The following is a 55583-nucleotide window of genomic DNA, read 5'->3' as shown; positions in this document are numbered from 1 at the left end:
CCGTTCAAAAGTTTGGGGTCACTTAAAAATGTTTTTGAAAGAAAAATCCCTTTTTTGTCCATTAAAATAACATCAAATTTATCAGAAATACAGTGTAGACATTGCTAATGTTGTAAAGGACTTGTAGCTGGAAACGGCAGATTTTTAAAAATGGACAATCTACATCTACTATCTAGTGGTTGGTTACCCTTGCTCTGCAAGGGCTGCGGCTTTTGTGGAGCGATGGGTAACGATGCTTCGTGGGTGTCAGTTGTTGATGTGTGCAGAGGGTCCCTGGTTCGAGCCCGGGTATGGGCAAGGGGACGGACATAAAGTTAAAACTGTTACACTGGCAGCTTCATTAAATAATACCTGCAAAACACCAGTCTCAACAGTGAAGAGGCAACTCCGGGATGCTGGCCTTCCAGGCAGAGTTCCCCTGTCCAGTGTATGTTCTTTTGACCATCTTTATTGGCCAGTCTGAGATATGGCTTTTTCTTTGCAACTCTGCCTAGAAGGCCAGCATCCCGGAGTCGCCTCTTCATTGTTGATGTTGAGACTGGTGTAAAAGGCTCTGCATGGTCAATCTGGACTCTGCAGTGGCTTTACTACATTTACTGCGATGGGGCTTCTGCAGAAGGCAGAGCTTTCATGCTTCGGGAGCAGAGCAGAACTTTTGTGACAGAAGTGGTCAAGGAAGTGAGTTTGTGTTTATACAGGACCTCCGGCCCCCAACTACCGTCAACCAATCATGTCAATGAGGTGCAAAAAAACATTTGGGAGGCGCAAGGCGACGCGGTACAGAGCTCGACTTGGCCTCCGCAAGCCTCCAGAGGCTCCGCAATTGTGTCAAAAACCTCTACCGAGCCTCCAGATCGCATTGCCAGAGCAAGCATAAATTGGCTTTAATGCATTAAGAGTTTACGTCATGTCAAAAAGGGGAAAAAATAGTTACTGATGTTATGAAATACACACGTAATTATTGATTTCGTGCCAGAGAATACAACTTTAGCGACATTGTTATAATGACCGTCACATATGTATTATTGGACTCTGGAGGAGCAGCAATAGATAGTATTTTTAAGGGGGGGAAATGTTTGTCTGCAGGGGGGCTCGATCTCACCGCATCTAAAAAAAAATGGTACCACAGAACATTAGCGGCTTCTACCACATGTCGAAGCTGATTGATATTTCAGTGTTAATGAAGATAAATATATTCTAATATATTCGGAATCCAGCAACTTATTTTTTTATATCGACAATTTGTTTTTATATAACAAAATCAGATTTTTGATGGCGATAATTTAATTATTTTTCCATTGAATCCTATGGGGAATTATTGATATCCAGAATGTATCACAACCGGCCGTGATTGGAAGTCCCATAGGGCGGCGCACAATTGGCCCAGCATCGTCCGGGTTTGGCCGGTGCGCCGCCCTAAGAATTTGTTCTTACTGACTTGCCTAGTTAAATAAAGGTTATATAATTCGAATTATTGATATTGATAAAATCATTTATTGATATACATTTTTGAATGATTGATATCAAAACATACAATTATAGATACTTTTTTATATGAATATATGTTCAAACGGCTTTCCAATCATCCAATGTTCTCTGGCAAGTCCTACATATTATTATGATTATGATGAACCAAGCAGATATTCCAGCGAATAACAAAATAGCACACTGGCCCTTTAATGCTGTCTTGCCCCTCAGGGAATGTATTCGATGAATGGAGAAGAAGAGATGTGGAAAATGAGACTATCAAGACATGGATGTCGATACATATATAGCTAGCTGTTGGTTGCAACAGAGTAGCGATCGGGAAGTCGCGGATAGTTCTACCGAGTAGAGTACATTTTAACCGTAATTGGTAGCTGTATTTCCAATAGATAAAGGTACTTTGCGCTGATTGTCTTTCTAGAGAGCATGCCTGCGTTTGTGTAGGGGCGAGAGAAGGGAATGGCCGCGGACGTGGATAAAAGAATCCCGGAGGACAAGAAAGCTAGTTTGGGGGAGGATGAGCGTCTGGACAAATCTCAAGGCGGTGAACGACTGGCGCCTGGCAGGTCCAAGCGATCTTGGATCATTGGAGCAATGTCAACATTGCTTATGTTCATTATTGTTCCCCTTCTTGCCTTTGGTTATACATATTATCAGGACTCACAGCTACTTAAACGTCATGTAAGTTCAACATCTGTATCCATGTTTTACTCATATTTTTCAGCAGACGTCTTTAGTTCTGCATCTGAATTGACTGCAGTGGTGTAAAGTACTTAAGTAAAAATATTATAAAGTACCCCCCCAAAAACGACTTTAGTAGTATTTATACTTTACTATTTATATTTTTGCCTACATTTACTAAACAACATTCTTAAAGAAAATAATGTACTTTTTATTCCATACATTTTCCCTGACACCCCAAAAGTACTCGTTACATTTTGATAGGAAAATGGTCCAATTCACAGTTATCAAGAGAACGTCTCTGATCATCCCTACAGCCTTTGATCTGGCGGACTCACTAAACACAATTTAAAAATTCCATTTACTTTTGATACTTAAGTACATTTAAAACCAAATCTTTTCGACTTTTACTCAATTAGTATTTTACTGGGTGACTTATTTTAGTCATTTTCTATTAAAGTATCATTACTTTTACTCAAGTATGAAAATTCTGTACTTTTTCCACAACTGATTGACTGTGATATAAAACATGAATTACCTTTTGAAATTATCGCAAAGAGTGCATTTTCTCTGCCAAGTCTTGTGCTGATGGCAGTTATTTTTCTTCTTAACTGTTAAAAGTTATTCATAGTATTTGAAATCATGGGGCTTATTTTATTTGACATTAGAAATTGAACACATACCTTGCATGCCACGTATTGTCTTTGTGGGATCAAACACTTTAACTTTTTTTTTTTTTACCCAAAATCGTTTTATTAGGGGGTTGGATGTCTGCCACAGCTGGTCCCACAATCAACACCCCACTTACAGAAGTAGTTGTCTGGCTCACAAGTTGTTCTCCTTCTTCCATCCATTGAGCTAACATAAGAGAGCACGCAGTCAGTGTATTTTTGTGTAGAAGGGCCTCAAGGTTACAACATTCTTTTGGGAAACTAATCCCGTCACTTCCTTGGCATGTTTAATTTCACGTACACTCATTTGATAAACTGATATATTTGAAGCTGCTTTCTTTATCCAAAACAATGTTTTAAAAATTGTAGTGTGCTTAGAGGTTTGTGTTAAAAAGGTTCACTCTGATCTGTCCCAGACATTGTCCAGGAATGTCACTGGAGCGTGAGAACTGACACAGTGAGACACAATAAGGAGCTCTTATTGTGTGTTCCTCCAACAGGAAGTGGCCTTGAAAGCACTGGGTACCGAGGGCCTCTTTCTCTTCTCCTCCTTGGACACAGACCATGACCTGTACCTTAGTCCTGAGGAGTTCAAACTCGTCGCAGAGAAACTCACAGGTTCACCACCAGCCTTCTTATGCACCCTAACACATTCAAATCCAAAATACTCCATCCCCACAAACCCAACATGAATACACAGTCATTGGTTTGTAACCTTTTGCCTGCCTCCCTGCAGGGATCTCACCTCCAGCAGATTTTGAGGAGGAAGTGACCCATGACCCCAATGGAGAGACCCTAACCCTGGAGGCCAAGATGCGGCCTCTGCAGCTTGACACAATGACGAAGAGCAAGGACGGCTTCCTTGGGGTAATAAGAGACCAGCCCAACACTCACGTTATAATGACAGTGATGTCTTACCTTACCTGTGATTTACACTGAATTATAAGCTGGGTGGTTTGAATAGAGCATAGATAACACTCTACCTTGTAAACATTTTACTGCTTTCGAAGCTGTGTCTCTGAGTGGATTTGAAAGATGACCTACCAGTAAGTTGCTTTTATAAAAGGACTTATGGTGATAAATTACAGAAAAGGGAGAAAAAGGTTCAAATAGACAGTCCAAGGCTTAGCAGAGAAAGCCTCAGATATCACAATTAGTCTCCGCCTCTCCAGGTTACTCATAGTTCCCTGAGTGGGCTGCGTTCCTGGCAGAGTCCTGCTGTGCCCTCCATGTCCTTCTCTGCCAGCCAGTTCAGGGCCTTCCTGCCCCCCAAAAACAAAGGGGAAGTGGGGGACACCTGGTGGGTCATTCAGAGTGAGCTCAACATCTTCACTGGGTACCTGCCAAACAATCGCTACCACCCTCCTGCACCACGAGGAAAAGAGGTACGGTTTTAGGAAGTGACTGTATCTGATCTTTTATATTCAGTTTGACTTTAACTGTCTAATACACTTGTTCATCACTCAAACTCTTGGCGACGATTATATATACATCTTTGGCGAAAACCAAGTGTTACTTTGACTATGAGATGATATTACAGCATAGTCTGTCAAGTGTTATCAGTAGAAAACGTAAAATGTCACAACTTGGTTGAAGGAAATACATGAACCTAGCAGTGACTGTATTTGTATCCCCACAGGTTCTCATTCACTCCCTGCTAAGTATGTTCCACCCACGGCCATTCATCAAGTCCCGTTTTGCCCCTCAGGGAACAGTGGCCTGCATCCGAGCCGCCAGTGACTTTTATCTGGACATTGTCTTCAGGTGAGGGAACTCTGAGATACCTCATCAAGCCTAGTCCATTGAGTTTACAACTAGTTACCATGTTATTACCCCTGTACCTCCACAGGATCCATGCAGAGTTCCAGCTCAATGATGTCCCAGACTTCCCCTTCTGGTTCACCCCGGGCCAGTTCACTGGCAACATCATCCTCTCCCGGGACTCATCCCATGTCCGACAGTTCACCCTCTACGTCCCCAACGACAGGTCAGTGAATAGCATGGTTGACTCTGTTATTGATAACCAGAATTACCTCTGTAGTCTACAGACTATGTGTCTTATCCATTCAGAGTAGACCTTTAGGATTATAGTAATGCTACTGATATATCCGTAAGTGAATGTAAGATGGCAGACACTGACTTCTCCCGGTCTCACAGGACTCTGAATGTGGACATGGAGTGGCTCTATGGAGCCACTGAGAACAGTAATATGGAGGTGGACATTGGATACCTGCCACAGGTAGGTTACTGTGCCTTGTCATGCTATGGCATACCAACATTTGATTTGGTGTAATGTGACATAGTAGGATGTGTTGTATTTGTTATGGGGATCTCTGTGGGTGTTTTGTCAATATGCATACTACCGTGCTCCGAGCACGGGACTGTCAGAGCATAAGTCCAAATCAAAGTATGCGACACGGAGCACAGAGGGCACTTCTCGGATGCATACTCCATTTGTACATATTTTGAAGCATGCATCGACGCAAGCTTCAGCGGAAAGTATGCACAGAAATGACACAACCATGTAAAAAACAACTCAAAATATCTTGAAATCGATGGCAGAGAATATTTTAGCTGATGCAAGAGAAAATAAACTCCGACTTCGGAATGAAATGGTGCCCATTCACATCTCATATGTTGCATGACAACAATATTTTATCTTGATACATTAATAAATACACACTGTGTTAATTGTGGCATGTGCATAGATCTCAAGGCCATAGTAAGTAAATATGGCTAACAGGCTAGCTAGCTACCCACAAAAAATTGACAGCTAGTCATCTACCTTGCATAACAATAGTTGTACGTCGTTGCCTGTTAAACTACCTAGCTGATAATTATGAAGTAAAACGTTGGCTTTGTAGGACTCTTGTTTCGTCTCTATTGCCAATGTCCTGGCTGGAGGCAAGTTCAGTGAATGGGGAGGTGCAGCGTGAGGTAATACAGTCAGGGGCGTGCGAGTGCTTCTCAAATGGAATGTTTTATGCGTTCTCCACACTCTCGTACTCAAGAGAACGTCCTCGGAGAATGCACTCGTAGCATGAGTGTGGAGCACGGTAGTATTCATATTAAGAAACGCTGTGTGTGTTGTCAGATGGAGCTGCGGGCCGCTGGTCCATCCACGCCCTCCTTCATCCAGGATGAGGAGGGGAATATTATCGATAGCCGAGGGGGAGGCAGCGACCCTGTCCAGTTTGTCTTCGAGGACATCCACTGGACGTCTGAGCTCAGCCGTGAGGAGGCTGCTCGCCGCCTCGAGGTCACCTTCTACCCCTTCAAGAAGGTACGGCTCAAAACGCATGTTCAGTTTTGTCCCATCTATTTAGGGGATTGTTCTAGTCACCTTTGAACTTCGGTCAGAACTTGGTAGTCCCCAAGCTCTCTCAGAAATAACTTGAGACTCCACACCATTGTGATGATGTACATCTCTTCTTCCATTGTCCACAGGTGTCATACCTGCCCTTCTCGGAGGCCTTTCAGCGAGCGCAGGAAGAGAGCAAGCTGGTGCACTCCATCCTCCTCTGGGGGGCACTAGATGACCAATCCTGCTGAGGTGAGACAGTTCACCTGTGACACTGTGCTCTATGAAGATAATAAGGATTATAATCCACCTTAGTGTTCATTTATGGCCATTTTAATTGATGAACTTATAAAGTATATCCTGGACCTGGGAGTCAAGGGGTGTCATCTTGTGGGGGTTGAAGTGAGTGACTAAGGGAAAGACATCCAGTTAAAGCAGCATAGCCTTACCTTTTCGAGCACTGAATATTACAATGTCTTTAGCTTTGCATCTGACATTTTTGCTTCCTCCAAACACATTGTCACAGGTTCTGGGCGGACTCTCCGGGAGACAGTCCTGGAAAGTTCGCCCGTCCTGGCCCTGCTCAACCAGAGCTTCGTCAGCAGCTGGTCCCTGGTCAAAGAGCTTGAGGACATGCAGGTGAGTGAGAGGCCCATATTGCTCAGCCCAGCCGGTAGGCAGTTTAATCGAATGACAGACTCATTGTAATGGAATGGATAGAAAGGTGTAAAACATGGAAACTATGTATTTGTTCCATTCCAGATATTACAATGAGCCCATCCTTTGATTTAAAGTGACACCAGCCACCACTGGCTCATCAAGGTTCAAGCCTAAAATAATGATACCACTTTAAATGGATAGTGTTCATTACTAAATCAAAGTTTATCTCAAGTGACCTAATGTTGAACATATTCCACACCATCTGTTGTCTGTTTTGATTGATGTGGTGGTAATGTATCCTAATAATCTTAATCTCAGGCTAACGAGCAGAACCCGGTTGAGAGTCAGAGGGCCCGCCTACACCTGGAGAAGTACAACTTTCCAGTAGAAATGATGGTGGCGCTGCCCAACGGCACTATCGTAAGTCCTTACAGTTCCATCATGTTTCCATCTCAACATCCCAGTTGTTTATCAACAACCTTTAAGTGGATACTTCAATTTGTTGATTCTGGGCATTGCTAAATAACCAGCCAACAAATTTAAAAAAAGGTTTGGAGGAAATGACAACAGCTTATGGAGGGTTGAAAATGACTTGAATCTCTAATGACTTAAATTATCTAGGTTCACCACATCAATGCTAACTACTTCCTGGACCAGACGTCCATGAAGCCGGAGGAGGAAGCTGCCACATTTAGCTTCTCTGGGGGGTTCGAGGACCCATCCACTGCCACGTACATCAACTTCCTCAAAGAGGGTCTGGAGAAAGCCAAGGAGCACCTGGCACAGTAAAGACGAACGGTGGTCAAAAGTGTGTGTAAAAACTAGAGTAATTCCTCTGTGAAGGATAATGATCAAAGAAAAAGTTAACTTGTGTGTAGGGATCAGATTCCTACAGTGCTGGCAGCTGTTCAGGTTGTTTTACTAGCATCCAACATGATCAGTATTACAACAACCTCTTCAAACGACAGTGGCCGCGATACCAGTTGAGCCCTTCTGAAGACATATGCTTTAGACAACTTAAAAAAAAAATATATATAACTAAACTCAATACTCAAGTTGGTAGATGTTCTTTCAAGTTAACATGCTTCTAATCCCATTCCATATAATCACTAATGTTGCTGTTACTTACCAACTATTTTAAAGTACAATGTTCAGGGTCGGAACAGTGGCCAGGTTTCGAACATTGCTTTGGCCTCACCCACTAGTGGCTAATTCATTTGACTTATTTATGCCTTCTGTTATCATGTGATAACAGTGAGTGAAATTTGCTTTGCTCAAACTTTTCTTTATATCTACATTTTCATATCAAAACAGACTGCACCATAATGCATTATTCTGTTTTATTGGTTATATCTCGCAATATGCAAAGAACCACACGTTTTATTTCTGTTGGAGGGGCAGGGCAGGTCAAGTCGTTCCCTCTAGAGTTTCAGCAGTTTGTGACGGCCTTGCCTGAAAGTCCAAAGTTGGCTGGGTATGGCCTGATGTCATTGCTAAAGCTTCTGCAGGCAACACCCCTGCTCTGTTCCCCTGAGGTTGCCAACAGCTGTCATGGAAACCTGGAAACAAAGCTGTATGGTGGCAAAATGTGTAATGTAATACTTTTGTTTTTTAAATATTTTTTTAATGAAAGCCAACAGTCTTATGTTGACTGACTAGTTATTTCTTGACCATGAGATCAGAACTTAAGGGGTGAAAGTGACTACACCAAACATTATCTAAAAAATGAACTTAGAGGCAAGAAGAAGTTAATCATTGTGGATTCTACCACGTGTACATGTGATAAACTTTGAAATGGGTCATACATTAGGAAAGTGTTCTGTTTCTCCATCAGCCTCTTAAGTGCTGCAATGTAGGCAGCACATTTAGCCATTGCAAAGGTGAGTCATCCACTTGAAATATGCTTTTTGACTGACAGTGGAAAATTGTCTGCAAAAAATAAAAATTGATCTTTACTAAAAAGTAGTCTTGAGTGAGCTTGCGCTTAACACTGGATGAAACCAACGTGTATCAGATAAAGATGTTAAAACATTAATTACCATTCGTGTTGTACTGTGTGAACATTGATCCAAGTAAATCTTAGGTTGTATGTGGGTAACATGAAACATTTCTAAAGATACTAAGTTAAGACCCCCTACCCCCCCCCAGTTCATATAAGTTTGTCCATATGCAACAAGGGGTAGTAATTTCAGTTCCTCCAATTAATGAATTCATTAATTTTAAACTATGGTGCCAGAATAACAGTGCGAGTGGTGCTGGGGTGGAAATGCAGGCTTTCACATGCAGGCAGGCCTTTAGATGGGGAGATCCATTGTTAGAAGGACATGTGAATTCCACCATAGAACAACAGTATCCACAATGCAGTCACCTGAAAGTGAGGACCATACCAACCTGTGGAAGGAGTGGAGGGGCTGCAACAGGACAAGTCTTCCAATGCAGTGAGGCTACAATCTCTGTCCCAAACCACCAATACCCCTCCACGTAACAGTTTGGTCCACGTTCAGAATATTCACAGTTGAGTTTCCAGCCCAAAACCACACAATTAAGTCAAAATAGTCAGGTACATTCAACAACTTATTGTACTAGAGTATATGGTTTCTAGAGTCCTGTTCTAGAATGGTTTTAGAGTCCTGTTTAATGCAGTGATTGGACAGCCAGAGAGAGTCAGTATGTGTTGCTAGGCGAGGTGAGTTCATGTCTTCACCAGAATGTCCACACCTCCAGCTCCATGACGTGGAAGTCGTCTCTTTCCGAGAGGCAACAGTTGTTGAAGGTGTAACAGGGGCTACTCCTGCCCAGGTACAGCATCTCATCCAGCCACAGGCCAAAGTGACCACTGGGGAAGAGAGAGCGATACAAACTCAGTTCCTTGTTCATTGCTTTAGAATAAAGTGATGTGTTTTCCTAAACATAGACACATACTGTATATACACACACAAAAGTATGTGGACACCCCTTCAAATGACTGGATTTGGCAATTTCAGCCACACCCGTTGCTGACAGGTGTATAAAATCGAGTACACAGCCATGCAATCTCCAATGACAAACATTGGCAATAGAATGGCCTTACTGAAGAGCTCAGTGACTTTCAACTTGGCATCGTCATGGGATGCTACCTTTCCAAAAAGTCAGTTTGTCAAATTTCTGCCCTGCAAGTGCTATTATTGTGAAGTGGAAATGGTAGGCCACACAAGTCACAGAACGGGACCGCCGAGTGCTGAAGCATGTAAAAATCGTCTGTCCTCGGTTGCAACACTCATTACAGAGTTCCATACTGCCTCCGGAAGCAACATCAGCACAAGAACTGTTTGTCGGGAGCTTCAAGAAATGGGTTTCCATGGCCGAGCAGCCGCACACAAGCCTAATGCCTCGGTCACATCGACAGCGTCATTGCATTTTGGTACTCCAGAAGTACATTCATTTCCAATGGAACGCTGCGTTTGCCTTGCAGAATTGCGTTGCAGTGTCAGTGCGTTCTGTGTGGGGCATACGTTGGATTTATTGAACATACAGTTTAAGTCGGAAGTTTACATACACTTAGGTTGAAGTCATTAACTCGTTTTTCAACCACTACACACATTTCTTGTTAACAAACTATAGTTTTGGCAAGTCGGTTAGGACATCTACTTTGTGCAGGACAAGTAATTTTTTCTGTAAAACATTTGCTTACAGACAGATTATTTCACTGTATCACAATTCCAGTGGGTCAGAAGTTTACATACACTAAGTTGACTGTGCCTTTAAACAGCTTGGAAAATTCCAGAAAATGACGTCATGGCTCCAACTCTTCTGATGGGCTAATTGACATCATTTGAGTCAATTGGAGGTGTACCTGTGGATGTATTTCAAGGCCTACCTTCAAACTCAGTACCTCTTTGCTTGACATCATGGGAAAAAGCCAAGACCTCAGAAAAAAAATTGTAAACCTCCACAAGTCTGGTTCATCCTTGGGAGTAATTTCCAAACACCTGAAGGTACCACGTTCATCTGTACAAACAATAGTACGCAAGTATAAACCATGGGAACATGCAGCCGTCATACCGCTCAGAAAGGAGACGCATTCTGTCTCCTAGAGATGAACGTACTTTGGTGCGAAAAGTGCAAATCAATCCCAGAACAACAGCAAAGGACCTTGTGAAGATGCTGTAGGAAACAGGTACAAAAGTATCTATATCCACAGTAAAACAAGTTCTATATCGACATAACCTGAAAGGCCGCTCAGCAAGGAAGAAGCTAATGCTTTGCAACTGCACATGGGGCCAAAGATCGTACTTTTTGGAGAAATGTCCTCTGGTCTGATGAAACTGTTTGGCCATAATGACCATTATGTTTGGAGGAAAAAGGGGGAGGCTTGCAAGCCGAAGAACACCGTCCCAACCGTGAAGAACGGAGGTGGCAGCATCATGTTGTGGGGTGCTTTGCTGCAGGAGGGACTGGTGCACTTCACAAAATAGATGGCATCATGAGGGAGGAAAATGATGTGGATATATTGAAGCAACATCTCAAGACATCAGTCAGGAAGTTAAAGCTTGGACGCAAATGGGTCTTCCAAGTGGACAATGACCCCAAGCATTCTTCCAACGTTGTGGCAAAATGGCTTCAGGACAACAAAGTCAAGGTATTGGAGTGGCCATCACAAAGCCCTGACCTCAATCGTATAGAACATTTGTGAACAGAACTGAAAAAGTGTGTGCGAGCAAGGATGCCTACAAACGTGACTCAGTTACACCAGCTCTGTCAGGAGGAATTGGCCAAAATTCACCCAATTTATTGTGGGAAGCTTGTGGAAGGCTACCCGAAACATTTGACCCAAGTTAAAGGCAATGCTACCAAATACTAATTGAGTGTATGTTAACTTCTGACCCACTGGGAATGTGATGAAAGAAATAAAAGCTGAAGTAAATCATTCTCTCTACTATTATTCTGACATTTCACATTCTTAAAATAAAGTGGTGATCCTAACTGACCTAAGACAGGGAATTTTTACGCAGATTAAATGTCAGGAATTGTGAAAACTGAGTTTAAATGTATTTGGCTTAAGTGTATGTAAAATGTTTTCGTCAAACTGTATGCGTAGATGGCTTGACCGAAATGGTAGCAGAAGGTGAATGTTTAACTTTTGTTGCACACATATCCAGATGATGCTGCATACCATTTTGCACAAAAACACTGTCGGTGTGATCAATGCGTAAGATCACCATGCGCAACGCCAAACGTCGGCTGGAGTGGTGTAAAGCTCGCCACCATTGGACTCTGGAGCAGTGGAGTGATGAATCACGCTTCACCATCTGGCGGTCCGATGGACAAATCTGGGTTTGGCAGATGCCAGTAGAAAGCTAGTTGCCCCAATGCATAGTGCCAACTGTAAAGTTTGGTGTAGGAGGAATAATGTTCTGGGGCTGTTTTTCATGGTTCGGGCTAGGCCCCTTAGTTCCAGTGAGGGGAAATCTTAACACTACAGCATACAATGACATTCAAGATTGTATGAATGTGCTTCAATTTTTGTGGCAACAGTTTGGGGATGCCCTTTCCTGTGTCAGCATGACAATGCCCCTGTGCACAAAGCGAGGTCCATACAGAAATGGTTTGTTGAGATCAGTGTGGAAGAACTTGACTGGCCTGCACAGAGCCCTGACCTCAACCCCATCGAACACCTTTGGGGGGAATTGGAACGCAGACTGTATGCCAGGCCTAATTGCCCAACATCAGTGCCGACCTCACTAATGCTCTTGTGGCTGAATGGAAGCAAGTCCCTGCAGCAATTTTCCAACATCTAGTGGATTGCCTTCCCAGAAGAGTGGAGGCTGTTATAGCAGCGAAGGACCAACTCCATATTAATCCCCCATGATTTTGGAATGAGATGTTTGACGAGCAGGTGTCCACATACTTTTGGTCAGGTAGTTTAGCTGTAGCACCAACATGCAGTAAATGTCAAGCAAACAGAAATAACATCAGCATCAAGAAAACCTAAGACATATTGGTATGACTCGGAGTGACCCCACCTTCCTCCTCCGATAGCAAAAGAGTCCAGGTCTCCCTTTATGAAGAAGGAGTTTTCTCCGGTCCATTTGAAACACTGTGGGACGTGACAAGGACAAAGTCAGTATAGGATAGCAACACAGGAGTACCCCTCTGTGCTTATGAATGACCTTGCCCTTCTGTAATGCTATGCATATACAGTACACTATTGATAGCAATGAGTTCCTACACGTTGTTTGTGCATAAAAAAGCAGAAAGGTACCTTTTTCTTAATCCACATTCATGTACTAATCGTTTACGTGACGTTGATGTGAATAGTAATTTGGTTGCTATGGAAACTCCTGCAATATTATGTCAGCAAGATTTACAACAAACAGTATCGTCTTTTCAGTTAGTTTGGCAAAACAACAATTCTGCACCTATACCTTAAAAAGCCACATTTCAGATTAGAACATGTGGGAAAGAATTGTATGGCATTGGTTGTGAGTGTAGTGTATGCGTCATAGTGCGTGTGTGTCATAAGGTGTGTGTGTGGGTGAGCCATAGTGTGTGTCATAGTGTGTGTGTGTGTATGTGTGTGTCTTGGCTGACCTTGAAGCGAGGAAGCAGCATGAAGAGGAATGTCTCTCCTGTGCCGTAGAAGGTCTCACTCGGCCTCAGAGGGTGAGAGAGGAAGCTCCCAAACACCTGGGGCACAGAGAAACAAACCTACCATTAACCAAAATACAACTCTCTGGTAACCAAACGAGACAGAGTTCATAAAATGGGGGACTTCATAGGTGACCACAACGAACTCTGTGGCTCCTGGAAAATCGTTATGTTATTCAAACTAACCCCACAGTAGTCTTGACCTGTGGGTGTCCAAGTTAATAGTGCAAATGAAATGAAAAGCAGGTAGTCTATGGCACACATTCTGTGTAATCTCTAACACCGAAGTCAGATAGATATTCAAAATATGGTGCGTGGAACATTAGGGGTGTCGTTTGTAACGTGAAAATAACAAATACGAGTATATAAAAAGGACACCTGATTAAGTGAGTCCTTGATGACCATGAGTACAGGCGAGTCGCTGCCTTTCAGCCTCCGGTAGAGGGACTTGAGGCTGGAGCCGTGACGAGACGTGCTGTAAGCCAGCTGCCACGTGTGGCCCACTGTCCTGGGTGGCAGTTCCACTGAGAGCTGGAGAAAGACGGACGGATGGAGAAGGAGAAAGAGTGGCGGGAGAGTGAGAGAGAGACGGAAGGGGCAAAAAGATAGGAGAATATACACTTATTACAAGTATAAAATGAGCAGAAAAGAAAGTGAAAGGGAGATAGTTGGTATCTAAGTGAATGAGACTGGCAACAATAAGCAACTTGCAGAGCCGACCTGCAGGTCTCATTAGCTAATGTATTGGTTCAAAGTGATCACAGCACTGCTCTGCTTAATTATTTTTTTATCTAACCTTTATTTACCTCGGCTAGTCAGTTAAGAACAAATTCTTATTTACAACGAAGGCCTACCCCGGCCAAACCCTAACCTGGTTGACTCTGGGCCAAGTGAAGTAAAAAAAAAAAAGTGATTTTCCTGTGTCCTGAGTGTACAAAACATCAGGAAAACCTTCTATTGAGTAGCACCCCCTCTTCTTAGAACTAGGGGGCGACATTTTCACTTTTGGATGAATTTGTGCCCAAATTAAACGGCCTCGTACTCTGTCCTAGATCATATGATATGCATATTATTATTACTATTGGATAGAAAACACTCTGAAGTTTCTAAAACTGTTTGAATAATATCTGTCAGTAAAACAGAACTCATATGGCAGGCAAACTTCCAAACAGGAAGTGAAAATTCTGAAATGGGTCGCTGTGAAAGGCATCGCCAATTCAATTGTCTTATATTTATGGATCTGTATGCACTTCATACGCCTTCCACTCGATGTCAACAGGCAGTAGAACGTGGAATGAAGCGTTTAGCCTGATGTGGGACCGAATGAGAGCCTTTGGAGTGACAGGTCAGGCAGATTGCCAGTACTTGGCCGTGCACATTGGGAATGTCATGTCTTTGTCTGCACTGCGTTAGATAGACATGAAGAAATTCTCCGTTTGGGACGTTATTGGATATATATGAGAAAAACATGCTGAAGATTGATTCTCAACTGAGTATGACCAGTTTATTCGACTTTTAATATCACTTTTGAAGTTTTCGTTCATTGCGCAAATGTGTATGGACACGTGAGCTACACATGCTAGCCAAAGTTGCTAATTCGACAGAAGTAATGGACATTATAAAACAAAACAACGATTTATTGTGGAACTAGGATTCCTGGCACTGCATTCTGATGAAAGTTCATCAAAGGTAAGGGAATATTTATGATGTTATTTCGTATTTCTGTTGACTCTGTTGACTCCAACATGGCGGAGAATGGCTGAGCGCTGTCTCAGACTATTGCATGCTGTGCTTTTTACTAAAGTTATTTTTTAAATCTAACACAGCGGTTGCATTAAGAACCAGTGTATCTTTAATTATATGTTAAACATGTATCTTTCATCAAAGTTTATGATGAGTATTTCTATTGAGTAGCACCCCCTTTTGCCCTCAGAGCGGCCTCAACTCTACAAGGTGTCGAAAGCATTCCACTGGGATACTGGTCAATATGGACTTCAATGCTTCCCACAGTTGTGTCCAGTTGGCTGGCTGTCCTTTGGGTGGTGGGCCATTCTTGATACAAACGAGAAACTGTTGAGCGTTACAAACTCAGCAGAGTTGCAGTTACTGACACACTCAAACAGGTGCGCCTGGCATCTACTATCATACCCTGTTCAAAGGCACTTAAATCTTTTGTCTTGCCTTTTCACCCTCTGAAAATTATGATTATGCTCTTTTAGTGTAAGAACTGTTTGAAAAGACCGCTTAAAATTGCTAATTGCTGCCTATTGTGGTGGGATGGAGTTTTGGCCTGCCTGGTGACATCACCAGAAGGTAAATTAGATAATAGATAATGTCCCCTCTATGCTGCACTCGTGTGTGACCGGGTATCTATTCCAGGACTGCCACACAGAAGAAATGCCAGGCCGCGCTGAGACGCAAAAGATTAAAATTCACAGAGTTCGCCCCATGAGGTTTGTGCTATATAGATCAATGTTTTTTCTGTGATCGAATCAACGTTATATCAGCCCCTAGTCAATGCAACAAACCAAACCAAATCTAACTTTGCAAGATTGAGTCTATGATTTTGTTGTAGGCAGAGCTAGAGCGCAACGGAGTAGAATTCTATTGGCGGGGGTAGACCACAAGCAGTCTTTCAATCACCTCCTTTCAATCACCTGAGTGAATGAGCTTTTCAGATCAGTTCAGATCAGAGTGCATATCAGTGGATATTCTTTGCTAGTTAGCGAGTTATAACCCCAGTTATAGATAAGTATAGGTCAGCAATGGGGAGTTACTGCATCCTACGAGAGCACAAAATGTGTACTCTATATTTCAAGCTGTCTTTGAAAGACCAGTCCGGTAAAAAGCTCTTGTATTTTGAGACAGGCTTGAATATGCAAATGAGCCAATATGCAGAGGGTTAGTCTACATTGTTTTATTCTCTGTATGGTAATAATAATTATTTTGTAAAGTGGTTTGGCCCATGGTGTTACAGGCCCTTCATAATGTAAAACCCTTTTTAAAATCAAAAGCTATGTTGTGAGATTTGCTCCATTGGTTTTGTTGGTAGGCCAACAATATACTCAAATAGCTACAATACTGTGTAAAACTGTAAGGGTACAGCCTCAGTGTTCACCGTAAATGCACGCCGGAAGTTGCACATAATTCCCACAATGTTCAAGTTTCCACTCACACAAGACCTACAATTTTCTCAGTGCCTCAAAAAAATTATAGGGAACATTGTTAATAGACACAATAATACAATAGAGTTCCAAACCCCTCTGTCAATAACAGTTCATTTTCAGTTTGCCTCTCCCCACTCAGAACACTCCTAGTAAACTTCTTGCTTAAAAATTGCTCTTTGCTAAGAAGCTATATGTTTATTTTTGACAATTTTAATTAACAACAATCACAGTAAGGCACTTAATTGTTACCCAGAAATAATATGATGGAGATAAAAATGGCTATATTGGACCTTTATACCTGATCCCTTCCTACTTGACCCTCCATCGTGAAACGTGGCCACAGTAGAGGTTTTGAATATTTTCAGTACTCAGCACGAAGGTTCAGTAAATGAATGGCACTGTGTTTGACTGAAGGCCAGTGCTGCTCAAGGGAGCCTGAGGCAGAAGTAGGAAAGTTGGGTTAAGTCTCAGACTCTGGATTTAACTTTAAACCCAGACCAGTCAACGCATTTGTGGAACTAGAGGCAAGAAGAGTAACGTGCGCAATTTCTTCTATATGTGTGGCGCTGGCCAGCGACACGTCATGAGAAGCAGTCATTAATTTCCCATTTGGGATTAATTAAGTATTTGTCTCTCCTTCTTATCCAAGAATGGATGAGATCTGTGAATGATCTTCGATTGTGAATTTGTGTGTGATTAGACGAGACAAGAGTGTGTGTTTTGTGAAGTTCTGTCTATGAATATGTGCTCACACTCACCTCTCTGACAAGCGATGCGTCTAAGATGCGACTCTGGGCTACGATCTCACACAGTCCCTCTGGATCTTTGTCCATGTCCAGAGGTAGTCTCCCTCTACCATCCTCCACTGTCACCAGCTGCAACACAAGACATGCAACCTAGTTATAAACCCATTCAAATCCCATTGTCGCCAAAACTTGACACACACACGTCAAACAATAACCCCTGACCCCACCTAAACACTAATCAAACTTTTAAACATTTGCCCAAACTTTCCCAGGCCATGGTGTGCACAAGGGCCTTTACTTAATGCTATAGTCAAAAGCAATTTATTGCTGTTTACCTGTATGTCCACATCAGGCACTCCAGCCTTTCTTTATGACTCTCCTCAAAGACTCTAAAATACAGACTTACTTCCCAGTCAGCCCCAGTAAAATCCAGACTTATCTCCCAGTCCTCCCCAGTAAAATCCAGACTTACTTCCCAATCCTCCCAAGTAAAATACAGATTTACCTCCCAGTCCTCCCCAGTCTAAAAGCCAGACTTACCTCCCAGTCCTCCCCAGTAAAATAGACTTACCTCCCAGTCCTCCCCAGTCCGCCCATGGTTCTTGGACACCTCTTGTTCTTCTTCCTTCTCCTTCTCCTCCTCCTCTTCTCTGTCTTCAACCAGTACAAACTCCTCCTCGTCGCCCTCCTCCGACCCTCCCTCCAGCATGCACAGACCAGGCCTCCAGTGGTTCATGTAGGCGTACAGCTCATCTGAGCTACAGGCAACAAGACACGACAGACTTTTGATTAACTTCTTGAACTTGAAGCCTCTACATTCCTCAGCATTCAACAGCATTTCAAATCGCTACAGGAGACATGTTAAACTTGATGTTAATGTTAGACATTGTCAGTGTGAGGCGTTAATGTTCACAGAATCTAAACAGAATGTTAATGTTAAACTAAAACAGTCTGTTTCTGTGGCTCCAGACTGCAGACGGTTACCTCTCCTGGGAGAAGGCGAACCAGGAGTCCCTCCGGGGTAAGGTTTTGTTTGTCCCCAGCAGCAAGCCTGCAGCCACACCTTTCTTCTTCCCAGTGGATTGCTGGAGTCTCAGCCTGACGAACATCAGACCTCCAGAAGTTCCTGAAGACAGTCTAGAGGGGCCTGGAGAAGAGGGAGGGGGAGAATGAGGGAGAGAGAATGAGAGAAAGGTGGAAAGAGAGAGGGGGAAGGATGGAGAAAAATTAACTAAACAGTACTCCTTGGGATAAAACCATGATATAAACCTATTGACTTGATTCCTTTCCTTACCTGGTGTCTGATTCCTCACAGACTGCTGCTTCTTCGTCCCCTCTCTGTCCACCAGCTCCATCCTCACTTTATTCCCTGTCCCTGCTGCCTCTTGTCCTCCACACCAGGTGGCAGCACTGCTCAACACGGATCCTCCCACAGTCCTGGATGACTGCACAACCAGCTCTTCCAGCGGACTACCCTTCCCCTCCAACTGCCACTCAGCCATGTCACTGCTCCTCTCCTCCTCAGAGAACCCCTGGACCAGGCTCAGAGCCAGGGCAGACCTCAGCTCCGATGTAGCAGCAGACAACAGTGCTGGGACAGTCTCCCCCTTGTGGTGTGGAGGGCTAGTGCTTCTTCGCCTCCCACCCTGCCCGAGCATCTTGACAGTTTTGGAGCCAGTTTTCTGTATGTTTTTAGTTCCTTTCCACCTAGTAACAGGTTAAAGAATAATTTTTAAGCCTCGAGACAATTGAGACATGGTGTGTCATTCAGAGGGTGAATGGGCAAGACAAAATGAATGGGGAGTGTGCAACTCAATATTAGGAAGGTGTTCCTAATGTTTAGTATACTCAGTGTATGTTGCATGTTTTGCAATATCTGACCCAGCAAACATTCCTTGACACCATAGATGTCCAAGGGCCAATTTCATTGGCTATGATAGACAGGAGAGGGACAAGGCCAAGTGCATCATAGAGGACCCTACACACAATCTTGCCAAATGTTTTGAACTACTGCCCTCTGGAAGGAGATACAAGGTCCAGGACAGATGTAGGATGCTGAACAGTGGGCCACATGTAGGCTGCTGAACAGTGGGCCATGGGACAGATGTAGGATGCTGAACAGTGGTCCTATAACATATTTAGGATGCTGAACAGTGGTCCTAGGACAGATGTAGGCTGCTGAACAGTGGGCCATGGGACAGCTGTAGGATGCTGAACAGTGGTCCTATAACATATTTAGGATGCTGAACAGTGGTCCTAGGACAGATGTAGGATGCTGAACAGTGGGCCATATGTAGGCTGCTGAACAGTGGGCCATGGGACAGCTGTAGGATGCTGAACAGTGGTCCTACAACATATTTAGGATGCTGAACAGTGGTCCTAGGACAGATGTAGGATGCTGAACAGTGGTCCTAGGACAGATGTAGGATGCTGAACAGTGGTCCTAGGACAGATGTAGGATGCTGAACAGTGGTCCTAGGACAGATGTAGGCCCAATACACGGTCGGACAGTAGACAGCATAAACTGAATAATGATGTGTGCATTAATAATTATCTTTCCAGTGTTTCCCATTTTCAATGTATTGTAGTATATTGCTTTCTTGTGTATCTGTATGCTGGCTTCACAAAATTTATTTCCATGTAAATGGACAATAAAGTATATTGTATCGTATCATATACCCCATTTCCACTGCTAGATATTAGAGATTATACAGTATTTAAAGCTGCAATATGTTAACTTTTTGGGAGACCTGACCAAATTCACATAGAAATGTGAGTTATAGATTTGTCATTCTCATCGAAAGAAAGTCGAAGAAGTGGTAGATCTGTTCTATCTGAGCTATTTCTATGCGAGCTATTTCTGTGTGTGCTATTTCTATGCTTCCTGTTCTTAAGTTTCGTTTTTGTGTCTTTCACTTTTGTACACCAGCTTCAAACAGCTGAAAATACAATATTTTGGGTTACTGAAAATATATTTCACAGCGGTTTAGATGGTACAATGATTCTCTACATTGCTTGTTTGTAACAAACTAAAAATGTCAGAGACCCACACTACACAAGTCAGAGTGCGTATTCGAGATACACCAATTTAACACAGGTCTGCGCAGAATATAGGATCATAATAGTGACCTCATAAGTTAAACGCCATCCAAGGCATTGTGAAGATATGTTGATCTGTGCAGAGCTACACCAAATCGGTGTGCCTTGAACGTGCACATAGCCATTTAGTGCTGACCTGTGTGTGGAGGAGTTGAAGTGCACGTGGGAGATGTCAGAGTAGAAGGAGACCGAGGCCAGGCTGTCCACTGAGCAGGACAGCAGGTACTCCTCACAGCCGTGCTCTATCACCAACGGGTGAGTCTTACACGGGTCAAAGAACATCTTATTGGACGTCACCAGCAAGATACCAGAAACCACACCCTGGTGAGAGAGAGAGAGAGACGGGTGAGAGAGGTGAGTATGTGAAGAAAGAGAGGTGAGAGATGAGATAGATGAGCGGGAGGTGAGAGATGTGAGCAGGTATTTTATTAGGATCCCCATTAGCTGTTTCTGAAGCAGCAGATACTCTTCCTGGGATCCACACAAAACACAACATAATACAGAACATCAATAGACAAGAACAGCTCAAAGATTGAACTACAAACATTTTAAATAAGAACAATAGAACCAAAAGAGGTTCTACGGACAGTTGCATACATACATAAGTACATATACACAGTGTACAAAACATTAGGAACACTGTCCTAATATTGAGTTACATCCCCCCCATTGTTCCCTCAGAACAGCCTCAGTTCGTCGGGGCATGGACTCTACAAGGTGTCGAAAGCTTTCCATAGGGATACTGGCCAATGTGGACTTCAATGCTTCCTACAGTTGTGTCAAGTTGACATGATGTCCTTTGGGTGATGGGCCATTTTTGATACACACTGGAAACTGTTGAGCGTGAAAAACACAGCAGCGTTGCAGGTCTTGACACACTTAAACCGGTGCGCCTGGCACCTACTACCACACCTCGTTCAAAGGCTCTTACATTTTTTTGGTCTTGCCATTCACCCTCTGAATGACAATTGTCTCAAGGCTTAAAAATCCTTCATTAACCTGTCTCCTACACTTCATCTACACTGATTGAAGTGGATTTATCAAGTGACATCAATAAGGGATCATAGCTTTCACCCGGATTCACCTGGTCAGTTTATGTCATTGGAAAGTGTTCTTAATGTTTTGTACACTCAGTGTACATATGCAAACGAGTTATTTAGGTCAGATAGATAGGGGAGAGGCGCTGTATTAGTTATCGTGCTGTTTGCTGAGTAATTTGAGATGGAAGGGAGTTCCATGTGATCATGGCTGTATATAATACTGTGCTTGCTACGCCACTGCTTATAAACTCAGCAAAAAAAGAAACATCCTCTCACTGTTAACTGCGTTTATTTTCAGCAAACTTAAGGTGTACATATTTGTATGAACATAACAAGATTCAACAACTGAGACATAAACTGAACATGTTCCACATACATGTGACGGACAGAAATCGAATAATGTGTCCCTGAACAAAGGAGGGGGTCAAAATCAAAAGTAACAGTCAGTATCTGGTGTGGCCACCAGCTGCATTAAGTACTGCAGTGCATCTCCTCCTCATGGACTGCACCAGATTTGCCAGTTGCTGTGAGATGTTACCCCACTCTTCCACCAAGGCACCTGCAAGTTCCCGGACATTTCTGGGGGGAATGGCGCTAGCCCTCACCCTCCGATCCAACAGGTCCCAGACATGTGCAATGGGATTGAGATCGGGGCTCTTCGCTGGCCATGGCAGAACACTGACATTCCTGTCTTGCAGGAAATCACGCACAGAACGAGCAGTATGGCTGGTGGCATTGTCATGCTGGAGGGTCATGTCAGGATGAGCCTGCAGGAAGGGTACCACATGAGGGAGGAGGATGTCTTCCCTGTAACGCAAGCTTTGAGATTGCCTGCAATGACATCAACTTGTTTGGTCGACTGTGGTGTTAAAAATGCTGAGTATCTCTACAACAATTGAATGAATATGCCTTGACCTTGACAATTTACAGTCTAAGGTGACATGCTAGTGATAGATGATTAGAGGGCTTTGTGAAATGCCACACTTTAAATGTTTTCCATTAGAGAAGCTTCCATTCAATAAAACCCTCTGGGTTCTATTGGATAGATAGCTCTCAACGCATAATATGGTCGAGGATGTAAAGGCATAGCACATATGTTTTTCTAATAACAGATTATGGTCAATAATATCAAAGACTGCAATGAAGTCTAACAGTACAGCTCCAACAATCTTCTTATTACCAATTTCAAAGTCAGAGAAATACAGTAGCATTGTATCTGGTCCACAAAGAAAATCTCCCAACAGTTTGCTAAGAGCCGGCAGCAAGTGATTGGCCGGCTGACAGAACTAGTAAAGGGCGCTTTACCATTCTTGGGTAGCGGAATGACTTCCGCTTCCTTCCAGGTCTGAGGACAAAGACTTTCCTCTAGGCTCAGATTTAAAGATATGAGTTAGGAGTGGCTATAGAGTCAGCTACCATCCTCAGTAGCTTTCCATCTATGTTGTTAATGCCAGGAGGTGAGAGAGGTGTGTGGGTGGTGAGAGAGGTATGGGTGGTGAGAGGTGAAAGAGGTGAGTGGGTGGTGAGAGAGGTGAGTGGGTGGTGAGAGAGGTGAGTGGGTAGTGAGAGAGGTGAGTGGGTGGTGAGAGAGGTGAGTGGGTGGTGAGAGAGGTGAGTGGGTAGTGAGAGAGGTGAGTGGGTGGTGAGAGAGGTGAGTGGGTAGTGAGAGAGGTGAGTGGGTGGTGAGAGAGGTGAGTGGGTAGTGAGAGAGGTGAGTGGGTGGTGAGAGAGGTGAGTGGGTGGTGAGAGAGGTGAATGGGTGGTGAGAGAGGTGAATGGGTGGTGAGAGAGGTGAATGGGTGGTGAGAGAGGTGAATGGGTGGTGAGAGAGGTGAGTGGGTGGTGAGAGAGGTGAATGGGTGGTGAGAGAGGTGAGTGGGTGGTGAGAGAGGTGAGTGGGTGGTGAGAGAGGTGAATGGGTGGTGAGAGAGGTGAGTGAGTGGTGAGAGAGGTGAGTGGGTGGTGAGAGAGGTGAGTGGGTGGTGAGAGAGGTGAGTGGGTGGTGAGAGAGGTGAGTGGGTAGTGAGAGAGGTGAGTGGGTAGTGAGAGAGGTGAGTGGGTGGTGAGAGAGGTGAGTGGGTAGTGAGAGAGGTGAGTGGGTGGTGAGAGAGGTGAATGGGTAGTGAGAGAGGTGAGTGGGTGGTGAGAGAGGTGAATGGGTGGTGAGAGAAGTGAGTGGGTGGTGAGAGGTGAAAGAGGTGAGTGGGTGGTGAGAGAGGTGAGTGGGTGGTGAGAGAGGTGAGTGGGTAGTGAGAGAGGTGAATGGGTGGTGAGAGAAGTGAGTGGGTGGTGAGAGAAGTGAGTGGGTGGTGAGAGAAGTGAGTGGGTGGTGAGAGAGGTGAATGGGTGGTGAGAGAAGTGAGTGGGTAGTGAGAGAGGTGAGTGGGTGGTGAGAGAGGTGAATGGGTGGTGAGAGAAGTGAGTGGGTGGTGAGAGAAGTGAGTGGGTGGTGAGAGAAGTGAGTGGGTGGTGAGAGAGGTGAGTGGGTGGTGAGAGAGGTGAGTGGGTGGTGAGAGAGGTGAGTGGGTGGTGAGAGAGGTGGGTGGGTGGTGAGAGAGGTGAGTGGGTGGTGAGAGAGGTGAGTGGGTGGTGAGAGAGGTGAGTGGGTGGTGAGAGAGGTGAGTGGGTGGTGAGAGAGGTGAGTGGGTGGTGAGAGAGGTGAGTGGGTGGTGAGAGAGGTGAGTGGGTGGTGAGAGAGGTGAGTGGGTGGTGAGAGAGGTGAGTGGGTGGTGAGAGAGGTGAGTGGGTAGTGAGAGAGGTGAGTGGGTGGTGAGAGAGGTGAGTGGGTGGTGAGAGAGGTGAATGGGTGGTGAGAGAGGTGAGTGGGTAGTGAGAGAGGTGAGTGGGTGGTGAGAGAGGTGAGTGGGTGGTGAGAGAGGTGAGTGGGTGGTGAGAGAGGTGAGTGGGTGGTGAGAGAGGTGAGTGGGTGGTGAGAGAGGTGAGTGGGTAGTGAGAGAGGTGAGTGGGTGGTGAGAGAAGTGAGTGGGTGGTGAGAGAGGTGAATGGGTGGTGAGAGAGGTGAGTGGGTGGTGAGAGAGGTGAGTGGGTAGTGAGAGAGGTGAGTGGGTGGTGAGAGAAGTGAGTGGGTGGTGAGAGAGGTGAGTGGGTGGTGAGAGAGGTGAGTGGGTGGTGAGAGAGGTGAGTGGGTAGTGAGAGAGGTGAGTGGGTGGTGAGAGAGGTGAATGGGTGGTGAGAGAGGTGAGTGGGTGGTGAGAGAGGTGAGTGGGTAGTGAGAGAGGTGAGTGGGTGGTGAGAGAAGTGAGTGGGTGGTGAGAGAAGTGAGTGGGTGGTGAGAGAGGTGAGTGGGTGGTGAGAGAGGTGAGTGGGTGGTGAGAGAGGTGAGTGGGTGGTGAGAGAGGTGAGTGGGTGGTGAGAGAGGTGAGTGGGTGGGTGGTGAGAGAGGTGAGTGAGTGGTGAGAGAAGTGAGTGGGTGGTGAGAGAAGTGAGTGGGTGGTGAGAGAGGTGAGTGGGTGGTGAGAGAAGTGAGTGGGTGGTGAGAGAGGTGAGTGGGTGGTGAGAGAAGTGAGTGGGTGGTGAGAGAGGTGAATGGGTGGTGAGAGAGGTGAATGGGTGGTGAGAGAGGTGAGTGGGTGGTGAGAGAGGTGAGTGGGTGGTGAGAGAGGTGAGTGGGTGGTGAGAGAGGTGAGTGGGTGGTGAGAGAGGTGAGTGGGTGGTGAGAGAGGTGAATGGGTGGTGAGAGAGGTGAGTGGGTGGTGAGACAGAGGTCAGCAAGAGGTTAGAGAGGAGTGGGCGTGAATGACTCGTCTCCACCCACCTTGCGGTCAGTGATGTAGCGGCAGAAGAGCTTGAGGTACGGCATTGCCGCTGTTCCCTCTCTCAGGGAACACTCAGGTGGGAGGGCCAGTAGGCAGAGCTGTCCATCAGGCATTGGCACCGCCTCCACATCCTATGAGAATCAAAGCAAGCACAGTTTTTGTTTTTAAACACAGCAGAGGAAATTCAATTTTTTAAAGTCTAGTGGCGCAGCGGTCTAAGGCATTGCATCTCAGTACGAGAGGCGTCACTACAGAACCTGGCTTGATCCCGGGCTGTATCCCAACCGGCCGTGATCGTGAGTCTCATAGGGCGGTGCACAATTGGCCCAGCGTCGTCCAGGGGAGGGTTTGGCCAGGGAAGGCCATCATTGTAAAATAATAATTTGTTCTTAACTGACTTGCCTAGTTAAATAAAGGTTAAATAAATGTAAATAAAAGTTAACAATGTTTAAAGAAGGCATTATCCACTCGTTAAAACAGTGCTTTACATTGAAAGCTAACTAAGCAGCTTCCAAAAGAACAGCATTTGAAGAAACAATCAATCATTGCCATTAGCTAAAAGTTTTTCCAGTCCTGCATTGACTCTTGTTCTATTGAACAATTTCAGCTCTGCTAAGCTAGTTTAGCCTCTCTTAACAAGAACAGGCAGGTTCACCACACCAAAAGAAATAACATACTCCATTAAAGGCCTGACATGACACAGAAAAACATGGTTAAATCATTTAAAAACATTGTTAAATTTACTTCCTCTTCGGTGTGGATTGTGGAATAAATTCATCCACATTGTCCTTACCAGTAACTTGTCATACTCTGCGTCCGGTGACGGGGAGTGAGGGCTGGGTGATGGGGCCGGAGAAAGCCCTGGGTCAGTGTCCAACTCTGGCTCCAGCCTGAGGTCGGGGTCAGGGTGCGTCGCCACGGGAGATGAGCCTTGGCCAGAGCCTTTACTCTTGGGAACGCGGAGGTGCTTCAAAATGGAAGAGCGGAGAAACATCACAACACAGAACAACAAACTCAAGCACTTCTGTTAATAATACTCTGCCAAGTCTAGGACCTACCACTTCCTCTTTCTAACTGAACTTTACATCTGCGGTCTCATCTGTAGCCTACTGGAGTGGGGGGATGGACGCTTGATTGGTAACCATGCAAATAGGTTTTCCCAGAATGCCATGTGGTGAAGGCTATGCTCTGTTACTCATTTTGCATGTCAAATCCATAGTGGAAGGGACAAACAAAACAGCAACATATAATGTCACTACTGACTTTTGATCATTATACTGGAAGAAAAACACACGTATGGAAATAAAAGATGACAATGTACACATTTTGTCCATTCCTCTCGAAATGGTATGAAGCTGATCATACCCGCAGGCCTGCAATTAGTGTGTCAGGTCTCCTCACCGTGAGATGTGACAGAAATAACCTGTCACATCTCACGGTGAGGAGAACGTTCAGAATGCTGATACAATGACAGAAGATTCCAATGTCATATACTGTATGTATGCATGTATGTAGCATCTGATAAGGTTGGGAACCATGGTGACGTCTTCTTACCTGCCGGGAGATGAGGGAGGAGGAGGTGGAGAGATGCCTGTTCAGCTTGGTCTGATCTCCCAGGCTACTGTACTGGGAGGTGACACTGAACACAGTGTCTTCATGGTGGGCCTGTGAGTACACACATAGTGCAGAAATCCACGTAGGTACTCCAATATGAAAATAAAATCAGACCAAATAATACCAATCTCTTCCATTAATTTGAGATTGAGGCCTACTTATTTTCCGAACGCTTATTAGCTGGATCTACACCTATGATTACAGACACAGGAGATAGGGCTCCTGCCCTATGAGGTGTTCCGGCTCACACAAGTCAAGGCTTGTGTAAGGCTACTTACTACTACACCTATCATTACAGATTACTGAACACCACTGCTGGGTCGGTAGGTAGGTAGGTGTTGTCTTGCTGAAGCACCACAGCCCCCTGACAAGCCCAATAATGTCATGCGAATCCTCCATCCGCTGCCTCCCACACAACACAACCAAAACTCAGCTATTGACAGATGGGGCAGACAGGGGCGCAACTTTCACTGGGGACGGGGGTACATGGGGGTACCCCCACCATATTCTAAAATTGAATTTTTTATTATTGCAGTTATATCATTGCACTGGGATACAAAAACGCGGCTTCAGTGTGCTTTAGGACCATGCGGATGCCTCAGAGTGGTCGGGTAGGCTGTTTGGCGGTTACAGCCAGCTAGATTTAGGACCGCGCAGACACCACAGAGCGTGCAGACAGGCTGTGTGAAGGCATAGCTTCTGACCAGCACAGTGCTACTTTCTGTAGATGCTGTCTGTGTGTTGTAAAAGTTGTAAAAGCAAGCAGAGAAAAAACTGGCTACTCTATTTGACTGATGTAGCTGGCTAGGTAACTTCTGTTTGACTTAACAAAAAAAAAGTGTTTATTCCCAGTGCTGAGCTAGTAGTGTAACTGACATGTAACGTTAGCTAATTAATTCATCCCCTCTCGACTAAACTTCTGTCTGAAGAGAATGAACTAGCTAGGTGGTAGCTACCATGGACAGTTCAGCTCTCGCCTCTAGCTAGGTTCAATAGAAGAAAATTAACTTGGCTAGTTTTTGCCAGTTGATGTACCATTAGAGCCAGCCAAAACTTGGCTAAGGTTAGCTAGCTCACTAACTTTAGGTATTCGTTTTGCTTCAATCACATCAGATCTGAATCAAACAATGAAACCTGCGGCAAAACAATGAAAGACTGATATTCTGACGATTTTTGACAGCGCACTGAGTTTTTTTTTGTCAGTATAGCAACGTAACGTTATTGATCTGTCAGTTTCCCTAGCTAATTCCCTACTTTTCACACTGACACGGTATAAACATATCTATAGACTACACTGTCATGGTGCACAGTAAGTACACAACACAATATTGATGATGAATGGATACAGATATGCCTGAATGCCCAGTCACGTTCATATCATCTCAGACATAAATTACTGCAGTTTCAGACCGTCCATAGAACATACTATATGCCATTGAAACTGAATTACATGCACTCCGAAATGTAATTCCACTCAGAAATAAAATTCCTGTGCCGGAGGTGTAAAACACAAAAGGGGACACATTGACATTATTTGATGGTCTTGTGAAGGCTCACAAGATCAGCATGTCTACAGATTCTCCCTTCTCCCTGTTTTTGTTTGCTTGGAAATGTTGATACTGAAGACTGTTATCAGAAGAACCTAGCATTTATAGCAGGTAAGAAATGCATTGCCATTAATTGGAAGGTTGGTTATACTCCCACAATATCACAATGGATGGCAGAAATATCAAGTAATGTATCACTAGATTTGATTTATTACTAGACTAATAAGGGTACATTGTGCAACTCATAAAGTCTGGGTGCCTTAAATGGAATAGCCTACTGTATGACAAAAGGGGTCTGTATTGAAAACATGACATTTTCTAAGTCGAGCAGTCGCAAATAGAAACAAAAATGTCATGGCACACGAGACGCCTGTGTGATTTGCGCCTGTCTTAGTGGAGGCCACGTTCCAAGAATATGGGGATTGTGGCTCAGCTGCACAATGCACGTCTCTATCCAGAATGCGCTCTCTCCTGCCATTTTGTGAGTATTCATTGTTTCATAACTTCATTGCTTGCTACGTCTATCACTTCCCCATTACATACATCACCAGTAGTAGCCGACATTAACCTTTAATTCACATAATTTCTAATCTGCAATGTTTGTTTGGTAATGGTAATTTCTGTTAATGCATTCAATAGATTATTAATCCAGTCATTTACCGTTCTCATTGTCGGAGTGCACATGTGTTTTGCAGAAATCACAACCTATGCTAAACTTGTGAGAAACAAGTTGTTGTTTATTTCATCACATTTATGAGTTGTCAATTTATTCATCGTCATTTGTTTGAAATGCTTTTGTCAAAGTTGAATAAGTCTACCGGGCCTACGCGCAAATGTAGGACGATAAATGTGCCCATTTTGAGGATGTCTAACAATATTTCCGATTGTCTTAACTCACCACCATTAATGAGCTGTGGAGCTTTTCAAAGTAATTTCTATTCACCTCAAACAGCAAGTAAACAAAGTCTGTTTTTAGAATCAATTGAGAGTTCTCAAACTATTTGAACAATATTTCCAGCTCTCTCCTTTTTGATAACCACTCGGCATGAAAGGGAAAAATGTAATTCTCTGATCCAGTGGAAATGTCATAAAATACCTGATTACTTCTCATCCTTTGCAACTACAGCTGTCTCTCTCCCGAGCTCACTGGAGTGGGAAACTGAGGGCCCAGAATATTTTATACAATGTTTAAAGTTTGCTGGTATAAGTTTTTGGGTGACTGAGTTGATACAATGTTTCAAGATAGTTGGAGACAGGACATGCGTAGCCAATGTGATTTATAGGATATCTATTTTTATCAGGATATTTTCTACCTGCATGCTGCAATGTTTTTGTGTTGGCTTTATGTAGGTTATTATGTATTAGATAATTGGCAATGGCAATAAAAGTTACTTTTAATTTTCATTTAGATAGAATGTAGATTAACCACAGACAATGATTGTGAAATACAAAGACTATTAGAAATTAAATGAAACTGTTCCATGAAAATGTGCATATGAAAATCATAACTGGTATGCAGATTGGTAGAAATGGTACAATAATGGTGTAGCCTATTACCGGCAACTTCAGGAGAGTAACTCTGCCAAGGACAGCAGCAGCAGCGGGAGAAGGCGGGTTGGGAACAGGTTTTGTTTCTTCTGGTTATGCTGTCCCTCAAGTAATTTATGTGCGTGCATAAAGCATCAGACAAGTTCAGTACATATAGCCTAGTTGATTTTATTAAACATACATGCAGGCCTCAACCACTACCCTGAGAGAACTTGATTCAGTGTATCATGCAGCCCTCAGGTTCATTACAAATCAAAGACGTCTAACACATCATTGTGATCTCTACAGTGCTGTTGGATGGTCGTCATTGACCTTGCGTAGGCTTAAACACTGGTATACACTGATTTATAAGGCCATATTGGGTAAAACGCCATTTTATCTCTGCTCTTTTTTAGTCAGGTCGGTAAATAAATAAAAATGACGGTCCCATTCTCATTTGCTTCTAACAGTACCAAAAATGAGAACAGGTCATGGTAGAAATAGTTTTAGTTACTTAGCTCCGTGGTCCTGAAATTCTCTCCAGAACATTATAAAATTTGATGATCTAGTTTCGTTGGAGTATAAATAAACGGTAAAAAATACATACAAATGAAAAAAACATAGGGTGTGTCTATATAGGCCTACGGAAAAATTCAGGTTTTAAAGTTCCGACCAATTGTTGGACAGTCGGGGACAGTCCTAGTAGGAATGCAGAAATTTTGCTTTAGATGCCCCAAAACATTCTGAGGGAGGACCCTCTACCAGATTATGTCCCCTCCACTTCTAAAACTAAAGTTGTGCCCCTGCATGCAGTCATTATTCACACACAGCCTTCCGTGTGTGTATGTTGAGTGTTAAAACATTTTTAAACTGATAGTGAGCCATAGTGATACAGGCTACAAGTTCGGCATTATTTTAACACTGGTTTAGTGAATCCACTTCACATCCTACATGACAGATAGACACGGAACTCATTCATATTTCCATAACTGTAAAACAAAAGTCTATAGTCCAAGTACCTAACTGCAAAGAATACAAAGGGTCTAAATGGATCATAGACATTCTGTCTACTTTACATATTCCGTCCGAATTCAGTTATCAAAACTCTCTGACATCATTGTCATACTATGTTTCCAGATTCAGAGCAACACTGGTCCTTAAAAGTCTCTTAATATGCTGTATATCTTTTCAATGTATATTTTCTAGACAGATATGCATTAGAAAGGGATTTTCTAGACACCCCCAAAAAGTTATTGAATACATGGTTTTGCCTTGATATTTTAAGTATTTTTAAGTTACTACAGTAGTTCCACATATCCATATCTGCTTTACGAAAGACATGATCTGATAACAAAGTTTAAAAGCTGTAGTAATAGAAGCTTCTAAATCTGTATATAATAGAATTACCAGCATTTATTTTCATCACATACCTTGGAACACACCGTCCTCCCATTATAATTGTTGTAGAGCTTCTGAATATACCGGTGGATACCCATTGAAATAGGGGAAGATCTGGGACTGATCTCTGAACCCTGTTTCACTGAAATACAGCTTGTCTGACCTTTGAACATTTATTATCAGCATCTTGCAATACCATATATACAGTATTATGCAATGTATCGGTTATCAATTGTGTAGGTAAAGCAGGTCTTAAATATGTTATCATCATTGATCTACGAGTAGGTCTACATGAGATTGTGACTCACCATACAGTCTGCTTTGTCATCAGACGGTTGACCCTCTTCCCTGGATTTAGCTGTGGCGCGCTCTGGTACCCATGTAGCTTCTATGAAGGCAAGATGTAAATACATTGTCTCTCTGCTCCTGAAATCCAACAGCTATTTCTCCAAATCTACTTGTTTGCGGTCCTGTAAATCATTTAAATTAATGCCAAACAACTCCCTCTTAAATCTAGCCCTGTGTGTGCGTGCATCTTTACAAAATGTGGCACTGGTCTCTGCTCTCTAATACCTACATGAGGCATTATGGATGTTTTGGAGATTTATTAAGGTACTGAGGATTCTCCTTGAATGTCAGGCCTGCCTCCAACAAGGCAGCTGTGTTGGCGCTGACACACTGCGTGTGTACACTTGTGCTACAACCTAGGCCAGACCAGAAGAAAAATCCCCAAATAGAAAATCAAAGTTCTGTGTGGGTGCCCCCAGTACTGAATATAATCCGAAAGAAATACTACAATCTAGAATACGTGAGGCAGAAGGCATCTTGCACCTCTACAGTTCTTGGATAATTGTTTCCTCGCGTGAAAGAGAGCGACCTATTACAAAAATGCATAATGAGATTTAGGGAAAACAAGTAGGTCATAAGTATTTGAGCTAAATAAACATTGTCTATGGTGAAAATGCTACCAATTACATGTCACAAACATAATTTGTTACAAGTTAACAGATTTTACACAAGTGATTTTTCAGGTATTCTAATAATCGTGTCTAAATGGATAACACTAAAAGCATACTGCTGTGCTCTGTAAAAGGGACTCGAAAATAAGCCATTTAACAACTGACAATCACATTCAGAATCACTGTTGTATTACTGTGAGTGTTGGCGAAACCTGTCCCCTCAGTTATGGATGGCATGAGGAAATGACAATAGGATCATGAGTGAATGTTTCTGAGTGACCAGAGTCCACGGGTATTTTGTATCTATGTCATCCTGAGAGAAGTTCCCAAGCATTCCTAGCTGCAGTTTTGCAATTCCTCATAAGTCATTTAAATGTTTTATTTAACCTTTATTTAACTAAGCAAGTCAGTTAAGAACAAATTCTTATTTACAATGACGGCCTACACCGGCCAAACCCAGACGACGCTGGGCCAATTGTGCGCCGCCCTATGGGACTCCCGATCACGGCTGGTTGTGAGACAGCCTGGATTCGAACCAGGGTGTCTGTAGTGACGCCTCTAGCACTGCGATGCCATGCCTTAGATCACTGCGCCATTCGGGAGCCCAATAAATAAATGCTAGAGAGAGGAATTCTCCTTACCAACCTTACTTTGAGTGTGTTATCTGTCATTCTGTAGGTTGTTTGCTATGAAAATACACAACACATTTATGAACACCATATAAATAATTGGATAGGGAACTAACGCAACTACCAAGCCCCTACTGGGGCAAACAAAGCACAGGCTGACCTAGATATCGAGATAATCATGTTAAGAGATACCTCACCTTGGAGGTAATACTGGCGCAGTTGGGGGTTCCGGATGTGGCGGACGTGGTCAAAGGGACGCTCCACGGCACGGTGGGACTGACTGCTGTCCCTGGCCTCCTTGGTTGGGCCGGTCTGAGGCCCTGTCTCCCAGGGGCCGGCGATGAAGCCGGGGGGCTGAGCAACACCAGGAGGGAGCTTGGACCCCAGTCTGGAGGGGAGACAGACATGTAGCAAGGATCTGTACACAATTCCTGGAAGCTGAATATGTACCAGTTCTTCCATGGCCTGCATACTCACCAGACATGTCACCGATTGAGCATGTTTGGAATGCTATGGATCGACGCCCATACCTTTAGATTAGCGCCTAATGAATGTATTTCAATTGACTGATTTCCTTATATGAACTGTAACTCAGTAAAATCTTTGAAATTCTTGCATGTTGCGTTTATATTTTGGTTCAGTGCATATTGGTAGGATTGTGGGAGTTCAGAATAGGCTGTTGCTGTTCCTGGCAAGCACCTCCACTCCCCTCTCCCACGTAATGCCCTTGACTGTTAGTTTTTTCAAAGGAGAAGTACATTCACAAGGGTGACTATATGAAAAATGGCGATGGAGTGCTCTAACGCATATACAGTGCATTCAGAAAGTATTCAGACCCCTTGACTTTTTCCACATTTTGTTACGTTACAGCCTTATTCTAAAATATATTAAATAGTTTTTTCCCCTCATCAATCTACACATAAAACCCCATAATGACAAAGCAAAAACTGTTTTTTATACATTTTTACAAATGGATTTTTTTTTAATGAAAAAATATGAAAATATCACATATACATAACTGGTCTAACCCTTTACTCAGAACTTTGTTGAAGCACCTTCGGCAGCGATTACAGCCTCGAGTCTTCTTGGGTATGACACTACAAGCTTGGCACAACTGTATTTGGGGAGTTTCTCCCATTCTTCTCTGCAGATCCTCTCAAGCTCTGTCAGGTTGGATGGGGAGTGTCGCTGCACAGCTATTTTCAGGTCTCTTCAGAGATGTTTGATTGGGTTCAAGTCTGGGCTCTGGTTGGGCCACACAAGGACATTCAGAGACTTGTCCCAAAGGCACTCCTGTGTAGTCTTGGCTGTGTGCTTAGGGTCACTGTCCTGTTGGAAGGTGAACCTTCGCCCCAGTCTGAGGTTCTGAGAGCTCTGGAGCAGGTTTTCATCATTGATCTCTCTGTACTTTGCTCCGTTTATCTTTCCCTCGATCCTGACTAGTCTCCCAGTCCCTGCCACTGAAAAACATCCCCATGGCATGATGCTGCCCCCACCATTCTTCACCTTAGGGATGGTGCCAGGTTTCCTCCAGATGTGATGCTTGGCATTCAGGCCATAGAGTTCAATCTTGGTTTCATCAGACCAGAGAATCTTGTTTCTCATGGTCTGAGAGTCCTTTAGGTGCCTTTTAGCAAACTCCAAGCGGGCGGTCATGTGCCTTTTACTGAGGAGTGGCTTCCTTCTGGCCACTCTACCACAAAGGCCTGTTTGTTGGAGTGCTGCAGAAATGGTTGTCCTTCTGAAAGGTTCTCCCATCGCCACAGAAGAGCTCTGGAGCTCTGTCAGAGTGACCATCAGGTTCTTGGTCACCTCCCCAATTGCTCAGTTTGGTCGGGCGGCCAGCTCTAGGAAGAGTCTTGGTGGTTCCAAACTTCTTAAATTTAAGAATGATGGAGGCCACTGTGTTATTGGGGACCTTCAATGCTGCAGACATTTTTTGGTATCCTTCCCCAGATCTGTGCCTTGACACAATCCTGTCTCGGAACTCTACGGACAATTCCTTCGACCTCATGGTTTGGTTTTTGCTCTGACATGCACTGTCAACTGTGGGACCTTATATAGACAGGTGTGTGCCTTTCCAAATCATGTCCAATGAATAGAATTTACCACAGGTGGACTACAATCAAGTCATTGAAACATCTCAAGGATGATCAATGGAAACATGATGCACCTGAGCTCAATTTTTAGTCACATAGCAAAGGCTCTGCTACATTTGCGAAACTTTCTATGAACCTGTTTTTGCTTTGTCATTAAGTATTTAGACCCCTTCTCTTATTCCACATTTTGTTACGTTACAGCCTTATTCTAAAATGTATTAAATAAATTTGTGTATAGATTGACGAGAGAATTTTTTTATTTAATACATTTTTGAATAAGGCTGTAACGTAACAAAATGTGGAATAAGGGAAGGGGTCTAAATACTTTCCGAATGCAATGTACATCTCCTGTTTTGTGCTGCAGTGCTCCTTTCACCTCAACACAACATCTCGGGAGAGAAACAGAACATGTCAGGAGAGAAGCACTGTATAGGCTGACACATTCTGCGAATAACTAAACAACGCATCTCTCACAACAAGTCTAAGCAGTGCGTTTCTTCATTTTTAGCCAATAAAACGTTTAATCGCAGGTCTGACCTGGTCTTGACGTTGCCAAAGTAGCTGGGCCTGTTTTTGTCCCTCTGTTGTAGTTTATGTTCCATGGCTCCGAGGGTTTGCAAGAAGGCCTTCTCAGGGACCTATTGGCGACTACTGTGATGTTGACAACAGCAATATTCTGGTAGGTTGAGGGGCTCTGCTGGCATCCCTCCGTTCAGTCTCCATGCTTATTAAGCTCCTGTAATCATACCTACTGGAGAGTAAAAGTTAGTGCACCATGAAGAATGGGAGTGAGATTGAGTGCATAAACTCCAAGTAATGAAGTCAGGTCTTTCAATTCAATTCAACTCGAGAATCAATGATGACTCAGAGCATTTTAGCAGGGGTATAAGCTTATGCTTATTTGTCCATTTTTCCAGCAATGTAGATCCTCTGAGAAAAATACAATTTCGTATTGAGACAATGCTTTCAAAGACTATATGCAAGAAACATGCAAGGGAAGAGAAGCCAGGAAGTCGATGCATGTATATTGAATGTACATGCATACTTGGTCTGTTGATATCCCTCTAGTGGTGTGGGGGCTGTGCTTTGGCACAGTGGGTGGGGTTATCACCTTTCTGGTTGGCCCTGTCTGGGGGTATTGTCGGGTGAGGCCACAGTGTCCCCCCCGTCTCAGGCTGCAGTATCTATGCCGCAATAGTCTATGTGCTGGGGGGGGCTCAGTCTGTTATATCTGGTGTAATTATACTGTCTTATCTGGTGTCCTGTGTGAATTTAAGTACGCTCCCTCTAATTCTCTATCTCTCCCTCCCCTCCCAGAGACCCTAGGACCATTCCTCAGGACTACCTGGCCTGATGACTCCTGGCTGTCTCCAGTTGTGCTGCTGCTCCAGTTTCAACTGTTCTGCCTGAGGCTATGAAACCCTGACCTGTTCACCAGACGTGCTATCTTGTCCCGGAACTGTTGTTTTCGACTCTCTCTCTACCGTACCTGCGGTCTCCACCTCTGAATGCTTGGCTATGAAAAGCCAACTGACATTTGCTCCTGATGTGCGGACCTGTTGCGCCCTCTACAACCACTGTGGTGATTATTTCACCCTGCTGGTCATCTTGAAGAACGATCTGGCCTTCATTGACATGTACTGTTATAATCTCCACCTGGTCCAGCCAAAAGAGGACTGGCCACCCCTCAGAGCCTGGTTTCTCTCTAGGTTTCTTCCTAGGTTCCTGTCTTTCCTAGCCACCGTGCTTGTACATCTGCATTGCTTGCTGTTTGGGGTTTTAGGCTGGGTTTCTGTATATCACTTAGTGACATCTGTTGATGTAAAAAGGGCTTTATAAATACATTTGATTGATTGATAGATATTGAATGGTATTTTTGTTGCCTTATTTCTTGACAAGCAGACATAACATATTTTATTTGCAACACAGTCTATTAGGGCTAACGCTTAAATTCCTTTGGGCCCGAGTTCTGATGCAATGAATGGAACTATATTTTACATTTTCTTTCTTTCACCAGAAGATCTGTTCCTATTCTAACCTCAAGTACGTAAGGGATACTGGTTCTTAGTGTAGAAGGAAGCATTCCTACACATCATTCTGTCTTGGAGAATATTGCAATAGATTACTGTAGTCTTTTTAAACATGGATGTTCCTCACTTCCATATCGAAAATTCGAGGCATGCGACAATAAAACGTAGCAGTGGGGTACACTGAATTCAGAAATGTTAATATTGAAAGGATTTAGGGACTGACCTGTCAAAAAGATTGCCCGGAATGTTGATCGAAAGCGAGTGATTTCGGAAGGCTTCATATTACGAACGGTGTTGTCTTGTGATATCACTGCAGACAACAGCAAAAAGTTGAGCACGTACGCTCCGCCCATTTCATCCATCCTCCGGGGCTGGAGATTGAGGAGTCTTTGAGCAGATATGTAGAATCATTGCATGGCTAGAACAACTATTTTCTGTAATCATCAATCCAACCGCAATGTTTTAACGCACCCCCATGCAAACAGTTTAAATTACAATCGTAACTTTTCAAAATTCATTTGGTTTGTGGCACTCATTCGTTGCAGAGAAATAGCCTATGCATAAAACAGTCGGAGCAAATAGCATGGCCTTCCTCAATTTAGAATATAAAACTAGAGTCGCTTCCAGTTTAGGGAAATATTACCCATATTTATAAGTGGGTCCGCAGCCATTCTGCAAAAAGCCTCGCACTTGCTTTTCCTGCCACACGAGGCACTGTCATCACATCGCTTTGCTTGTTGATGCTCAAATTTTATTGGCTGGAGAAAAGGCACGTGTAAGGATCCGACCAATCACATTATAGAATAGAGTGCTTTTTCCGGGCCTAGCAAAACGATAACATTGCTGAAGTCTGAAAGACGAAAAGGAGAACGTGTTAGTCGAAAATAAAATAATTATTGAAATCTCTCAGACGTCGCATTAACAAATGTGAGTTGCATGCTTATAATGGTCTTTATTTTGTGTTAAGATAACCGAAATATATGGTATAATTTCGATGTACGCTTGAGGGTCAATCAAAGGACCGGCTGAAGCTTGTTAGCTAACAAGCTAACAGATAAACTGCGGTCAGCTAACTAGTCAATTTATTGTGAACCGGTTAGCTAGTCAATTTATTATTAACCATTTGCTTTGCGTGATATGCTAGGATTATACTTTTGGTGTTTGGAACTGTTGCTCATTGAAAATCCATTCATGCCATTTGATCAGCCTCATTTACAACAACAGTAAAGGTCCAATTTTTATTTTATTTTACCGTTATTTTACCAGGTAAGTTGACTGAGAACACGTTCTCATTTGCAGCAACGACCTGGGGAATAGTTACAGGGGAGAGGAGGGGGATGAATGAGCCAATTGTAAACTGGGGATTATTAGGTGACCATGATGGTTTGAGGGCCAGATTGGGAATTTAGCCAGGACACCGGGGTTAACACCCCTACTCTTACGATAAGTGCCATGGGATCTTTAATGACCTCAGAGAGTCAGGACACCCGTTTAACGTCCCATCCGAAAGACGGCACCCTACACAGGGCAGTGTCCCCAATCACTGCCCTGGGGCATTGGGATATTTTTTAGACCAGAGGAAAGAGTGCCTCCTACTGGCCCTCCAACACCACTTCCAGCAGCATCTGGTCTCCCATCCAGGGACTGACCAGGACCAACCCTGCTTAGCTTCAGAAGCAAGCCAGTAGTGGTATGCAGGGTGGTATGCTGCAATGCAATACAGCCGTATTTATCTCGATGTCAAATAATCTCTGGGTAATAATTAAGTACCTTACTGTGATTGTTTTAAATTAAAATGGTCAAAAAGAAACAAATAGCTTCTTAGCAAAGAGCAATTACTCAAGCAAGAATTTCGCTATGCCTGTCTGAGTAGGGAGGGGAAAACTAGCTGTTATTGGCTAAGAGGTTTAGAACTCTGTCAATTTGCTGATATATCAATAAGAAACAAACTCCATCCCACCACAACAGGCTGTCAGGTGGTCTTTTCAAACAGTTTTTACACTAAAATGGCACATTACATTTACATTTACATTTAAGTCATTTAGCAGACGCTCTTATCCAGAGCGACTTACAAATTGGTGCATTCACCTTATGACATCCAGTGGAACAGCCACTTTACAATAGTGCATCAGATCTTTTAAGGGGGGGGGGGGGGGCCAGAAGGATTGCTTTATCCTAGGTATTCCTTGAAGAGGTGGGGTTTCAGGTGTCTCCGGAAGGTGGTGATTGACTCCGCTGTCCTGGCGTCGTGAGGGAGTTTGTTCCACCATTGGGGGGCCAGAGCAGCGAACAGTTTTGACTGGGCTGAGCGGGAACTGTACTTCCTCAGTGGTAGGGAGGCGAGCAGGCCAGAGGTGGCACGATAATCGTTTTCACAACTTCACAGTATTATTCCAACCTCGGTGTGAAAAAAAATATCACGTTTTTGACTGCACTACGCCTTTTAATATTATCCTCAACACACTTTTGAGGCAACTTCGTCTACTAATTTCATAGCTACCGAGTTGGCTCGAAAAGGCTGGATGGCTAACATTAGCCATTCGTACATAAAGTCTTCTAACTTTATGTAGCTTGTTAAAGCCGTTTATAACTTTCAGCTGAATGTGTGGCCTGCTGTCTAATCTACATTTTCGATTGTCAACATGTGTCTTTGTTTCCCTCACAGATGTTGGAAGACCTCAGTATCAGCGTCTGAAGACTGTTTACGGCATGTCCTTTGTTTCCTAAACACACATTAGCCAACTGAGCCCAGCGCTGATTAGGTGTCCTCTGCACATTGTATGAGCAAGATCATTCACCATGGAAACCGAAGCAGTAAGTTAGCTTGCTAGCCCTTCTTATAGATTAAAAGCATGCATTCTGAAGTGTACTAACAAGAGTTTGTGGTAGCCTGGGTGCCAGTCTTTTTATCCTCCATCCCAGTCATTGGCTTGACAATGACAACAAAGCTGGCAAGACCACAGATCTGGGACCAGGCTAAGTTGTGGTGTGTTGGAAAAACTAACAGCACGTTTCTTACCACTATTCAGGAGGTTATTCCTATTTGGCAGAACAAGCCTCATGGGTCGACTCGCAGTGTGGTGAGGAGAATAGGCTCTATTGTACCCATGAAACCACCGCCCAGGGCATGTTTCCAGGTAAATATGGTCATTATCAAATTCAACACATGCAATAGCATAAGTACACGGTACAGACAATGACTTTCTGTCAGAAGGCCGACCTTGTGGCCAAATTGCATTAAAGGTGCTAACAAAGGGAACCTGCACCTGTTTACCAGGAACTCCCAGGTCTCCCTCCTCTGCGGCCCATGGATGGACCCACGGTGCCCACACTGGCAGACATTGCCTGGATCGCAGCAGATGAGGAGTCTGAGACCTATGCCAGAGTGCGGTAAATATGTGCTTTTCTCACCCACAGTGCAGAAGAATGTGGCTGCTGAACTTGAGTATGTTCCTTCACTGAGGCTGCAGAAATGTCAGCTATCCTGGGGTCTAAATAATTGGCCTATTGTTTATGCTAGCATTACTTATGACAAAGGATTCTGGTAGATGTGATAGAGGCTTTCACCTCCTGTTCTTTTAATGCAAGCGTTTTCTTGTGGTCCATTTTCTTTTCTCAGGAGTGATTCACGCCCTCTTAGACATGAGTGGCGACCCACGCCTCTCCTGGTTATGCACAGAAACTCCTCTGTTCCCAACTTCCGCCGCGACGTCAAGAAGGTGGAGACACTGAGGAAGCCTGCGGTGACGGCCATGAACCGTACCACCTCCCTACAGGATGAGCTGAGCAGACTCCGCTCCCAGATCGCCAAGATCGTAGCCACAGAATCTGGTAGGGAATTTGTCAAGGAGTTTCCCCACAGCTGTCATTAAGTTCAATTCACCAGTGAAAGAGGATTTTTCTCTGGCAAAGCTAGCTAGCTATATTAGGCCTATCAGAGCTCTACAGTGCGACCATTTTACTTGCATATGTGCCTAAATATTCTGCGACCTGGAGCACACATGCTCCTTGTAAAAATAGGTAGAGCCCTTCCTAAGTGCCTATCAGTGGAGGCTGGTGGGAGGAGCTATAGGAAGACTGGCTCATCGTATTAGCTGGAATGGCATCAATGGAATGCAGTCAAACATGTGGTTTCCATATGTTTGATACCATTCCATTTTTTTCCATTCCAGCCATTACAATGAGCCTGTCCTCCTATCGCTCCTCCCGCTAGCTTCCTCTGGTGCCTATATACAGTATCTGACGCTTTGTCATTTATGCAGCAAGGGGATTGTCTTGAAGTAGCTTGGCTTTATGTGTTGCTTTTAAAGTGTCATAATCTTCAGTATGGCTACCGCATGCAGTGATGTGTAATAATAAGAGCCTCCTGTAATAATCAACCTCGGATATTACCATGTGTATATTTTAGAAGACGTATGTGTCTTATTGGTCCTTGGGATTGTATGTCTTATGTCGTGGATGCATTAGCATATAGTCATTGTTGCAGAAATTATGATGACACTGTCACATGCTATAGCCATGCGCTGTTAGATGACACTGGAGTTCTTATCAGGCAGATAACCTGATTTTCCTAGACGAGGGTAGGGCTCGCCCACTGAAAGTGATGGGCTTTGGGATTAAAACTGAAAGGACACTAACCTGCCTGCCCATGCCTCAGAAGCTCATCAGAGGACTTTGTATTTTAAATAGCCTGACCATGTGACCCCAGTGCAGGAGATTAGTTGATTGCCAATCTGCATCCCTTTAAGGCTCTGTCTGTCCCAATTCTGAGGTTTATTTATGGGAAAATAATAAAATCTGAGAAGTGTGATAACTAGTCTGTCTCTGTTCTGTTTGTCACCCTAAAGGCTCCAACCCCTTGACCCCTGACCTCCTGTCCCCCGACGACACCAGCATGAGCTTTTCCATGGCGCCCTTCGAGACGGCGCCCTACCAGCCTGCCGCCTCAGCCTCCTTCGTCATCAGCGATGTGACGGAGGAGGAAGAGGAGGAAGATGAGGAGGAGGATGTGGTGTCTGTGGTTTCGGAGCTTATGCCGGACCCCATGCCGCCCGCAAACATGTCTGCCTCCATGACGGCCTCGGCGACCTTTGACCTGGACCATCCCAGCATGGACTTCCGGGAGGCGGAGGAGGACACAGTGTCACTGTCCAAGTCCACCAGCTTTGCTGACGTCATGGACATCCTGAAGGACATGAACCGCATGAAGATGAGTAAGGACAGGTAGGTTTAAGGGCGAGTCAGGATACGGAAGAAAATGGCTTCCTCTCATGTCTCTTAGTACACACACACACACACACAGTGTAAATACCATGTCAGCAGAAGGTGTATGATAATGCATTGGCAGGAAACACAAGGACAGCTGGTCGTTGTCCTGTTTTCCACAGATAGAAAAAAGGAAGAGGAATCAATTAGGTCAAGGATCGGCAACTTCGATGGGTGGCGTCTCAAAATGTCTGAACTCATTATGAGGGCCCACAGTGGCTTGCCGGTCTGCATTCCCACATTCATACCCGCTAGTAATGGGGGACGAAATCAATAGTTACATATCGCAATATTATTTTGGGACGATATTATACCGATATTTGACTGCAAATTGAAAATATCAACTTTTTTTGCTACTGTAAGTAAAGTTAGATTGTGCTAGTCGGCTGTATCTGCGCCAAAACTCTGACATTTTTCATCCTATAGCTTGTAACTCCTTTTCTCATGCTCTCTTGTCTCTGCAGCAGACATATAGTGAGCCATATGTTTGGAAAATCAAATCACAAAATCACAATGCATATAGAATTGTGAGAATTGCATAACATCGTATCAGCATTTAAGTGTATACAGTAACCAAAAAAGTGTTAAACAAATCAAAATATATTTTAGATTTTAGATTCTTCAAAGTAGCCACCCTTTGCCTTGATGACAGCTTTGCACACTCTTGGCATTCCCTCAACCAGCTTCATGATGTAGTCACCTGGAATGCATTGCAATTAACAGGTGTGCCTTCTTAAAAGTAAATTTGTGGAATGTCTTTCCTTAATGCATTTGAGCCAATCAGTTGTGTTGTGATAAGATAGGGGTGGTATACAGAAGATAGCCCTATTTGATAAAAGACCAAGTCCATATTATGGCAAGAACAGCTCAAATAAGCAAAGAGAAATGACAGTCCATCATGACTTGAAGACATGAAGGTCAGTCAACCTGTAATATTTCAAGAACATTGAAAGTTTCTTCAAATGCAGTCGCAAAACCATCAAGCGCTATGATGAAACTGGCTCTCATGAGGACCACCACAGCAAAGTAAAGGACACAAAAAATGGACACAAATATGAAAGGACACATATGAAGAAGAGCCTTGCTTGGGCCAAGAAACACGAGCAATGGACATTACACCGGTGGAAACCTGTCCTTTGGTCTGAGGAGTCCAAATTTGAGCTTTTTGGTTCCAACCGCCATGTCTTTGTGAGACGCAGAGTAGGTGAACGGATGATCTCTGCATGTGTGGTTCCCACCGTGAAGCATGGAGGAGGTGTGGGGGTGCTTTGCTGGTGACACTGTCAGTGATTTATTTAGAATTCAAGGCACACTTAACCAGCATGGCTCCCACAGCATTCTGCAGCGATCCGCCATCCCATCTGGGTTGCACTTAGTGGGACTATCATTGATTCCATATGTGTTTAAAAAAAAAAAGTTTTGACGTCTTCACTGTTATTCTACAATGTAGAAAATGGTACAAATAAAAACCCTGGGATGAGTAGGTGTTTCCAAACTTTTGACAGCTACTAATATATTTTATCCCGTTTCTGAAAATCTGTGGGCCTACAAACAGGGATGCCTTGGCTGCCAGTTGCCATTGCTTGAATTAGGTCATGGATTTCAGTTTGTCTTTGTACCAGACCATGCTCTTAATGTGTGTGTCCATGCAGGTGCAACAGAGGCTGCACCTCCCTGATGGGGGAGTCGGACTCCGCCTCGCTCATCTCCGAGGCCTTGAGGAAGAAGTTTACCCTGAAGGATGAAGACATCAGGGGGATGAAGAAACACAACTAGAGCCCCCGTAGTCCTCCACCTCCCTACGTAAGTCAGGCCACACAGAAAGTAGTCCCTCTCCACAGACATTCAGGCTTGCAAGATTAGACAGAAAAATCTATCAAGCTTTATTTTGAAAATGTTCAAATGCCAGTGGACTTTCCAATGTGATTTGCATGACAGCATTTTACTCTTGGTTCACAGAGGATTGTCTCTCATTGCGTCTCTCTCTTCTGTTGCCAGGCCTGTGCCTGACGACCCAGTCCCGTGGAGACCCGGCTGCACCTCATCAACCGTGGCTGGAAAAACAAACCACCACCTCCCAGCAGGCCTAGTCAGTCTGAACCCAACCAAATCTAAACCATACCCTAGCTATTAAAAATATTGCCAAGTCAGACCATGGTAGCAGCTGGCTGATAGGCACTATTAGATGGGTGCCGTTTGACGTAGCACAGAGAATTTTCGACCAACCTTAACTTGTCGATTCTTCCTCAATTCCAGACTTGGAAGACAACTAATGTCTCTTAAAAGTCCATGTCTAGTTTCAGGGGGTTTGAATTTAGAAAAATCTATTTTGTCTGCTACCCATTAATAATGATTAAAAAGAAAAGTCAAAAGGTTTGACAGCAGTACCATATAAAATCAGAGAGTCAGTTGGGAACAGGTTTTTGATGTCCCATACCTTGGCATCGAGTCTATGAACTGACATATAAAACAATTATTGACATCAATCTGTTAATTTTAATTTAAGCTATTATATAAAATACTTACTACAAAAGAATGATCAATATATGGGGCATTGGACAGTCAGCCTTGTGCACCCTCTGTCACGAGGAAACAGAATCAATAGAACAGTCAGCCTTGTGCAGACTCTGCCACAAGGAAACAGAATCTATATAATGTGTTCTGGTACTGTCCATCAGTGGCTCGCTTTTGGAGTCAGGTCCAGGAATGGTTATGTCATATCAGGGTTCAGATGGACATGCCGACTATTATGGCATCGGAACAACCACGATCAGTCAATGGGGAAATATCATTGTAGTCTTGGGTAAAGTATTTATTTTCAGGGCAATATTGGTAGAAATGTTACAAATAGGGAGGTTCAGGAGCCTCGTAAGACATCACAGTAAAATGGAGGGATGTATTCCAAAAGGAAATTGCTAAATGGCATTATACTGTGAAAGATGGGTTAATCTGTGGACACCGGAGGGTTGGAGTTAAGGTCACAATGAATAGTGGATTGAAAATCCAGCACTTGAAGAGTAAATTAGAAATATAAATGTATAGTTATTTAATGACAGGTACTGTAGATGTGAGCGAAACAGCTGTAAATAGCAGAAGTATTGTAGTCTGTTTATTCCAATCAGAGTAGGGAAATTAACAAATAAGGAGATTGGAAATGATGCAGACAATTTCATGGATAGAACCTACAATCTATCTGCAATATTAAAGCTGATCTACCCCCCCCCCCCCCACAAAAAAGAAAGAAAAGTGAATTCATGTTTTGCTCCATGAGGTAATCAAACAATGTGTACACTGCCATCGTGCTCATCTTCTCTCATTGATTAAGTCAGGTGGGTGTCCACCCTGTAGTGCCGCATGTCATGATGAAACTCACATGACTTTGAAATAGTCAAGATGGTGGCGTACACATTGTTGGATTACTTCATAGATCAAAAAATATATAACGGCATATTCTAAATTCAAACGAACCCCCTGCAACTAGATATGGATGTTTTAGAATACATTTGGTCTTCCAAGTCAGGAATTGAGGAAGTCTCGCCAAGTAAACGTTGGTTGAAAATTCTATGTGCTATGCCAAACAGTACCTAACCTGTAAAGGCTGATGGAGCGTCACATTAGCCATTACAATATGCTAGCTAAACAACACCCCTCCTGTTATTCAATCAACACTCTGTTTACACTCACTGTCTGCTCCCACACACCTCCCAAAAAGGTAGATTCCTTATCCCATTGCTTCAGGAGCAACGTCATGGCAACGTCATTTTGTGGGTGCTGTATAACATGCCCTACAGATTCACCTACTTTGATGGCTTTCGCTAATCACCAGACTGACTCCAGTGCTGCCTAGTCATCTTTTTATGTACAGGCTGGGGTTTCTCTAGGATATAGTACCTGTCCTAGTACCACGAGAGAAACCATTTCCCACTTCTTTTTTTTGTTGTTGACAAGCTTAGACTTTGAACAGTAGAGTTGTGGATGGATGCATTTGTTGGAGTGGGATAGTTGTATTTTTTTTTCATTTTGTTTCTGTATAGTCGTGATAATACATACTTGAAGTTGTATGTACAAATAAGACTGCGGAGAGTAACGGATTACTACGAAACACTTAATACTCTGTTCATTTACAGCTAAAAATCTCATGTTTTTCAATGTATAGTTGCATTAGAAATACAATAATGACCTTGCGGTCATAGTCAATGTGTACAACATAGGTTTATTTATTTGCAGTCTTCTTCAGGACCTACTCATTTAACCCATTGCATCAATACGAGAAAACTTTATTGCTGCCCTTGGGGTAATGATTCTCAGAATTTAGCTTGATTGATGGCCCTTTGGTAAACATGATACAGATAAATAAATCCCAATTAAAATCAGTGGACGGCCATCGCTAACTATGAATGATATGTTTTTGATGTGTAGTCTTCGGACTTGTGTGATACAAGGAAAGCTTGGAAGACTTATACATCTACGGTAAAATGTGAATGAAAGTTCTCTTTCCTTGTGTGATGTTGAGCTATATCTGCCTGTTAAGACACCAGAGAACAACTGTACAGTTTTTTTTATGTAGATACAAAATGTCAGATTTCCCTATGGTGTAGAATGCGTGGCTCTTGGGAATGTGACAATGTGCATGTTTACTGTCACGATACACTAAAAGAAATGAGTATGAGTGACTCTTGTGTCTTTTTGAAAACGGTCTCCTGTTGACGCCTTATAACAAAACCTATTGCCTCTTCCAATATTGCAGTTGTTCTTTTTATTTATTGGTTGGTGTGCCGTAACTTTCCACTGTTTTTGTCTTTTTCCTCAGTTTGCCCCACCTCTTGAGCCCCTAAACTTTTACGCAACCACCCATAGACACATTGTATCTGTCCCATTATGGCGTCTGTGAGAGCACCGGCAGCGCCATTGAGGCCATCTCCATTTTGAAGTAGTCAATTTTGTCATTCTACTTCTATGAGTTGGCAAACAAACTGAAAGGGTGCACACTGCCGCCTAGAGTGTGTTTGAACAGGTATAAAGACGAGGTTCGGCGATTTACTGCCACCTGCAGTTATGGAATGTTTGCGCACAAGTATAATTCATTGGCTGATCCTTCCTGGTGACCTGGATTTAATTATGTGATCTTTCCTTAAGCCATAGGAATCCCCACCCAGTTTACTACTTTAAAATGATGGGAGCCCTCAATGGCAATGTCCATGAAAAAACGTGTTTTATCCATCTAGAGACCTCTATCAATCTCTTTGTCAACAACCACACTTTTTACATTTGCATACATCAAGTGATTGACTTGACTGCTTTGGGAGCCAATCATGTGTAATTTCTTCTCCTTTATCATGAAACCCCTCCCCCTTCACAGAAGAAATGCTTCTCCACTCATTTTGAGTTCTTATCATATCAGGATAAGATAATTCTATTACTCTACTCTTTGTTGAGATGTGTGAATACCAACTTGCGTCTAGGCAGTGGAACTGTAGTTTAGTTTGCAGTGAAAGCGAGGTCCCACAAAGTTATCTATGGGGTGAAATAAGGACGTGCCCAGCTGTGTGTTAAGGTCTGTATCTCGTCTTTTTTTTTTTTCTTCTTCAGTGTCTGGCTCCTCTTAGGTCTTTAACAAATATTCCCATTTTAAGTGTGCAAAATCAAGAGAAGCAAAGCTTTGAGCTGAGCATTTCACAAAGTATGTTTCAGATGTATTTTTTAAGGTTTGGCATTACTCATGTAATCTGTCTTTACAGGCGTTTTGTGAACCCCATAGGGAACGGAACCAGGGCAGTTATTACTATTCTTGGTGCACCGGCGTTCAAGAGCTGGCCATCTTTACTGAACATTTCAATCACCAGCTTTGTTTTTATTCTGCTTTGCCTCCATTTTTGTTTTGGATAACTATTGACCATGCCACATAATGGTCTCTGATAATATGCCCACCATACTTGTCTGTTTTATTCTGCCAAACGAAAGAAAGAGCTCTTTGTCTGTCTTGTTTTGAAACGTAAATAAAGATGGGCTGATGTTTTAAACTCCAGACTCATTCTTTATCATCCCCCTTTGATAGTTGACCATTGTTCAAAAACTCTTGTTGCTGCCTTTACAATGTTGTAATGTGTGTGTGTATATATATATCCATACAAGCTGTCATTGCTATAAATAGTGTGGACAGTTGGTTGATGGTATGGTTGGCTGTATGGTTGATTGTAAACACATAACAGGCCAAAATGACAACCTTTGGTATAGTTGTGCATTTCTATATACAGTGAGCACCATTTTTGTTGTTATTTTGGTTCTGTACTCTAGCACTTAGAGTTTGAAAGGATACAATGAGGGTGAAGTGCAGACTGTCAGCTTTAATTTGAGGGTATTTTCATACATATCGAATGAACCGTTTAGAAATTATAGAAGCTTTTGTACATGGTCCCCCCCCCCCATTTTCGGGCATCAAACATTGGACAGTTTAACATAATGTAGAATAAAGTAATACTTGTTCATATTTGGTCGCATATCCTTTGCACGCAATGACTGCTTGTAGTCTGCGATGCATCGACATCACCAGACGCTGGGTATCTTCCCTGGTGATGCTCTGCCAGGCCTGTACTGCAGCCATCTTCAGTTTCTGCTTGTTTCGGGGACTTATTGCCTTCCGTCTCCTCTTCAGCAAGTAAAATGCATGTTCAATTGGATTCAGATCCGATGATTGACTCGGCCAGTCAAGGATTTTCCACTTTTTGGCCATCAAAAACCCCCTCGCTGCTCTAGCATTATGTTTAGGGTCATTGTCTTGTTGCATGATGAAGTGCTGCCCAATGAGTTTGGAGGCATTTGGTTTTATCTGAGCAGATAAAATATTTCTGTAGACTTCAGAATTCATTGTTCTACTTCTGTCTGCAGTCACATCATCAATGAAGACAAGTGAGCCTGTTCCACGGGTAGCCATACAGGCCCAAGCCATAACACCCCCTCCACCATGTTTCACAGATGAGGTGGTATGCTTTGGATCATGGGCGTCTTTATTTAATTTAATTTTTTTACACTTTCTTCTTTCCTACACTTTCTTCTTTCCATCACTCTGGTACATGTTAATCTTTGTCTCTGTCCACAATATTTTTTTCCAGAACTCTTGGGGCTCTTTTAGGTGCTTTTTAGCAAACTGTAATCTCGCCTTTCTGTTCTTCAGGCTTATCAGTGGTTTGCATCTTGTAGTGTGCCCTCTGTAGTCCTGCTGGTGTAGTCTTCCACGTATGGTAAACTTTGACACATCTACACCTGCATCCAGGAGAGTGTTTTTGATCTGTTGGGCTGTTGTCAGGGGGGATTTCTTCACCATAGAGAGTATTCTCCAGTCATCCACTACAATGGTCTTCCTCAGTCTACCGGGTCTTTTGACATAATTGAGTTCACTGGTTGTTCTTTTTCTTGTTAATGATGAACCAAATTGTTGACTTGGGCGTGCCCAGGGTTTTGCAATGTTCCTGATTGATTGATTTTCATTTCTGAGCCTTATGACGGCCAGCTTCATTTGCATCGACACTGCTGTCTTCCTCATGTTGTCACACCCCAACAACAACCTCCAAAGGCAATAGCAAAGTCTAGAATCAAAACTATTCATCAACAGCTCTCCTGCATTCACTAACGACACCAAAAAATACACCTGCCTAACGACACCCATGTGAAGCCAATTCAACAAATACTTGTAGTACCTTAAAATGGGGGGGACCATGTATAAAAGGTGCTGACATTTCTAAACGGTTCATCCGATATGTACAAAAATACCCTCAAATTAAAGCTGACAGTTTGCACTTCGCCCTCGTTGTATCCTTTCAAACTCAAAGTGCTAGAGTACAGAACCAAAATAACACAAAATGGTTACTGTCTAATGAATTATGGCGCTCACTGTAGTAGCACTAAATCACCACTGGGTGGCAGTGTAGGTTCACTATTGCCTGAACTGTTATGCTGAATCAAGAATTAATTCGGTAAATTTATTTATACTGAACAAAAATATAAATGCAACATGGAACAATTTCAATGATTTTACTGAGTTACAATTCATATAAGGAAATCAGTCAATTTGAAATGAATAAATTAGGCCCTAATGTATGGATTTCACATGACTGGGCAGGGGTGCAGCCATGGGTGGGCCTGGGAGGGCATAGGCCCACCCACTGGTGAGCCAGGCCCAGCCAATCAGAATGTTTTTATTACAGACATAAATTTACTCTTCAGTTTCATCAGCTGTCTGGGTGGCTTGTCTCAGACGATCCCGCAGGTGAAGAAGCTGGATGTGGAGGTCTTGGGCTGGCTTGGTTACACGTGGTCTGTGGTTGTGAGGACGGTTGGACGTACTGCCAAATTCTCTAAAATGAAGTTGGAGGTGGCTTATGGTAGAGAGATGAACATTAAATTCTCTAACAGCTTTGGTGGACATTCCTGCAGTCAGCATGCCAATTGCACGCTCCCTCAACTTGAGACGTGGCATTGTGTTGTGTGACAAAACTGCACAGTTTAGAGTTGCCTTTTATTGTCCCCAGCACAAGGTGCACCTGTGTAATGATCATGCTGTTTAATCAGCTTCTTGATATGCCACACCTGTCAGGTGGATTGATTATCTTGGCAAAGGAGAAATGCTCACTGAAAGGGATGTAAACTAATTGGTTCACACCATTTTAAAGAAACAAGCTTTTTGTGCATGTAGAACATTTATAGGATCTTTTATTTCAGCTCATGAAACATGGAACTAACACTTTACATGTTGCGTTTCTATTTTTGTTCAGTATACATTTTATTCATATGTAGCCAACAGGTTTGGGTAGGTTACTTTCTAAGTGTAATCCATGAGTTACTTGTTACCTGTCCAATTGTAATCAGTAACATATCTTTTGGATTACCCAAACTCAGTAACGTAATCTGATTACATTCAGTTACTTTTAGATTACTTTCCCCTTGAGAGGCATTAGAATAAAAATGTATGTTACCAATTGAATGACATCTATTGCAGGATAAATCAGTGTTAAAGTTTACATAGCTGGCCATATTTGGATGTTACATTTTACTTTGTGTTGGTTATGTAGGCTTCTTCTAACCCATCGATTTCTACTACATATAATAATTTGATTAAATTTAGGGATGTACCGATATAAACATTTTGGCCGATATCCAATATTTTCCTTGGCCAAAAAACTGATACCGATAATCGGTATAATGCGTCCTTTTAGGCTTTCTAGTACAGTTAAATAGTTTAAACACACACACACACACACTGACCAAAAAGTTATGTTGTTGGCATTTACGTATGTCCCCATTACCCGTAAAACATAATCAAAACAAATTTCTTTCACTTACTTGCTGTACTCTTTCGTTGTTCATTTGTTCAGTCTCAACCAGGATTTCATCATACATGTCAAGCAGTGAAGTTTCAGCTCTGTCTGTCCGTGGCCTCTCTTCCTCAGTGCGCACTGTCAATGTGTCCATTTCCATCTTGTCCAACTGTGTCTGTAACATTTCACTTAAACCCTGTTTCTTGTCTGCATCGAAGTAGCGGTCCTTGTACCTAGCATCGAGCATGACTCCGTAGAGGCTCAGAGAGAATGCCACCAAATCGCTTGTTCACAGCCTCTAGTAGAGTTATTTTCTAAGTTAACCCCACGGCCTTTGTTGGAATTTTTGTTGAGCAGGCGTTTCAATGCCATGACAGGGTATCACATCTGCTGCGGACACAGTTGAGCTTATTTCGCCAGTTAGTTGTTCGAATGGAGCTAGGAGTGTTCATGTTTCCAAGTTTCAAACATGTTCTCAAATGCCATTGAAACGGCAGCAGCATTATGAGAACCAGCACATTCTTGAACATGCAATACGGCTTTCTTCAGTATGAAATCCTCGTGGACCCACTGTGCTGTGAGACTCATAATGCTCATGTGGCTGACATCGCTGGTCTAAATGTCAGTCGTGAAGCTAATAGTAGTGACGCTCATGGATGTGAGTTTCAACAATTCTGTGTAACTCCGGGAGGGTAACATCTGAAAAATAGCGGCAACTTGGTAGTGTGTACCAGTGCTCGACCAGTCGGCGAAAGCCAACATCATCCACGACAGAGAATGGTTGATTGTCTAGGGCAATGAATTACATTATCTTGCTGTTAATGGATTTTGCCTTTGAGTTGTTTCGCTGAAATGTTCTTAATCTTTCAAATGACTGCTCGACTTGTTGACTGCTCGTTCCACACAGCAGACGTTGTGGCCTATGTTAGGAATGCTGTGTTGCACGTGTAGCACTATATTTTTCATGGCGTCATTATTTAATCTACCTACGTTATAGGTATGCACGTCAGCTTTGACATTGGTTTTGCCCATCGGCGTTAAACTATACATTTTTAGCTATAATCGGCTGATTCCGATATATAGGTCATCCCAAATTAAATGATAGACTTTGGTTTTTATTGTAAATATATCAGAATTCCAGTCATACCAAAAAATGTTATACCTGTCACACCCTGATCTGTTTCACATGTCCTTGTGATTGTCTCCACCCCCTCCAGGTGTCGCTTATTTATCCCTGTGTTTCCTGTCTCTCTCTGCCAGTTTGTCTTGTACGTTCAAGTCAACCAGCGTGGTTTTTCCCGTGCTCCTGCTTTTCAATTCTCTTCTACTAGTCCTCCCAGTTTTGACATTTGCCTGTTTTCTGGACTCCATTCCCGCCTGCCTGACCATTCTGCCTGCCCTGACCTCGAGCCGGCCTGCCATTCTGTACCTCTGGAACTCTGAACTGGTTTTGACCTTTTGCCTGTCCACGACCATTCTCTTGCCTACCCCTTTTGGATTGTTAATAAACATCTTGGACTCTAACCATCTGCCTCCCGTGTCTGCACCTTGTGCCCTTATAGTACGAACTGGCCATGACAGACCCAGCAGACTTGGACCAGCTCCACCACGCTGTCTCCCTGCAGGGAGCCACCATTGGGAGACATGAGGAGCTGTTACAGGACCTTCTGGAAGGGCTCAGTTCCTTGACGGAACGCCACGACCAAGGGTTTAAAGCTATAATGGAGCAAATCAGGGAGTTAGCTCAGAGGCAGCCTGCCACCTCTGAGAAACCCCAACCACCCAGTAACTTTATCCCTATTTGTGGTGCGTTTGTACAGCCTACTCCGACTCCCCGAGAACCCCGCTTACCTCCTCCGGAGCGATATTATGGGGATCTTGGTACCTGCTGGGGTTTTCTTTCTCTCTTATTTTTGATCTACAGCCATCTTCGTTTTCTTCAGACTGATCTAAGATAGTGTATATTATTACACTAATGTAGGGCAGGGCGCTCTCCTGGGAAACGACAGTTTGGGAGCAACAATCCACCATTTGTTGTCATCTGGAGGATTTCATGGCAGACATGAGGAAGGTATTCGAGTTTACGGTATCCGGGAGAGAGGTGGCCAGTAAACTTCTTGAATTACGTCAAAACTCCCGTAGTGTGGCAGACTACGCGGTTGATTTTCGCACATTTGCTGCCGAGAGTGACAGGAATCCAGAGTCTCTTTTTGATACCTTTCTTCGCTGATTATCTGAGGTGGTCAAAGATGAGCTAGCTGCTCGGGAATTGCCGGTGGACCTCGACTCCCTCATCACCCCAACCATTAGATTTGATGGACGCTTAAGGGAACTTAGGAGTGAGCGGAGGTCTGGCCTCGGGCACACTTGTTCCTCCACTATGGCTCGCTCACCTTCAAAGGATTCCGGAAGTTCCCGAAGGCAGTTTTTCCAATAGGATCCGAAGCCACCCGAGTTCCCTCGTGAATAATTAACGACTGGTTAGTTGGATACTCCTGAGCCTATGCAATTGGGAAGAACTAGGTTATCGTTTGGGGAATGCTCACGTAGGCAGATTTCAAACTGTTGTCTGTACTGTGGAGGGGCAGGACATTATATAGCTACATGCCCTGTTAGGAAACCCTTGTCTCTGGTGGGTACAAGTACTCTGGTGAGCCATACTGGGAGTTCCCTAATTCCCATCACTCGCACACCTTTTTTTGTGCTTTTGCTGTGGGGAGACCAATCTAAGTTTCTGAGTGCTCATTGACTCTGGGGCTGATGAAAGTTTTATGGATGCCACTATTGCTTCAGAGCTTGGTATTCCCACTCTCCCTCTCTCGGTTCCCATGGATGCTAGGGCACTGGACGGCAGCTCAATAGGTGGAGTCACCCATAGTGCTGTGCCCGTTCATATACGGGTTTCAGGTAACCACAGTGAGACCTTACAGTTCCTCCTCATTGCATCTCCCTATGTTCCTGTTGTCTTGGGATTTTCCTGGCTCCAAAAACACACCCTGTTATTGACTGGACCACAAGCTCCATCCTGGGTTGGAGCCCATTTTGCCATTCCCACTGTCTTCAAGCAGCACAGCCTTCCCTGAGACATCTTCCTCAGGCCTCAAGCAAGGCTTTGGATGTTTCTGCCATTCCCACTGAATACAATGACTTCCTTGAAGGTTTCAGTAAGGCACGTGCTACTTCCCTTCTCCGCACCGTCCTTATGATTGTGCCATTGATCTTCTCCCAGGCACCACACCACCTCGTGGTCGGCAATATTCTCTATCCGGGCCGGAGACCAAGGCTATGGAGGAGTACATAGAGGAGTCTCTGGCTACTGGGGCCATCCGTCCGTCTGCATCTCCTGCCGGTGCAGGGTTTTCCTTTGTGGAGAAGGACAAGACCCTGCGTCCGTGCATTGACTACCGGGGACTGAATGACATTACTGTTAAAAATCATTACCCCATACCACTCCTCTCCTGGCTTTTGAACCTCTCCAGGGGGCCACCATTTTATCCAAGCTGGACCTTTGGAATGCCTACCACCTGGTTCGGATACACGAAGGGGATGAGTGGAAGACAGCCTTTAACACAGCCAGAGGACATTATGAGTACCAGGTCATGCCGTTTGGACTCACCAACGCCCCCGCTGCCTTCCAGGTTTGGTAAACGATATTCTCCAGGACATGCTAAACCATTTTGTGTTCGTCTACCTTGACGACATCCTGTTTTTTTCCCGGTCTGCCCAAGAACATGTTTTTCGTGTCCGGCAGGTCCTTCAGCGCCTCCTGGAGAACCAATTGTTTGTGAAAGCCAAAAAGTGAGTTCCACCGCTCTACAATCGCCTTTCTGGGATATGTCATTGCTGAGGGTCTGCCCAGATGGATCCTGGAAAGATGAAAGTAGTGGTGGATTGGCCTCAAGCTACGTCCAGGGTGCAGTTGCAACGTTTCCTAGGTTTTGCAAACTTCTA

The 55583-nt window shown here is 43.6% G+C and overlaps 3 protein-coding genes across 4 annotated transcripts; 2 read left to right on the top strand and 1 right to left on the bottom strand.

Moving 5' to 3' along the window:
• The first annotated feature begins 1673 nt into the window (after positions 1 to 1673).
• selenon (selenoprotein N) lies at positions 1674 to 8833 on the top strand. The gene is made up of 12 exons (XM_055862724.1): positions 1674 to 2166; positions 3338 to 3455; positions 3574 to 3704; positions 4010 to 4222; positions 4477 to 4601; positions 4687 to 4824; positions 4995 to 5076; positions 5932 to 6120; positions 6285 to 6390; positions 6665 to 6777; positions 7117 to 7218; positions 7420 to 8833. Exons 1-12 carry the CDS (start codon positions 1945 to 1947, stop codon positions 7585 to 7587), a joined length of 1707 nt encoding a protein of 568 aa, XP_055718699.1. The 5' UTR covers positions 1674 to 1944; the 3' UTR covers positions 7588 to 8833.
• On the bottom strand, positions 8122 to 37765 carry LOC129811430 (nuclear receptor coactivator 7-like). Of its 2 annotated transcripts, none has more exons than XM_055862721.1 (16): positions 37280 to 37765; positions 35564 to 35777; positions 33125 to 33315; positions 31648 to 31727; positions 26808 to 26918; positions 26047 to 26220; positions 25253 to 25384; positions 20574 to 20758; positions 18633 to 19045; positions 18323 to 18485; positions 17910 to 18096; positions 17351 to 17467; positions 13804 to 13956; positions 13369 to 13464; positions 12801 to 12874; positions 8122 to 9634 (listed from the first exon to the last, which is right to left on the bottom strand). In XM_055862721.1, the coding sequence occupies exons 2-16, from the start codon at positions 35626 to 35628 to the stop codon at positions 9499 to 9501; spliced, it is 2277 nt and encodes a 758-aa protein (XP_055718696.1). In that variant the 5' UTR covers positions 35629 to 35777; positions 37280 to 37765; the 3' UTR covers positions 8122 to 9498. The 2 variants fall into 2 exon arrangements, with proteins under 2 accessions (XP_055718696.1, XP_055718698.1); XM_055862723.1 differs by having other exon boundaries at positions 35564 to 35774.
• An 86-nt stretch (positions 37766 to 37851) lies between these two features.
• mtfr1l (mitochondrial fission regulator 1-like) lies at positions 37852 to 48341 on the top strand. Its single transcript, XM_055862725.1, has 8 exons — positions 37852 to 37983; positions 39722 to 39870; positions 40086 to 40193; positions 40334 to 40446; positions 40676 to 40887; positions 41904 to 42279; positions 43974 to 44124; positions 44320 to 48341. Exons 2-7 carry the CDS (start codon positions 39856 to 39858, stop codon positions 44095 to 44097), a joined length of 948 nt encoding a protein of 315 aa, XP_055718700.1. The 5' UTR covers positions 37852 to 37983; positions 39722 to 39855; the 3' UTR covers positions 44098 to 44124; positions 44320 to 48341.
• Positions 48342 to 55583: the final 7242 nt, after the last annotated feature.

This window comes from Salvelinus fontinalis, chromosome 15 (genome assembly GCF_029448725.1).
Source record: "Salvelinus fontinalis isolate EN_2023a chromosome 15, ASM2944872v1, whole genome shotgun sequence".
NCBI lineage: Eukaryota > Metazoa > Chordata > Actinopteri > Salmoniformes > Salmonidae > Salvelinus > Salvelinus fontinalis.
The sequence above is the reverse complement of the archived record's forward strand: the minus strand, read 5'-3'. Positions and strand labels throughout refer to the sequence as shown.

Excerpts from the sequence above, each read along its gene's own strand:
- LOC129811430 (XM_055862721.1), bottom strand. The coding sequence starts at position 35,628 with ATGGAACATAAACTACAACAGAGGGACAAAAACAGGCCCAGCTACTTT. Across the intron at positions 33,316-35,563 it reads TTTGGCAACGTCAAGACCAG|ACTGGGGTCCAAGCTCCCTC; the intron begins GTCAGACCTGCG and ends TCTCCCCTCCAG. Across the intron at positions 25,385-26,046 it reads CAGAGTATGACAAGTTACTG|GATGTGGAGGCGGTGCCAAT; the intron begins GTAAGGACAATG and ends TGATTCTCATAG.
- mtfr1l (XM_055862725.1), top strand. Across the intron at positions 40,194-40,333 it reads CGCCCAGGGCATGTTTCCAG|GAACTCCCAGGTCTCCCTCC; the intron begins GTAAATATGGTC and ends CCTGTTTACCAG. Across the intron at positions 42,280-43,973 it reads ATGAAGATGAGTAAGGACAG|GTGCAACAGAGGCTGCACCT; the intron begins GTAGGTTTAAGG and ends GTGTCCATGCAG.